This window comes from Silurus aristotelis (genome assembly GCF_946808225.1).
Source record: "Silurus aristotelis genome assembly, chromosome: 17".
In the NCBI taxonomy this organism is placed as follows: Eukaryota; Metazoa; Chordata; class Actinopteri; order Siluriformes; family Siluridae; genus Silurus; species Silurus aristotelis.
In genome coordinates, this window is record NC_139590.1 from 15186959 (window position 1) to 15259047 (window position 72089).

Genomic DNA, 72089 nt, shown 5'->3' on the forward strand with positions numbered 1-72089 from the left:
ACCCTAAGTACAATTAAGGAATGACAAAAAATGTCTAAACCCTCAGGAGCCCAATTCAGTAAAAAGAGGGAAAAACTAACAGGGGAAACGTGCAAAAGATAAAGGGGTGTATGCAGCTCTATCACTCATCTTGTTTTGAGGATAGTATTGGGTAATGCATTTAATAAAATAGGCTAATATCTGTATAGCACTTTGGTTATGCTGTGTTGCCTAATATGCTTTTACTCATAGAGCAACAATATTTCTTTTGGCTGCAAAACATTATAATTTATAATATGTAGTTTATCATAATGTATGTAGCAACACAAAGATTACAGCATTACTAGTCTAGTTGGATTGTAGTTAAAATAGCACTTATTGATTTGGTTCCCTGTAATTGAGGTGATGTCATACAGGTTTTCTGTGATTGCACTGAAAAGGTCCTGAACTGAGTTCAGTAAGGGGAATCTTCAGTGAAGCTTAAAAGGTTCATTTAAAAGACATATATGATAAGGATATAGATGTTGTATGTATCTTATGCCAAATAGAGTTTTATGGTTCTACTTTTAGAGTTTGATCAATTGTGCAAAATGCCTTGTGCATTTAATTGTGCAATGAATGCATTTAGGGTGATATTTCTACATGAAATGGAGCATTTAGAAATGTATCCAGATTTGTGGACTGCTCCGAGAATATCTCTTACTCATCCAGTGACAGTTAAAGCAGAGAGGAGCTTTTTAAAGCTGAAACTAATCAATGGGGGGGGGGACTTTGGGACATGGCATGGTTCACTGAGGGCCTCATTTAAGCCCATTGCCAGTTGGTGGTATTTACTTAGCACGAACATACAGTGTAGCGACAGTCCATTTTGAGAGGAATAAATAATAGAAGAAACTCCTGAATCTAACTTGTCACAACACCTGTGGCCTTATTTGTGCAATTATTTTGAAATTGTTGAAAAGAAGATTTTGGGCTCATGATAATTTATTAATCAGTGTTTAACTAGTAATATTATTCTATTAATAGACTGGTGTGCTAAGAGTAACAGAGTCTTTTTAAATAAACTGAGTTGATTAAGCAAAGAGTCTTGTCATAGAAATTATAATAGGAACATTAGAGCTGCAATAAATCATAGTACTTGGATGCTTAAGTACATTTGAACGCAAATACTTTTAAACTTTTACTCAAGTGAAAGTTAAAGGAAGAACTTTCACTTTTTCTGGAGTAGTATTTTATCTACTGTATCTTTATTTTTACTTAAGTACATGCTTTGTGTACTTCATCCATCACTGCCATTAAATCACCTCCTTAAAGCACGGGTGCCAAACTCATTTTAGGTAATGGACAACATTACACTTAGTCTAATGTCAAGTGATGCAGACCAAACAATTTGTTTTTAGGAGTAAACTCTCTCTCTCTCTCTCTCTCTCTCTCTCTCTCTCTCTCTCTCTCTCTCTCTCTCTCTCTCTCTCTCTCTCTCTCTCGCTCTCGCTCTCTCTCGCTCTCTCTCTCATATCAGTGTCAGCTCGCCAATAAAATTGTTTATTGGTCAATTTTGCCCCCTAGTGGAAGAACCGATATTCTTATTTCTTTGTTAAAATCTTTTAATTCAACTGGCTCTAATATGTCTTAATATTTGATTTAAAATTGTCCATCTGTTGTGCAGGGTGATCTTAGCTAACATTGGGCAGAAACACACCTCGTAGAACTTGCTAGTAGGGGTTTGCAAGATTTCTTGCTGATCTGATGAACAGCATTGAACATTATATCTTCAGGAGCTTTTGCAGAACCATTGTGTACCACCATTGCTAGTTTAGTAAAATGACAGGAAACACAGAAGTAGTAAGAATGTGAATGTGTTTGTGCAATGATCTCATTGTCTCTATGATTCTAAAATCATTTGGCAGACCAGTTTATAACCTCATGGATTTATGGCACCACTGTATTTAAGTTGTAAGTGTATTTTACTGTTTGGATGTGAGCATCATTACAGGTGTGTGAGGTTCTTTGTGACTTCAGTTCATGTTTAAAAAAAAGAACTTACACTTGCTATACTTAGCTATGTTAATGTGTGCAGATGAAAGAAAAATGTTAGCTGGTTTATTATAGTTTATTGCTGCCCAGAGGTGGGAAGTAACGGAGTACAAATACTTCGTTACTGTACTTAAGTAGATTTTTTTGGTATCAGTACTTTACTCCACTATTTATTTTTCAGACAACTTTTTACTTTTACTCATTACATTTTTACACAAATATCTGTACTTTTTACTTCTTACATTTTCAAAACAGACTCGTTACATTAGTTTTAATTAATTGATTTGGTGAAATATTATTTTTTTTTAATATATATATTCTTACCTCTAGTTTCATATTGAACATCATAAGAAGTTTTTAAAAACAGAACAATGAAAGATCATTAAAATTGGTTGCTGGTAAATCATGGTATATCAGTGGTGCAGGTGTTGGAGATGTGGTTCTTGTACCTGAGTCACTTCTCATAGACCGAGTTACTGAGAGAATGTTCAGGAGGGAGAAGTTTTGACCCTCTACCATCATGATCTAAGAGAAAACACTGGTCGCCGAACTATAGAAAAGCCAAGAGTCCAATAAGCAAAGGCTTGTTTGCCTCTCCTGTGTTGGTGTAATGGTCAGTGAAGTGGTCGCTGCTATCTGACTCACCCGGTTCGATTCCTACCCCTTAGCTTTCCCTTAAATTCTTTAAAAAGTTTTTAAAAAGAACAACAAAAAAGGTCCTAAAAATCAGGTTCTTGCAGGAGATCCTGTGGCTCAATTGGAAGAGCTTTACCTCTGGTTTGAGAGGTTGCCGGTTCAAACCCCGGCCAGGGCTCAAAGTTAAGAGTGTGGAAGGTTCCGTTGGCCGTAGTAAGGAAGGTGTCAGAAATGGCTGCGTGGAACGTTGGATGTGGTTTCGGAGGGCGTATCCTGAAGCGAAAGGGGGGAATATCCGGGCATCTGGCCCCCCCGGCGTCTGAGAAGCTGAAAACAGGGGGTTATGAAGCAAAAACGTTAAAAAAAGTATCGACTTAGGTTTTTGCCATAATTTTTCCCTATATATGCAAAACTATCACCCTCACTTTTTCTGAGGCTGTGAAGCAGCCAGTATTAACAGCCTTTGTTTAGGGTCAACTACCTCATTGCTCACCAGACACTACTTTCCACACAGCTTACCCAGTGTGGGGACAAGCCAGATTTGAACCAGCAACCTCTGAGCTCAGAGGCATGGCTTTTATCACAAAGCCATCAAGTCCCACAACACACCTTCTTTTTTTTGGGGGGGTTTATCGTTTGTTTCATGCTTCAAAGCAAGAAATTCAGACCATACAGAAACACAGAAAGCAGGATTCGAACCCTGAACCCCACCAACAGCGAAACACCAGTCTTAACCCACTGAACCATCGGAAAGAACCAGCTGCAACGATTGTTTAGAGCAGGTCTATCTTTTCTTTCAAACCAACAACACAAGAATATAATGCAAAAGACAGACATAGGAAGCAAACCCATGACTAGCAGGGACAAAGCAGGATTTGAACCCTGATTCACACCATTAGCAAGGCACCAGCATTAACCCACTGAACCATCAGGAAGGACAAGCTGGAAAGCTTGTTTAGAGCAGGTCTATCTTTCTTTTTCAAATCAGGAATATAACCCACCTCATGACTAGCCGACAGAAAGCCAGATTTGAACCCTGACCACCAACATTAGCAAAGTACCAGCCTTAACCCACTAAGCCATCAGAAAAAAACAGGATGGGAAGCTTGATTAGAGCAGGTCTATCATTCTTTTCAAACCATCAACACAAGAATTTAACAGTAAAGAAAGATGTAGGAAGTGAATACAGATGTAAGTAGCACAAGTTGAACCCACATTGTAAATAACAGGAAGAAAGCAGGACTAGAACCATGATCCCCACCACCAGCGAGATACCATGCATAACCTATTGAACCATGGGTGAGGACAGACTAGGAAGCTTATTTAGAGCAGGTTTATCTTTCTTTTCAACCCATTAAAAACAAAAATATATCGCTAAAGAAAGATGTAGGAAGTGAATCCTGATCGTAACTGGCAGACAGAAAGCAGGATTCGAACCCTGAACCCCACTAAAAGCAAGAAACCTGATTTAGCCCACTAAACCATCAGGGAAGACAGGCTGGAAGGCTGTTTAGAGCAGTTTAAATCTATCTTTAAACCATCAACACAAGAATATAAAGCTAAAGAAAGATTTAGGAAGCAGGAACATAACCTACCTCACAACTAGCAGGCAGAAAGCAGGATTCAAACCCTGATCCTCACCATCAGCGAGGCACCAGCCTTAACCCACTGAACCATGGACTCAAACTCTCAAACTCATCCTTGTGGGGATACTGACATTAACCCACTAGGCTATCACATCCGTCCGTCCGTCCGTCCGTCCGTCCGTCCGTCCGTCCGTCCGTCCGTCCGTCTGTCTATCTATCTATCTATCTATCTATCTATCTATCTATCTATCTATCTATCTATCTATCTATCTATCTATCTATCTATCTATCTATCTATCTATCTTTGATGTGAGGTCCAGTTAACAGCTAAAACAGGTAGCAGTAATAACTACTTTTTACTTAAGTACATGTCAGAGCCAAAACTTCTTTACTTTCACTTGAGTAAAAATGTTTAATCAGTACTTCAACTTTTACCCGAGTATTTTAAAACATGAGTATCTGTACTTCTACTTACAGTTTTTCTCAACTGCTTTCAGTCATTTCTTAGATCAGAATTGTAGTTTGCAGATCTCCAAGTGCATTTCTCAAAACAACACGTACAAACTGCACAACATAGTTTATAACGGGAAAATACGCGTCACCTGCTCAAAATGCTTTGTCTATCGTGCAAAAGCGTGTTTTTTCATCAATCATTGTGTCAGAGGCAGCAGAATCCCATGTCATTTTTTCAACAATGTGAACGTGACAGGCAAATATATTAGTCATGTTGTCAGTAGAACATCATACTCAGTTTTAGTTATTTAAATTATACTCAAGTCATGTTTTAATGACTAGAAACCACTAAATTACCATACTGGTGTGTGTCATAATTTACAGTGTCCCTCCGGTAAAAATAGAAGTTACTCTTGCAAACCATTGTGCATCAACCAGGTGTTACAGTAATTTACATGGTATGAATAGATAATTTTTGTGATTGACTTCATCTAACCTCATCTAACCAATCAACATTGACCCATGTAACAGTATATGGAAGAATCGAAACAAAAGATAAGACTGTATTCACATTTTTACTGTACTGTCAATAGTGGTACTTACATACAGAAAACAAAGGAAACTACACATAGGCTATTTACCGACAAACGGAAACCTGAAAAAGACAAAGTGGGAAAAACTATACATGTACAACAGAAGGTAAAGGTGAAATTATATGGCAGTTTTCCTATGCATCATGTCGGTCCTGTGTGTTGGGCCACAGATTCTCATTTACATCACAACATATATTTTCCCTTGTTATAAAAGAATCTTCTTGAGTGCCTAATCCAGCCTCTGCATGCATCTGCTGAGATGTCCTCACATGCTGCATCCATGGAAGCCAGCAGTGTCATCCGCGTATGTGGCTGATGATCATAAACCTTCCAACTCCAAGCCGAGAAAAACTCTTCAATTATGTTCAGGAACGGGGAGTAGGGTGAAAGGAATTTAATCAGCATCCTGCGGTGGTGGACAAACAACTGCCTGATGTTGTCAGAGTGATGGAACCTGAGATTGTCACAAATTACTACATACTTTGGTAGATCATCTCGATTGAGGTCCCTCTCATCTTCAGGAATTAAATTTCTATAGAGATTGTCTAAGAATGTAAGGAGATGCTGTAAAGACTCACCTGAGAGCAATTTCTCAATTCTGGACATATTTCTTAGCAAACATGTACTCACAATTTGTAGAAATCTGTACAGACATACAATTCTGAGAACATGTTCACTCATTTTGATAGTACAGACTTCCAACCTGAGAAAAAAACTAATTGGTTTGGTGGGTGTGACATTTCAGTCACAAAAAGTTATTTTGCAGAGCAGGACAAAAGCAACAAGAATTGTCAAAAGCAGCTGACAGATGTACAGAACCATTTGCATGTTGTCCAAAAGCAATTGCAAATTTATGAAAACAACAAGAAGTTGCTGATATGATGTGAAGAACTGACAACAGGATCTGACGGTGGAACGAGTAGTTTTGAGAAATGCAGTTCTGTTGTGAGAAATGACTGAAAGCAGTTGAGAAAAACTGTAAGTAAAGGATGTGTGTACTTTTGCCACCTCTGTTGCTGCCTACTAAATGTTCAGCTTGTTTGTGCATAAGTGTCTGAGTGTATGTGTCTAATTCACTGGGACTCGGACAGCAGATGCTCCACATAATCTATAAATAATAAACCACAGCCAATCAATTTGACTGTACTAAGAATATTTAAGGTGCTTTTTTTGTTCCATGACTTTGAATGCAGTCCTCATATGTACGAAGAACAAAATAATTTTTTTAAATCATCTAAGTAGAAGGAGATAGTAGAAGATAACACTAATTAAAAACTGGGAATTAATTCTGCTTATGACGATTAGTAGACTTTTCAAAGTGGTGGAACCTTGTAGCCAACTGCTAATCACTCAAACAATAATAAATATCAATCTTAAATATATATTTTAGACAGTTGGAATCACTTGGACCCTAATTTGAAAATCACAAAAAATAGTTCAAGTTGCCTGTAAAATGTTTTATATTATACTATGTTTTGTGGCTATATAAACATATTGTCAGCACATTTGCTGGACACCTTTGAATTGTTCTCATGTAGCTCTTTTCAAGCTTCAGATAATATTTTAGCAGAAATCACTATCATTTCCCTCATGCTTTTTTTGTTCCAGCTGGCTGAAAACTGGACACTGGTAAAGGTCCTCCTTAAGGAGACACTGCTGCTATGCGAGTAAAAAAAAAATTAACTGAAAACTTCTGAAGTGCTTTGTCCCTATTTTAACTTAATATCTCATTATCTTGCACCACATGATAGGGCAGTGGTTAACATTGCTTCTTAAAAGCTCAAGGGTCTTCAGTTTGATCCTCAGCTTTTTGTTACAAGCTGTGTGGAGTTTTGCATGCTTTCCCTGCATTCACCCCTGTGGGTTTCCTCAGGGTTCTCTGGATTTCTTCCATAGACGAACATGCAGAAAGCTGGATTGGATCTGTTCTTTCCTGTTGGTGAATTTCTGCTTACATGGTGCGCGGTGAACGTACTAGCTTTCCATTTGAGTACAATTTGTCTGCTTGTTCCTGATATTCCCAGGATTGGTTTATGAACCTCTTTGAACCTGACTAGCATAAAATCATTATTGAAGACCAATGAATGACTGAATCTTAATTTTTATATATCTCCTTGTTTAATATTACAAAACAAAAAAAAAACAAATCTTACTTTTTGTTGCCTATTTGATGACTTTCATTATGCCACATCAATAATTCCTAAGAACCTGCAGGCCTTTGGATCAGGTTATATTTTGCAGTGGTTGTTTACCACTAACCTACATTGCATTTGACATTGTCTGGAGGCAGTTTTTTTATTTCTACCAAGTACACGTGTTTGGGCCTGAAGCTCTGTAGAGATGGAGTACTGATGGCAGTTGCTCAATATACATGGAAAGTGGCCACTGAGAAAATATGTGTATCACCTGCCACTTTATTGGTCTGAAAATGAAGCAATGGATCAAATATCAAAGCATGGAGCATTTTATCTGTAATCACATTACATGTTAAGTCAAGTCAAGTTTATTTCTATTTCACAACGGACATTGTCTCAACACAGCTTTACAGAATTTCACAGTGAAGGTGAACGATGTGTATTTATCCCTGATGAGCAGCCATGGTGACTGTGGCAAGGAAAAACTCCCTTAGATGTTATGAGGAAGAAACCCTGACTGGAACCAGACTCAAAAGGGGAACCTATCCTTATTTGGGTGACATCAAGAGTGTGATTATAGTCTTTAAACAATACAGAACACTGAAGAGTGAGAACTAACATAAGCACTGGAATGTAAGATGAGTAATGTCCTTTCTACAGTCTTATACATGTAAATGTACACATTTTTGGCAAGTTTAAACTTGAACCACAGTTTTAGAAATGCCTTATGTGAATCTAATAATAGGTTGCTATTTGTGAAAATATATATTTTTTTTACTTTCACTTTGGATTCAGAAGTGCTAACCAAGTGAACCAAAATAGAAATATGGACAAACATTTCTAACAGTAAAAACCCATTGTCATTCAGCTTTTCTCCTTAAAGTTGTGAAGAAACAAGCACAGATTACTCTGATTTGAAGTGTTCAGTTTGAGCACTTATCCTAATTAACATGCATAATTAGCTGCACATACTATAAGGTCAAAGCAAATCTAAATAGTTTAACTTCCTCTTTTCAGGCCAATTACTGTTATTTTGTACCACATGGAACACATACAATGACAGTAATACATACAGGATCACATACAATGCAGCGCTGTAAATAATTGGTTTCAGTTAAAAAACTTTTATTTCAGAAAACTTTCACTTGTTTAATCACATCAGCTTATTACACATATATACATGCTTACAATAATTACCTGGAGTGAGATTAGAGGAAAGTCCTTGCCTGTTGTGAAATGTTGACCAAAAAAAAAGAAAAAAAAAAAAAAAAAAAAGAATTAAAAGTCTCTCTTAACACTCTTATCATACTTCCATTTATTTCTAAGCAGGAAGGAAGGTGTTGTTACATGCTTCTCTTTTTCATGGGACACTCTGTGTTGAAAAATCATAACATTTCAGATGCTACTACATTGTTCATTTTGCTGTAGTCATAAATCCAGAAGGTCTCATGATCTCATGCCCAGTGATAGGAAGTAGTAGCTTAGTGGTTAAGATGTTGGACTTATGATCAGGTTATGAGTTCAAATTAGACCACCAATAAGCAGCCATTGTGGGGCAGTAACCCTTAACTACTCAGGTGTATGAGTGAGATAATTGTAAATTGCTCTGGAAAAAGGTGTCTGCCAAATTCCGTAAATATAAATTATGTGAACCAAAGACATGCATTGTCAGAATATTTTGTACTGAAATAAGTTACCTGTGATGGAACTGATTTGTACTTTTTCCACTTGGGAAAAAATAAAAAAAATTTAAATCTGAGATCCTGCTAGTCTGGACCTGGGGTGCAACTGGACATTTGCTGAGGGGTGTGCAAGATCTTGGTTGCCACAGTGTGGATTCTCCATTCCAGCAGAGAGCAGCTTCACCCCTGAAAGTTTATATCCTCTCAGGTTAAGTTCTCTCAGACTGAAGGACTTTAAGGTGAGAAGGGAATACAGAACACTACAGCTTTTCTTTGTTAGATTACACCCACACATCCTGGAAGTAAAAAATGAAAAAATATCAAAACGCTGATCTCAGACACACAAACCCAGTCATTAATACATCTAAGGGTTAACATAAAACAGAGTGTTTCTTTCAGACAGAGAGTATTCAGTGGACAGGACAACACATCAGCACATTTATAGGATTTTATTTACTGCACACATTTTTATTATTAGATATGAGAGATTAGACAATACATTCTAATCTGGGTTCAAGGTTCTACAATAAACTGCAGAATGCATTTTATCACAGAATTTAAGGTTATATGAGTAGATTATACAACAACTACAACCAACTATAAAAACTAGATTATATCCTGCCAATATTAGTCTTGCTTTAAAATAAGATTGAGCTTTTACTGATGTATCTTATCTGCCCTTATCAAGCCAGTAACATGTCTAAAAACATGACCATGTGCCCAGTGAACTTTTTATAATCTTTTTGAAATGTAACTAGCACAAAAGTTAAAGTAACTGATAAAACATTACTAGTTGGCTATTGCTGTCAGCAGAAAATAGTTTCTAGAGCTAGTGTCTAGTAGATCCTGTGCTGATCAGCTTGGTGGTTTGTTCAACTTTATCAACAAATCACTTGCAACATCTGTGGTCCCCACTTGCTTTAAAAGATCTGTAATTATCGCCCTGCTAAAAAATAGCAAACCCACCTACAGTGCCTTGCAAAAGTATTGACCCCCCCTTGGCGTTTTTTCTATTTTGTTGCCTTACAACTTGGAATTAAAATAGATTTTTATTTGGATTTCATGTAATGGATATACACAAAATAGTCCAAATTGGTGAAGTGAAATGAAAAAAATAACGTTTCAAAAAATTCTAAAAAATAAATAACGGAAAAGTGGTGCGTGCATATGTATTCACCCCCTTTGCTATTAAGCCTCTAAATAAGATCTGGTGCAACCAATTACCTTCAAAAGTCACGTAATTACTTAAATAAAGTCCACCTGTGTGCAATCTAAGTGTCACATGACATACACCTGTTCTGAAAGGCCCCAGAGTCTGCAACACCACTAAGCAAGGGGCACCACCAAGCAAGCGGTACCATGAAGAACCAAGGAGCTCGCCAAACAGGTCAGGGACAAAGTTGTGGAGAAGTACAGATCAGGGTTGGGTTGTAAAAAAATATCCAAAACTTTGAACATCCCACGGAGCACTATTAAAGCCATTATTAAAAAATGGAAAGAATATGGCACCACAACAAACCTGGCAAAAGAGAGCCGCCCACCAAAACTCACAGATCAGGCAAGGAGGGCATAAATCAGAGAGGCCACAAAGAGACCAAAGATAACCCTGAAGGAGCCGCAAAGCTCCACAGCGGAGATTAGAGTATCTGTCCATAGGACCACTTTAAGCCGTACACTCCACAGAGCTGGGTTTTACGGAAGAGTGGCAAGAAAAAAGCCATTGCTTATAGAAAAAAATAAGCAAACACGTTTGGTGTTTGCCAAAAGGCATGTGGGAGACTTTGCAAACATATGGAAGAAGGTACTCTGGTCAGATGAGACTAAAATTTAGCTTTTTGCCCATTAAGGAAAACGCTATGTCTGGCGCAAACCCAACACCTCTCATCACCCCGAGAACAACATCCCAGTGAAGCATGGTGGTGGCAGCATCATGCTGTGGGGATGTTTTTCATCAGCAGGGACAGGGAAACTGGTCAGAATTAAAGGAATAATGGATGGCGCTAAATACAGGGAAATTCTTGAGGGAAACCTGTTTCAGTCTTCCAGAGATTTGAGACTGGGACAGAGGTTCACCTTCCAGCAGGACAATGACCCTAAGCATACTGCTAAAGCAACACTCGAGTGGTTTAAGGGGAAACATTTAAATGTCTTGGAATGGCCTAGTCAAAGCCCAGACCTCAATCCAATTGAGAATCTGTGGTATGACTTAAAGATTGCTGTACACCAGCGGAACCCATCCAACTTGAAGGAGCTGGAGCAGTTTTGCCTTGAAGAATGGGAAAAAATCCCAGTGGCTAGATGTGCCAAGCTCATACCTAGATACATACCCCAAGAGACTTGCAGCTGTGATTGCTGCAAAAGGTGGCTCTACAAAGTATTGACTTTGGGGGGGTGAATAGTTATGCACGCTCAAGTTTTCTGTTTTTTTGTCTTATTTCTTGTTCGTTTCACAATAAAAAATATTTTGCATCTTCAAAGTGGTAGGCATGTTGTGTAAATCAAATGATACAAACCCCCCAAAAAATCCATCTTAATTCCAGGTTGTAAGACAACAAAATAGGGAAAAAAAATGCCGAGGGGTGTCAATACATTTGCAATGCACTGTTCCTGAATCTCTATCACCCTATTGCACTCACCCGTCATGTCATGAACGTTTTTAAAAGGTTTATAAAAATCATCTGACCCTCCATTCCTGTTACCACAGACCCTCTTCCTTTAGTCCAAAAAGGCCTACTGAAGATGCCATTTTTCATGTCTGCACTTCTCTCCCATGCACATCAACAGCAATAAAGGGAATTATGTGAGGCTGATATTTATTGACTACAGCTCAGCCTTTAATACAATAGTTTCCCACAAATTGACCTCCAAACTCAGGGACTTGGGGATGAATGCCACCCTCTGCGACCTCACATGACTTCCTCACAGACGGACGGCGGGTAGTGAGTGTAGGCCAGTTCAGCTCCAACTCCACCACCCTGAGTGTAGGAGCCCCTCAAGGCTGTGTCCTATGCCCCCCATTTCACTGTCTTTACACTTATGTGTGTTCTCTTACAGCTCTACTTCCTGTGTCAAATTTGCTGCCAATAACAATGAGAACGCTTACCTTAAAGTGGCCCAATTATCATCATGGTGCCAGGATAACTGTCTTTTCAGTAATGTCAGCAAAACCAAGGAGCTAGTGATAAACTTCAGAAAAATATGACCTATGTGGAGACTGTGAGCAGCTTCAAATACTTTGGCCTACACATTTTTGAGAACGTGACATGGTCTGCTTACACACAATCTCAGGTATAGAATGCCAGACAAAGACTATAGCATCTTTGGCAGGTGAGGAAATTCAGAGGTTTCACCAGTAATCCTGAAAACCTTCTATACTGGTGAAAGGGAAAGCATTCTGACTCTGCATCTCAGTACAGCAATTGCTCTGAACAGGACTGTGAATCCCTTTAGAGGGTGGTGTGCTTAGCAGAGCACATTTCAGAGACTGCTCTACCCTCTCTGCATAAAATATACAACAGTTGGTGATTTTAACAGTCCTGTTTTTGCATCAATTACCCCAGTAACTGTCTGTTCAGACTGTTGCCATCAGGCAGGGGCTTTCGCTGTCTGATAACACAGAAGGATCTTCTCACAAGCCATCAGACTTCTCAATACGAGCATGCCCATATAAACCATCCCCTAAGTCTTTACTCTGCATCTGACAATTCACCTCACATTGTCAATCATTGGTCCGTTTTTACCTCGTTACCTGTTCTTTGTACATCTTAATATATTTGCACAACTAAATATACTTGCACAATTTATAAACCATCCAATTATATATAATATATTTTCTCATATGTTCTTTTACTTTTTTTTTTTCCTGAGCGGCTGATCGGGTTTGATTTCATTGCAAGATGTATTCTGCATACAACTCTGTGTCGTGACGAATACAAATCTTGAATTTTAAAGCTTGATTTGGGGAAAAACATTGTTAGATTTTTTACTCAGTCTGAAAAGCTTTCCAGAATGTTCTACAGGACATCTGGTTCAGAAGTTGAATAAAGTTTTCTAAGTAACAAATCATAATTATTAATACATTTGTTATAAATGTCTCCTCTTTCTAGTGACCCTGATATTATTTTCAATGCATTGTGATAAGGATCACATCAAAACATCACAGATTGCAGATAATTATAGAGATCTACTCTTACAGATAACAACGGTACGTTATACCTCCAGCAGACAAACAATTTCTAAACATTTATGACAATCAAATTTCTAAAAAATAAAAACAACATACAAGTGGTATTCATTCATAATATAAATAAATATAGGCAGTAAACATGACTTTGAGAAACATATTTCAGTTTTTTATATGTATCAAATGTTTTTGCATATAATATTTGGTAATTAAAGTCAATATTTTTGGATGTGTACGAGGGGGAGAGAGACAAAGTACTTATTGCGGGTTTCTCAAATAATCACTGTGGATTCTCCAGTCCAGTCGAGAGCAGGTTCACTCCTGAATACTGCAGTTTGTAGTTCCTCAGATCTAGTTCTCTTAGACAGAGTTTGAGCTTAGAATTGAGGAGAGAACTCTTTCCGCTTTTCTCTGTCAGTTCACAGCCAGAGAAGCTGGAAGAAAAAATAGAAAAATTTTTGCTTCATCTGTCTAATTGTCAAACAATGTGCTTCCATCAGTTAGGAAATAAAATTTCTACATGAACACAAGGTTCTAATGTCAAGATAAAATAAAATTATAAAAAGAACTGATGTATATTTCTTGTCTTGATGGAGTGTAGCTGTTTCTTGGAATGAATCCTCGCCGACACTGATATTTCTTTGTAAATAAAGTTTTTATTTAACACAGAGATTCAGCATCTTCACGAGCCTCCTGGATCAGCTCGGAGCCGCCGTATCGATGAGTCGACGACTCCCGATTCATGGCTCCACCCATGTTAAATATTGCCCAAACAAAGCTGTAGAGAAGAGGACAGAATATACCGAAAACTACAGTTTTTATCTATTTTACAGTATAGAATTTCAGTTTCTTACAAATATTTATTAAACACACACACACACACACACACACACACACACACACACACACACACACACACACACACCGAGGTTAGATCATCACATTATTTAATTAACTAATGACTTTGTTTGCTATAGCATTAGAATTTCCCTTTTCTTGAACTAAAGAGTCCAAATCATGTTTCAGCATGATGATGCTCCTGGGCATAAACTAAGTGAGCCAGAGTAGGAATAGAAAAACGTAAATATTCTGCACAGAGCCCTGACCTAAATCCCACTGAACACATTCTGGTATGAACTAGAGAAGAGAGTACAATCAAGGGTCATGAATGAATACGTAATGAGTTTTGATCCAAAAAATAAATAAATGCATTTAGAAATAATTTTGAGATAATTAACAAAGTTATATATTGAAATTCACTGGCATGAAAAACTTGTTGGTGTGCATTGTTCTGTGTTTTAGTAATATTTGCCACCTTGAAAACTTTATACTCGGACACTGGTTCAGTTGCACAGATAGAAGCACAGTTTGAGTGTTCACATATATTTAAACTGTTCCAAACTAAACAAGATGGGTCTGAAAGCATACCTAACCTCTAAATCTTCATTTTGTAAGCTGTGTAAAATGTATATAAGAGCAGTTTAATGATTTGCAAATTTGATAAAGCCATACTTTATTCAGAAGAGTACATAAAAATAACATGAACTGGAGTAAACAAACAGTTTTAAGGAAAAAACAAGGTAACTTTGAATTTGTTGGCTGCAACATGTGTGAAAAATGATCGAACAGGTTCCTGTTTACCACTGTGAAGCGTCCACTTTTCTTTTAACAACAGTCTATATTTCTCTGGGAACTGAGAAGAACAGTATTTTTTATATCATATTTTTCAGTTCATGATGTGACAAATGTTTTTAATTGGTGAAAGATCTGAACTGCAGGCAAGTCATTCAACTCTACCCCACTATGAAACCTTGCTGTTGTAATAGATGCAGTATGAGGTTTAGCATTGTTTAGCATCACCATCAGAGATGGTTCTTAAACTCAGTGCTGATAACAATCCATGGTCCCTCTCCCATTTAGTCCAAAGTATGTGGCATCCATTGTTTCCAAATAGAATTCCATATTGTGATTTATCTGACCACATAACAGTTTTCCAATTTGCCTCAGTTAATTTAAATGAACTTTAGCTGAGAAAATATGGCTGCATTTCTGTGTATCATGTTTACATTTGGCTGCTTCGTTGAATGACAGAACTTTAACTTGTATTTCTTGATGACACAATGAAATGTGTTTGAGACAATGAGTACTGGAGGAATTTCTGAGCCCATGCATTGATTGTCATTACAAAATAAAGTCTGATTTAAATGCAGTGCCACCCGATTACCTTCACAATTTAATGTTGATAAACATTATTCTGAAATTGTTCAATTTATAGACATTTTTTCACAGGTGAACCTCTGCCTCTTTAAGATACTCTTTTTATACCCAATCATGTACTATCCTGTTGCCAATTAACCGAACTAGCTGGAAAACATCCCTCCAGCTGTTTCTTTTTAGTAGCAATTACTTTTGCAGCAAGTTTAAACATTTGATATGAACAATATGTTCTAGTGCAAAATAATATATTTATAAGATTTGGGCTTAGGAGATTTGCAAATCATTGCATTCTATTTTATTAGCATTTTACAGTATCCCAGAGTTTGATGGAATTTGGGTTGTATTAATAAAAACATCTATAAATAAAAATACTCACAGCACTTTTCTAGAGGCTTCAATAACTGGCTGCAGCCTCAAAAGACATTCCTCTAAACGCTCACATTTCCTCAAATCAAATACATCCAGCTCCTGTTCTGCTCAGTTTTCAGCTCCAGTGTGTTTTACTCTGAAAATCTACTTTCACTGAGACAAAAGATTGGAACAGATTCATGGATTCTCCCGGATTTTCTCCTTGATGTACTTGAGAATGTTTTGTATGATGTGAGCACTACTGTCTACCTATGGCATTAAGCCCTTCAAAAAAAGTCTGATTGGACTCCAGTGAAAGGCCCAGCAGGAATCGATGAAACAGGGTCCAGGTGTCTGTTCTCACTCTGTAAGGCTTGTCCACTGCACTCCTGGGGAAATCAAACATGGTTGAATTTTTGAATAAATACAAAAATCCAGTGTTTTTTTGCTCCAATTGCATATTTGTAGGTCTAAGAACAAAATAATGTGTACGAAGCAGTCAGAAACTGATGTACAAAGTTAAACACCTTCCCCAGGTGAAGTCCACACTCTTTTCTAAAGATCTGAGTACACCCTTCTTTGACATAAATTCCACACTCTTTCAGGTGTTCACGTTTTTGTTTTCCAGCTGTTGGAAAGACAGCTTTCCAAATGCCAGGATACTGTATCTGGTCTGCTGAGTATCTGGGTCACATTTCTGATGGTACTTTTGTCTTATGTTGATCTAAAAGATCAGGAAGTGTGAACATTAGAGTCAGAGTCTTGGAGATCTCTCCATGCTTCATTCTACATTCTTTTTAGAACACTGGCTGAAATCCAGCAGAATATTGGGATGTGGCACATGATGCAGCAGTTTTTTTAAAGACGATGTGTGTGAAGTTTTTATTGGCCAGGCTCTTATCACTAATGCTCCTTACCACTAGTACTCCTACACACTCAGGAGGAATCTTCTTGGTTGCTCCTGGTCGAGAAGTTATCCTGAGGAGAGCAGGGGTAAGCAAATTACCCTTGATAATGTTTGTCAGCCGCACATCCACTGAGGGTGGCTCTGTCACATCACACAATCTCTTATTTGTTCTGGTAATTTAAAGGAAGTCAACGCTCATCCAGACATTCAAAAATCAACACTTACATTCAATCAATTATTTACTGGAAAAAAGTGATATGGATTAATTTAACTGAGCTGTTTCTGTTTAATTAAATTAATCTGTCTAAATGGGGAATTGGAAACATGAAGAAGATATGCTGATATTTTTCTCCTTCAGTCTCGAATGAATTTCTGTACAGACTGAATTTCCAATTCCAGCAATGTTTCACAGTGAAAGATGCTTTTATTTTAGTTAATGTCTAAAAGATAATTCACACCTTGAATATGTGAGTATATAATAATAATTCTTTTTTTGTGGTCTGTGAACAAATGAAATGCAGCGTGTGATTCAAATTTGCCTTTAGATTTTTTATTAAAGTGTGTGTCTTTTGAAGCTAGATTTTATATGCTTTAGTGGTGTTTGGCTCTTCACCAAACAGCTAAGATGTGGGGTGGTATAAAGGGATGTTCGAGAGTCTATAAGATGAATTACATGTGGCTCAACCAACTCAACAGTTCTGGTCTAGAAAGATTTCCAAATGTTTTTTGAGCTAGACCATACACTTCATACACATCAGTTTGAAGGTAACTGACACATTTTAGAGTCAAATGCCCTGAGTTATATTTAGATTTAACAAAAAAAAAAGTGGGGAGTGGTGGCTCCAGCGGTTAAGGCGCTGGGTTACCGATCGGAAGGTCAGGGGTTCAAGCCCCGGTATCGCTAAGCTGCCACTCTTGGGCCCTTGAGCAAGGCCCTTAACCCTCTATGCTCCAGGGGACCCTTACGAGAAAAATAAAATCAAGGACCGTGACATCGGAGCGACGTGGGGCCGCCTTCCCGTGGGCTCACCACCTGTAGGAGGGACCGTAAGGGACCGGTGCTGAGAGGATTGGGCAGCAGTCAAAGGCGTGGGCCTTGACAGCCCGATCCCTGGACACGGAGAAGTGTCTGGGGAATCTGCTTAGACTGCTGCCCCCGCGACCCGAATTACGGATAAGCGGGAGAAAATGAAATAAAAAAAAAAATAATCCCTCCTCAAACTTTACACAACTTTCAAATAACTTATCTTTAACACTTTTTACTGGACTGACATCAATCAAAGTCTCTAAAGTTTAATAAATATGGTCCATTGAAGCTGCAAAGGGCAAACAGCTAAGTCCTGGTGAGTCAGATCTCTTTCCTTTTTTATTATTCTAAAATACAGATATGATTAGATGAAAAGCATTTAAGAAAAATATGCATGTTAATATAACATTCTTCATTGTTTTATATTATATGACTTCATATAAATATTAAAGCTTTTGGTGAGTTTTCTGTTCTCCTCCATATCATCGAAGATACAGCCAATAATGTTGGAGTCATCTAAGAACCTCTGCAGATGGCATATTCCTTAATCGAGCCAACAGTCACCGTATAGATGGAGAACAAGAAAAGTGACAGTACTATTCCCTGGGTTACACCAATTTTGCTAGAATACATGTCTGTGAAAAGGCAGCCTTGCAGGCTTGGCATACTGTGGCCTATTTGTGTGGTGGTCTATAGTCCAGGTCATAAGATCTACGTATCACAGAGAGCTTTTTGGCAGAAAGAGTGTCTGGAAAGTTTTAAAAGAATCAACGACGTGTTCTCTTTCTATTTCATGTGACATTAAGGCTAAATGCCTGACATAATTGACAGCTGAGAAGTCCTTTCTTGGGCACAGGAATGTAGCATGAACTATGTAGCATGTCTCACATATTATAGGCAATATTTCAGCCTTGGGGAACTTTCCTGCTAGCCTTCGTAATCTGAGTTTAAGTAAACTGCCATTTTACCTGGCACACAATAAAAACAATAGGGACGGAAAACTCCTGGGGCAGATAGTATGGGCTTCAACCTGATGGCTAGCAGTACAACATCATGCTGGCAATCTGTCGCTTTGGTAGTAACCTGCCATGAGTGATGATATTTGCAACTAACAAAAACAAGTCCTGCACCCAAAGTATTTTGTGCTGCTCTGCTTCAACAGTCGATAAAGTAAATGCAAGTTTTCGTAATGAGATGATCAGATTTATCACTGCTATAAAATGTCCCTCTGCACTGTACTCAAAGCACTAGAACGTTCTCTGTCTCAGAGATTGAATAGCTCATCCACTGTCATGTCACTTCATGGACACACAACTTTGATCTCTTTTCATTTTTTATTATAGAATACAGAATTGATTATTAAATCCAAACATTTAAGAAAAATATGTATGATACTATAACAGTCTTTATGATTTTATAATAATTTTTACACAGTAGTGAAATACAAAAAAGCCAAATAATGAAACCATGCCAAGATAAAGCACTGTGGAAGTGACTATAAACTTCACAATTTATCTAAAAAAAAAATCTGATTAAACAAACATGTAATCCTGTAACAAGACAATACAAAGTTTCTATGGCTCCCAATACAAAGGTTATGGTGTATCTGCAGAAAATGTGTATGCGTACAAAATACTGGCAAAACAAATCTGCAGCTTATATTGCGTTTCATACTTATTTCTGTTTAATATCAATTATAGCTGCTACTTCTTAAATATTTTACTTTACTGCCTAATATTTTTACAGAACACAGCAGATCTGTGTGCGCTCTGAAGGTAGTAGCTATAAACTGCTGACTTGCAGACATTAATTTTAATCCATGTTGCACTGTCGTGTTGCACTTGGTGTAAGGCAAGCTCGCATCTTAATTATTTAGAAGCACATTTATTTTGGTAGGATGAGCAAATACAAATTAAATCAGGATTTTTTTTTTTTTTTTGTATCTGAATAGAATTTAATATTGCAGTGGTTTAATGTTGACCAAAAATGCATAACAATTTAAAATATCATGTATTGTTTTAAAATTGTCTCATCAATATTATTTCCTAAAATCTCTATATGTCGCATATGATTTGAAGTCACAATTAAAAGCTCAACTGGCTCTTAAAGCCCGAGTATACTGACTTAAAGCTATGCTGCTCTTATGTTTGTCAGCCCGCTTGAGCACTTTCGGCATGGTCGCCTCCACCACCAAGGAACTGCCCCCTTGCTATGCGGAAATGGCATCCATCTTGCAAACACCTAAGGATGCCAGAAACCCCCAATCGGTGCCAAATTGTCTTTAAGGCTTACCCTAAGTACACTCCAGCGTTTTTCCCTGAAATATTTATTCCTTAGTTACACACCTGTTTCTGCCTGACTATTCTCACCTCCGGCCTCCCAACCACACCCGTTTTCCCGACTCTCCCCTCCACGTTACAGAGCTCTGCTTTGCTCGCGTTTAACTCAATCCGGTTCTTGGCTTGGCTCCGTTTGCGCTCAACGCGATTCGGTTCTCTGCTCGACTTCACTCGCGCTCAACGCGATCCTGTTCTTGGCTCAGCTCTGCTCATGTTCAACACGCTCCGACTTTCGGCTCGGCATCCTCGGGCTCCGGCTCCCGACTTGGCTTAACGAATCCGCTCTCCTCACGCTCTGCACTCTCGCATTTGTAGCACGGCTCTCCCTGCTCCCGGCACTGTCACAGCATACGCCTTGGATCCTAGACCCGAATAGCTGACAGAACAATCTGGCCCACATGGATCCCGCAGATGCACCCGCCTCTTGCTCTGTTTTAATTGCTGTGTCTCGCTGACAAGCAGTGCAGGAGACCTCTCTGCAGACATGCAGAAAATCATAGGATTCTTGCACACACATCTTTGTGACAGAATCCCCACAGGTGCTCCGCTGCCATCACGGCCTGCTGCCCCGTTCTGCAGGCACCGGCCCCTGCTCCACCTACCGGCACCCCGGCTATGCATAAACCTCAGCTCACGCTGCCATCACGATTTTCGGGCGACGCAGACTTCTGCTGCTCTATTCACGTGCAGTGCGATCTAATTTTCTATCTGATTTTCAGTATGCAGCCCTCTCAATTTGGTGCGTAGCACTCTGAGGTGGCCTAGGTCAGTTCCCTCTTGTCGGGTTGAGCCCTAAGGTGGGCAACCACGGAGTGGGAAAGCCAATCGGGCTAACTGCGCATCGTTCGGCACATTTTCTGCCAAACTCTGGAAGGTTTTCGGGCTCATCTACGCCATGCCGAGATGCCGCCCACTCCCTGATCTCTGCCACACAGGGGCTTCGCACTGTGGCAGAGTTTGCAGCTGACTTGATCCGGATTATCTGATCTCCTTGGCTACACGCATCGATCAGCGCATAAGAGAGTGCCACCGGAAGCGTTATTACCCCGCTCAGGCTCTTGATCCTTTCCATCCTTCCCCTACACACAGTTCCCCACCACCTGACCCCCACCAAGAAGAAGAGACGCCGGTCGCTGGGTCTATGCCTCTACTGCGGAGGCAAAGGGCACATGGCCGCATCCTAGCCAGTAAAAGGCATGGCTCGTCGGTGAAGGAGGGAGCACCCATAAGCCCCTCTTCCACCACTCCCTTTAAACCCACCATATTGGTCCACCTTTAGGCAGGCCCTGGAGGCATCGAATTGGCTGCCATTGTAGACTATGAGAGTTCATCGATCTCGAGCTTGCCAAGCAGCTACAAGTCCCCATGGAACCCCTACCCAAAGCTCTGCTAATCAGAGCCCTGGACAGCAGCCTTTTAGACCGGGCCAATCACCGCATCAAGCCTCTACTCAGGTCAATGGGAGAACGACATCAGGAGTGGCTTTCCTTCCTGGTCATCTCCTCACCCCAAGCCCCCATCATGCTTGGGTTTTGTTGGCTGCGAAAACACAACAGAGTGTATACTGGATTGGGGTGTGCATTGCTTTGGCCACTGCCTCACCTTCCCCACACCCAAACCACTGCCGGTTGTCATTCCTAAGCTCTCAGATTTAGCATCGGTTCCTCAAACCTATTATTGCATTACCTGTTCAGTAAGACCTTGGCTACCTTTCTGCCTCCCCAATGACACTTGGCTACCTTTCTGCCTCCCACAACTATCAGTTATCAGCCCCAGAAAAAGCAGCCATAAACCAGTATATTCAGGAGTCCCTGGCAGCAGGTATCATCCGATCATCCTCCTCCCCAGCTGGGGCAGAGTTCCTCTTCATAGAGAAAAAGGAAAAAATTCCTACGCCCATGTATCGACTAACGGGGTCTCAGAACTGTCCAGAACTGTTACCCCTTGCCACTTATGGCCTCGCGTTCGAGCTCCTGCATAGTGCCATGGTCTTTACTAAGCTGGATCTACGCGATACATACCACCTGGGCACCGAGGCTGAGAAGACGTTTCTCGAGCCTAACAGAGATCCCCCCCCCCCATCTTTCCTGACCCAGCCCGACAATTCTTGTGCCTTTTTCTCCCGATGCCTTAGCTCCTCGGAACGTAACTACCCAGTGGGCAAGAGGGAGCTCCTTGCTATCAAGCTCGCCATGGAGGAATAACAATTGGTTGGAGGAGGCGGAGGGCCCCTTTCTAGATTTTAGATACTCATCTTGTTTGTAGTAGTGAAAAGTTTGATTTATTAGATAAAATACACTGGAGATGGCACTGTATACACATCTATATATCTATCTATATCTATGTTTTTTTTTTTTACAGAGAGCAAATGGCTGTGTAATACACATGCACACACACATATGAAAGATGTCCTATTTTATATAGTTGTTGTGATACTACTGTAAGCTAAAAAACAATATGCATTCAGAAGCTTAAACAGATCAGAGAAGGGAGTCATCCAAAACAAAGAGCAAAAAAAAATTTTTCAGTCAAGGTGCTTTGCTGTGAAATTTATACTGCCCTTTTTTGAACCTCATCTAAAAGTAGATATAAACAATTTATATAAAAAAAGAAACAAAAATCTATTTTAACTCATGCTATATTTATAAATTTATGTGACCCATGTTTTAAACAACACATAAATCTATATTTCAAATAAAAGATAAAACCAGCTGCCACTGGTGGGCCATTGAGCAACCCTTAACTGCTTAACCTTATAAATAAGATATTTGTAATTCACTCTGGATAAGGGCATCTGCCAAATGCCAAAAAGTAAATATAAAATATAAATATTTTATTACATGGTTCTTACATGCACATTTAAAAATTCACACTAATTTTATTTTTTATAATTTACAGTTTTCTAATTTATTATAGCTTACTTGTTTTACTTATGAATAGTGATATTGATTTCAACTAAACTAAAATTAATTATATCTATAATTAATTAATAAGGGAATTTAGTGAAATTTGTGTATGCTCATTTTATAATAAGATCTATCTACTATAAAACCCAACTTACATACCACAGAAGACTTTCTACAGTTAAATTGGCAAATATTCCAAATGTGGAAATGACCAAATAGAATTCACTTTAGTTGGTGTGATATTTAGCTTTTGTGTGGGTCGGATGTTAATTTTTAAATGAATGAACTTCTCCTGCTGTTATTGCTGTTACCCTTTTCTTAAAGCAAATACAGAAATATATCTTTTAGAGCCATTAGAGCAATAAAAGACATACAGATTGTGCAAATTGATTCAGAATGTTTATAATGGCTAAAATGTCAAAAGAAGCAAAGGAGAAGGTCATAGGTAGTGGGAATGATGTATAAATAATTTCATAGGCTAATATACTTATAATACTTAATAGTTCTTCTCTCTGCATTTACATTTGCGGCGTTTATCAGACGCACTTATCCAGAGCGACATACAATAGTGAGTACGTCGGAGTCATTATTTGCAAATTAATGGAAGGCTTACCCACTGATTCTGATCTTAGTTGGAGGCTACCAAATCAAATTTGAACATAGCAGTGGTAGTGTTACAGTAAGTATCACATCATTGCCCATCGAAATCACATTATATCATGAGGAAGCCATTGCCCAATTGCAGTGCCAGTGGTATTGGACCGTCTAATCCAGATGAAGGTGCGTGTGTGTGTTATTAAGGGAATTTAGTGGAATTTGTGTATGCTCATTTTATGATCAGATCTATCTACTATAAAACCCAACTTATGTACTACAGAAGACCATCTACAGTTACATAGGCAAATGTTCCAAATGTGGAAATGACCAAATAGAATTCACTTTAGTTAGTGTGATAACATATTTAGCTTTTGTGTGGGTCAGATCTTAATTTTAAATGAATGAACTTTTCCTGCTGTTATTGCAGTGTTGTACAGTTCATCTATACAAGCTATAAATAGAAATGAACTTTGTGGGTGGCATCATCAATTTCGATATGCCATGGGCAAAAGAACCATTTACAATGGCAGGCAATCACTGACCTTTCTGGAAATGTTCAACAAAGAGAAAAAAAAAAAAAAAAAAAAAAAATCAATACACACAATTACTGCTGCAATTTGAAGCATAGTAGGTACACTGTCATCCTAAGCATTAAGCGGTCATTTGGCAGGAATGGACACAAAAGAACAGTTTTGCTGAAGTGTCCATCAGCTAACAGGAGATAACCTCAGCAATAATAAAGCTATAATGAATGGACATTTTGTGTTACCCATAAGAGGACATTTTCCCTCTTAAGATTTCTAACTCTAAGAGTTTTGTAGTCGTAATCTATTATGTGATAGCTGCTTTGGGTTAAAAAAAATAATAAAATAAAAAAGTGTTGTACGAATAGAATTTGACACCCACACCTTGGCTTTTTTTTTTTTTTTTTGCAATTTCTCTAAAAAGGAAAGACTTATACGTTTAAGGGCTATTAAAATCTGTGTGTGTAGTAGCAGACCTGTTTGAACAATACTTTTATATAGTCAAAACAAATAAAAGTCATAAACAAAAGTTGGGATTCATAATTGTACACTAAATACATAGATTAGATTTCAGTTTTTGGTAAACAAACCAAACCATTTTAGGTTATTCACTGGACTTGAACTGCTAATGGGTGTTCTAAAGCTTTTAACCAGAAGTGTATGTCTAAAGTAATACAACAGGGATACAAATGCAGCCAAGCTTTCATTAACTTTCCACTGAATAAAATGTTTTAATCCAAGGTCATACAATATTAAATTTCCTTCTACAATTAAAATAACCAAGGCCCAATATGTGAATTTCTGTGGCCAAAGATGCAAACCCTAAAATTAATAGATAGAAAAGGATATGCAACACTGTAAAACTAGCATCATGTGCATAGCTTACTTTTAAATGTTTCTATGAAACTGTATAAAGCCTACATATCAAATAGGAATTGCAGATGGATAATTAGGATGAAGACGTCACTCTAAGTCACTTGACTTACTGAGGTCAAGAGAGGTCTATGTCAAATGAGGTCAGTTTTTTGCGGTTAGTTGTTAAGCTTTTTGTTGAAAGCTTACATTACATTTACGGCATTTAGTTGAAGCCCTTATCCAGAGCGACAATTCTCATTCAATCTCAACTGAGCAGTTGAGTGCTAAGAGTCTTGCTCAAGGGCCCAGCAGTGTAGGCTTAGTGGTGGTTTGTTTATTTGAACTTACTACTTTCAGCTCAAAAGTCAAACATCCTAATCTAAAGAATGTTCATAATGGCTAAAATGTCAAAAGAAGCAAAGGAGAAGGTCATAGGTAGTGGGAATGATGTATAAATAATTTCATAGGCTAATATAATACTTAATAGTCCTTCTCTCTGTGAGTCATCATTTGCAAATTAATGGGAGGCTTACCCACTGATTCTGAATCTAGCTGGAGGCTACCAAATAAAATTTTATCATATCATAGCAGTTTCAGTGGTAGTGTTACAGTAAGCATCATATCATTGCCCATCAAAATCACATTATATCATGTAGAAGCCATGTGTGTGTGTGTGTTTGTGTGTGTGTGTGTGTGTGTGTGTGTGTGTGTGTGTGTGTGTGTGTGTGTAAATGAAATAATGGGCTACTTAAAGTAATCTCAGTTTTACAATGCAAATTGCTTTGGGTGTGACCAACAACGGAAGCTCCTATGATGCCACACCTCACCTTTACTACTCAGGACGACCCCTCTGCCTTGACAACGGCTTTCCCTTGAGAGTAACCCAATACATAAACAGCTGCTTATTCTTCCTAAAGCCTGCTGTTCTCTTGACATATGTATAAAGACCCTGCACTGGACATAAGAAAAGTCCACCTCATCCTCCAGAGAAGAGAATGGAGTAGGGTGGAAAGCTGAAAGCTCTGTAATCTATAAGAAGAGTCCACTACTTTAGGTACAAATGCCAGGTTAGGGTGAAACGAAACTTTTGTGAGCCCTGGGGCAAACTGCACACAAGATGGACTGACGGACAGGGCTAGCAGCTCGGTCACATGCTTAGCTGTCACCAGAGCTAAAAGCACTGCTGTCTTAAGGGAGAAATTTGACTCAAAAAAGATATGAAGGAAGGGCCTCTAAGGCCTTGGACAGATACCACAGTGGTACATCTGTCTGTACACTGGCCCTTCATGGCACGTTCCCTTCATAAAACGACTTAAGGGTGCTGACATGCAGGCTGGTTTCCAAACTCGACATGACATGCAGAAATAGGTGCTAGATATACTTTCAAAGTAGAAAAAGCTTTCCTTTATCCAGCAAATACTGAAGAAAACATTTGTCTCCCACTGAAAACCGAAAGGGACAATGTGACTTCGGCCACACCACTCTTTAAAGACTAGCCATTTATTGCTATAAAGTGTGCGAGTAGACGAGGCTCTGGCGCTCTGAATAGTGTGTATAACTTATAGGGGCAGACCTGCTGCACACAAGTTTAACCGGCCAGGCCCAGAGAGCTTTCCTGTCTGGATGTGGATGATAAATCTTCCCTCATGCCTGGGACAGGAGGTCCCTCCGGGGAGGGAGGGGTCACAGCTGATATGACAGCAGTTGTACTGTCTTGGAGATCCAGTGCCTGGATGGCCAACATGGAGCTATCAGAACCAGTGACAAGCCCAGATCCCTCACTCTGACAAGAGTTGGGGAAATTAAGCTTAGTGAAGGGAATGCATATAGGACGATTGACCATAGATGTGCTAAAGCATTCACACCAAACGGTGCATTTTCGTTCTTTAGAGAGAAAAACACAGGACACAGAAGGTTTTCTTTTGAGGCAAAGAGATTTAAGAAATCCCAGCCTTATCTCTGCCATATCTGCTCCACCACTTGGGGGTGCAGTATCCATTCCCCATACAGGGGATTTCCCCTTGACTATAAAGCCGCTCCTCTGTTCAACTTACCTGAAACATGAGTTGCCCTGATTGATAAAGTCCTCGTGTCACACCACTTTTTTTGTCAAATGTTGCAACTGAAGGGATCGTTTGCCTCCCTGCCAGTTGATAAAAAAGCGACCAACGTGGAATTGTCAGTTTCCACTAGAACATTCCCTTAATGAAGGTCAGAAAATGTTCCAGTGCTAAAAACACTGCCAGCAACTCAAAGTAGTTTATATGCCGTCGGATCAGCTGCGGATGCCAAACGGCGTTCGTAGCTCTGCCCATTAGTGTCACTTCCCAGCCCTTTCAGGATGAGTCCTTAGTAATAGTAACTCTCGACAAAACCTCATCTAAAGAACTTCCTGTCCAAAGAGTTGCAGGGATTTTCCATTGACGGAGGATTTTGAAGCATGCATACGTTTATTCTGACTGAGATTTCGCCGGGGACACAGCCGCAAATGCACAACCCATCTCTGATAATCCCAGGGTGTTAGATTTTTATCATGCCCAAACGAAACTTGGAGAAATTTTCCATACGACCTGTGATGCTCCGTAGTGCCTTTCTGAATTCAGGGAAGGAGAAATACACAGCACACAGAATGTGGCAGAATGTTCCTCTTCAGTTTATTGAAGGTGGCAGACATGTATTTATACACACAGGATAATACAGTCCACGCACACACAAAAGGCTGACCTAAAGTCATTTTCCTGTTTAGACAAGAGGATATACCAGCCCTACATTTGTGAACCCAGATAAGACTCTGTTTACCTTACAGACTAACATCGTAAATATCCTATAGACACAGAGCGGACAAAGAAATGTGTGTGAGATAGTGTGAAAACAGTTTTAACACTAACAATGGCCACTTTAAATCATTTATGATTTAGCATTACACACCAAAACATAGGACGTTCATCCTGGGAACAGAACCTGTGACAAACTGCGAATTGAAAGATAAAGACACAAAAACAGATTCCATTTCATTCTTTCCCTACATGCAAATAAGCCTTCACATCACCACTCAAATCGAGGCCTTTATGGCCTGTCTTCATCAAACATGGCAACATACAAAGTGCAATTCCAACAATCAATACAAGAATCATTCCTAAAACAAAATAGTGTTCAACAAATTCTTAATCTTTTCCAAAAACTTTGTTCAGCAGTTGTTTCACGTTCTCCAAGACATCATGAGACCATTGTTTCTCAGTGCTTGTTCAGTATATCTATAGTCAGTAATATAAAAAGGTATACATAACAGTTTCTTCTCTGAATAATGTATCCAAAGAACATAAAAAAATTCAGGGTAAGCTAAACTAAACAGTCAAGGGAGTTTGATCTTCACCCCCGGAGGTGGACCCCTTTCTACTAAAAAGAAAAGATCTTTCCATGGGCTCTCAACTGTTTCAGCCCTGAAAACTCACTTAGGTAGGCTTCTTAGGCCAACAGACCAGGTGCTATTTTGATCCTGCTTGCGTGTATCCACTGTGGCTGATAATCAGTCAGAGCTCCAGTTCTGGTTACAGCTAGGACAGTCGCTGGACCAAGATACTTCGGCTCACCGACCTTGATGGGCTTCAGACTTCTTATCAGGACCTGCTGATTAGGCACAAAAGGGTGTGTGGGCTTATCTGTGGGCAGAGGGAGAGTTAGTGAAACATCAGCACTGATAGAATAAAATTTCTCAACCAGGGCAGAAACGTAGTCGTCCACCATCACTTCCAGGTTACCTAAGAAAGAAATGCCAGTGCATCTCCTGACCCATGGGGTCATGAAACGTTAAAACATAAAACTTTCAAAAGGATTAGTTTTGTTGGAGATAGGGTTATTTTCATTTCTGTGAGTACTACCGGGAGAACAACAGTCCAATTTTGGCCTGTTTCAATGCAGGCTTTAGTAACACGCTCCTTGATGGATATGTTTGTTCTCTCTTCCACTCCAGCTGACTGTTATTTTAATATTCCCGATCACCCACAATCAATTGCTAAACTTTTAGCCAAAAGTTGTGTTACCTTCGAAGCAAAAGGTGTGCCGTTATCACTTTCAATCACACTAGGAATACCAAACCTAGAGATGATCTCTTTTGTTAATATTTTGATAACAGTTTTAACATTTTCTGTCGCACATGCAAATGCTTCTGGCCACTTACTGAATCTGTCAACTATAACCAACAGGTATCTCAAATTTCCTACAGGTGGCATATGTGTAAAATCTATAGCCACTTTGGCAGGGAGTTGAACATCTTTTAATAAGTCGGCTATGAGATTAAAATGTGCTATGGGCTTTCCATCAGCTGTTTTAAAGTCTCTTTGCTTCCATGTTTCAGCAAAATCATGCACAACACCATAAGCATACTTAGAATCAGTGTATCTAGTCACTACCTTCAGACAACTGACATGATCTTGTAAGTGCGACCAACTCTGCAGCTTATGCTGATGTGTATGGTAATGATTTAGCTTCAACTATTACATCAGGTAATCTTACAACCGCATATCCACATAAATACACACAAGAAGGTTCTGAACATGAACATCTACATATAAGCAATCCCCCTCTACCAGGGCCGTATCTAAAAGATCGGGCCCACAAGAGGTCTCACGTTCAATTTGTCTAAGGCAATCATGTGCATCATCAAAACCATCTAAGTCAATATCGTCTAGCAGATCACGCAGAGCTACTACAGCTGAATGCGGCTGAGAAGAAGGCTTAATAGTTACGATTTCCGTTACCAAGAGTGTAGTTTCATAACCAGATCTACGTTGTGCTGTCACATGTTTGTTGGAGGTTGTGTAAAATAGCTGTTACCTGATTCAAGGTGAACAGTATCAAAGGGTTGTAACAGCACCGTTTTCCCAGCATCCCGGACCATCAGAGCCGCAGCAGCCACTGCACGCAAGCACGAAGGCAACCCTTGTGCTACATTGTCTAAAGATTTGGAAAGATACGCAACAGGGCGATATCTGTCACCGTGTTCCTGGGCTAGGTTTCCCGCAGCCGTACCACCACGTTCGTGCACATAGAGGTGAAAAGGCTTAGCATAATTCGGAAGACCTAGAGCTGGAGCAGACTGTATAGCCTTCTTGAGGGCAGCAAAACTGTCAGTCATTTCATGAGACCACAGAATGAGATGTGATGGAGGAGCTCTGTGATCAATAGCACTACGCAAAACTTTATCATGCTGTGCGCAGTCAGGGATCCATGCTCGGCAGTAGTTCACCAGTCCCAAGAAGCTCTGCATCTGTTTCACAGTCAGAGGTCTTGAAAACCTAGTCACAAGCTGTACTCGGTCCTGTGACAAGGATGTCATCTGCGTATTGAAAAAATGCAGGTTGTTTCTGGAAGGTGTACATCAGCCAAAGTTCAGTGCACTACAGCGGAGAATACGGCTGGCGAGTCAACAAAGCCCTGAGGAAGACGTGTCCAGGTGAATTGACGTCTCCTATAGGTAAAAGCGAAAAGCGTCTGCGTCTCTGAGGCCAAAGGGACACTGAAAAAAGCAGAACAAAGATCAATCACAGTAAAAAATCCGTGAGTCGCTGGTATAGAGTTAACAATGGTAGCTACATTGGGCACCAAATGAGCTAACGGAATAACTAATTTATTAATTTCGCGTAAATCTTGTGTTAGCCTCCAGCATTTTTTATCTGCCTTTAAGACAGGATTAATCGGTGCGTTATACGGTGAATGTGTCTCGATCAAAACACCTTGTGACAATAAATTGTCAATAACTGGAGCAATGCCAACATTCTTCTCTTCGACAATGGATATTGTTTAACAAAAATCGGATGGTGTGTTTTCATGAATGCATGATACGGTTCTACCTGGATGAAACCTGCCTCATCTTTGTGAGAGGCCCATAATTTGGGGTTACTTCACCTAAATTTGGTTAATCAGGCATGACTTCTGTACTACCCTGAAATAAATCTTCCAGATGTGGCTGTGGCTCAGTTGAGAGCATGAGGACAGAAGGAAAAGACAGTGCGACATTGGTTTCAAAAAACAGAATTTCTATTCCCATTTTGTGCATCATATCTCTTCCTAAAATGTTTAAAGGCGAGTTTGGAATTATTGTAAAGCTATGTTAAAAATTTGTACCTGTCGGTGTCATCACAGGCAAAAGGTGAGTTACAGGACATGAAATTGGAACTCCATCTATTCCCTAATAGATGAACTTCCCCTTTTTCCTCAAGTGGAGAATAGCTAGTGCAAGTTACTGTCTGCCTGCGAGGCCAAGTTGCCCGTGTTAGGGGGTCTCCACTGTTGGGCCAGTAAGAGACAATTTTCTTTCTCATCCTCCATGTCCAAATTGAGGGGGTCAGAGTTAGCATCGCCCTCTGAGTCCTCATCACATAAACAGCTTTGGCATGACCAGCAATTTAGCCTCCATTAAGTCCACCCAGCTCGTGGTAGCTCGCAGCTGATGGTCAACAGCCATAGATTTTGTGGGGGAAATGACAGTTGACATGGCTGAGTGCAAGGTAATCAAGACACTTAGTGAGCCCTTTAGAAGGTTGTCTTGATGTGTGAAGCCCCTAGTTGGCCTAATGCCACTAATTCTCTACCAAAGTAATTTAATTCTCGACAGGTCAAAGAGAATAGCTTTCCTTGACGCAGACACTATTTGGAATTTTGTGATGTCACTCAACCGATTTCACGTTTGGTGGCAGAATCCAATGACAGTCCGCTAGCAGAAAACTGGATGTGCTGAGAGAGCTTGATATAGTCCCTTACAGGAAGAAAGCACAACGTCATTTGCAAGGGGTCAACCTGAGGAGTAAAGGTGGGGCAGAGCCTGGTCACAGGTCGACCTGTCCGTCAAAGCAGACATGGTGTTTTAGAAGCTTCCATAGTTGGTCATGCCTAAAGCGATTCCCATTGTGAAACACCAAGCGAAGTTAGAAAAAGAACTATGCTTCATATTGGGAACATCAATTTGATGCTGAAATGTTTGTAATATCACAGTGTCCCCTAGTGGCTTTTATGCTCCTAAAAGTCACCCTCTGGTTTTATGTATGCATAAACATAAAAAGAAAAGAACTGACTGACATGAGCAGCCAGACACCCATCAGACAGGTCTTTATACTATGATTTATTCACTGCAAAGGAAACACTTTGAAGTGGTCAGATTCTCACATAGTGAAATTTCTTTTAAATAAATTACAGTATGAAACCTGTCTACACATGCCAAATGCTGAATATTTATTCTCAGTCAGGGTCATGGAAAAGCAGTTTAACCCTCTCCCTCGCCCCCTCTCCCTCCCTCTCCCTCCCCCCCTCTCCCTCCCTCTCCCCCTCTCCCTCCCTCCCTCTCCCTCCCTCCCTCCCTCTCCCTCCCTCTCCCCCTCTCCCTCTCCCTCCCTCTCCCCCTCTCCCTCTCCCTCCCTCTCCCCCTCTCCCTCCCCCTCCCTCTCCCCCTCTCCCTCCCTCTCCCCCTCTCCCCCTCCCCCCCTCTCCCTCCCTAAAAAGTTAAAGTTTGCTAAAATAAGTAGAACAATTAAGCAAAATATATCTTTAGAAAAGATTACTAAATATACACATCTGTATTACCCAAATGAGGTCGAACAAATGTCAACTATTTAATTTAATGTTTCTATTTGTTTAATTTTAGGTAATCAATACAATTTTTGCCACTTTAATTCATTACTCACTTTAATCAATATAATAAAAGTGTATTGCATTAAATGTATTCATTATTTTATTGTATAATTATTTTTATTTTTTTTACAAAATCTTATACATTTAACTAAAGCAGACATTTTATTTGAAATTGTTTTAAATGTAAAATGTTTTAAATGCACACACACACACACACACACACACACACACACACACCCCAAATGAGGTCTATGTGTGTATGTATAATATATATTACACCTTAAAATTTTCCTTTGAATTTGCAGTTCTGATTCTTAGTTTCCTCATTCCTAAATGTTTGCTTTCTTTGTTTTTGATACCATTAATCTTTTGATTATGGCTTTGCCTGTGACAAACTTGTAATTATGATCTCTATGTTTAATGACTGCTTTTTGTCTTAAGGAAAATAAGTTGGCTTAATTTTTGTGAAAGTTTCCCAAGCCTATAGTACACAAAGTTGTCGTTTATTTTAAATAATGATATAAATTGCAATGGTTATTACTGTAGATAACTCATATTTTGAAACATTTGGGTACATATTTGCAAATAAAAAAGTATTTCTATAGGTAAAATAAAAATAAAGTGTTATTCCTAATCATGTATATATGTTTATAATTAACTTTTCAAGCGGTCATCTAATTTGGGACAGTGAGTGAATAGAGAAAATATACCAGCATGCGATGTATGCATGAAGTGATGTATTAAACATTCAACAACTAGCTTTTGACATTAAATTATGCATTGTTGGATGAATTAAATTGTGTTTCTGTGAAGCATCTCAGGAAGCAGGGAAATAATATAGACTGGAAAATTTAGAATGTGCACTGTTTAATAGATTGTTTACTTTCTGGACTAGACATATAATTTGAGAGACTGCTGCAGATGTTGATGTTTTTACAGCCTGTGTTATGCGATTACTGCAAAAAATAAATAAATATTTGCTTAAGCTGTTTGTGGTGAATTCAATCAATTCAATTCAAAAGATTAATTATGCATATGGAAAATACTGAGGACTCTAAGCCATTTAATGTTTATTACAAAATGTATGTCAATTATACATGAACTGAATTACAAAATGTCACTTTTTACATTTTAATTTATAGGAAAATGACATTGTCTGCCATGATCACAAACTAGAATGTATATGATTATAAAATCCTGCTATTGAACTTAAGTATTGATGCAATGAAAAATGCGATAAATAAAGCGTTTTAGAACCGTCACCCAAGATGAAAGTAAAAACCTAAACCAAAAGATGTTTCCCAAATTGCCATATTTAAAAAAAAAAAGTTTTTAGAAGGGTAAAACATATGATATAAATATATATTTTATTTTTACTTGCATGTGTGCACTCCCCTGTGTAGTCTTCACAGTCTGAATCACCCCTGGGTGTGCACAAGGGGCATGAAAAATGCCTTGCTTGAAATGCATGCTTGATTAGTCTGAGGCAAATTCATCTGCAATGAGGAGGATTTTTTTAATCCAAAAAAATTCACTGAATTTGATAGCAATGCATCTATAAAGAGGATGGGCAATGATGTTAGGATTTTCCCAGAGGTATAATATTCTAAATAGTAGAGTGTAGTTATCTATAAATTATTAAAATAAAGTGTTACCATAGGCAAGTAAACTTTATGATTAAAGATATCTATCTATCTATCTATCTATCTATCTATCTATCTATCTATCTATCTATCTATCTATCTATCTATCTATCTATCTATCTATCTATCTATCTATCTATCTATCTATCTGTCTGTGTGTGTGTGTGTGTGTGTGTGTGTGTGTGTGTGTGTGTGTGTGTGTGTGTGTGTGTGTGTGTGTGTGTGTGTGTGTGAATAACCAGTGTGAGTAAATGACCATGATTTAAAAATAAATTAGGAATGAGACAGGATCAAACTAAGGAAGACAAATGTCATCCGTCCTCTACATCTGCCTCTTTCACACCAACTACCTGCATGTCTTCCCTCACCACATCCATGAACCTCCTCCTTGGTCTTCATCTTTTCCTCCTTCCTGGTGGCTCCATCCTCAGCATTCTTCTACCAATATAACTCATGTCCCTCCTCTGCACATGTCCAAACCATCGCAATTTCGCCTCCCTCACCTTGTCTCCATAACATCCAACATGCGCTGTCCCTCTAATAAACTAATTTCTAATCCTGTCCATCCTCGTCACTCCCAACGAAAACCTTAACATCTTCAGCTCTGCTACCTCCAGCTCAACCTCCTGTCTTTTACTCCGTGCCACTGTCTCTAAACCATACAACATCGCAGGTCTCACCACAGTCCTATAAACTTTGCCTTTCACTCTTGCTGATACTCTTCTATCACAAATCACTCCTGTCACTCTTCTCCACCCACGCCACCCTGCCTGCACTCTTTTCTTCACTTCTCTAACACACACTCCATTACTTTGCACTGTTGACCCCAGGTACCTGAACTCCTCCACCTCTTCTCCCTGCAACTGCACCACTCCACTCGTTTATGCACATGTACTCTGTCTTACTCCTACTGACTTTCATTCCCCTTTTCTCCAGCGTGTACCTCCACCTCTCCAGGCTCTTCTCAACCTGCTCACTACTCTCACCACAATAATCTTTATTATTACACTAGTTAAGAAAAAAAAAAAAATTAAAAAAAAATAATAGTTTTTGGTTGCTGTAACACACTGACTGGTTCCTCGCTGGAAAGACAAGAAAGGTTCACCAAACAGAGATTTCTTCATTTCCTTACGTTTTCAATCCGGGGTCTGACCGTCTCACACGGGGATCGGCACGCTTTTCCCATGGCGGGTGTCCGTCCGAGTGCACACGCTGGCGGCTGGCGGCCGGCACCTCTTTCTCCGTCTCAGTCGCGCTCAGTCACCGTTTACCAACCCATCCACCCGCCTCTGCTTAGTGTCTCTCTGTCCTCTTTATTGGCGTCGCTGGACTGAAACAGAGCGCACTGATTAGTCTCATCAGCTGCAGGTGTTACCGCTCATTCCGTCCGGCTCCGCCCTCCACTCGCTCACCGCTGGCACAGATGTGCGTCTGGAAAACACCTGAGCTTCCCCTGAGTTCCTGTAGAACACTACAGTGAAGAATGGAAAGTGTCCCAAATATAGACAGTTTTGAAAAATAAACAAAAAAGCTTTATTTATCCAACGAGTCCTTCAAGAAAAGTTTTAAGAACCTTTCCTACAGTTTGGGACAATATCAAGATAACTTTAAAAAATGTATTTGAAAATTGTAAAGATGATGTTGAAGATATTATTATTTCCAGACTTATACTGGGCATAACGGAAAGCTTCAAATTACACATTAAAATAAAAGCTGGTATAAGCAGGTATATGTTAAAAGATAAAACTGGTCGCTCCCATCGCATAAAGAAACCAATCAGAGACCAACAGGATGCTTTATGTTCATCGAAATTCACTTGGGAGCTGCGAGCTGGTTAAAAATAACAGTTGTGAATTTCATTAAACAAATCATACCTTTAAAAAGTACATTTAAATGCATCTGTATTCAAAAGTTTGAGCAATACAGTATATCCAAATTGAATATTTTCTTTGTTTTTGAAATGAAAATAATTTCAGCCTTAGTTGATAAACATAAAATATATAAAATATATAAAGCATAATTGTGATATGTGCAAAGGGCTGAAAACCCTTCAATGTAAATTTAACATGAACTAAAACCTATTAGGCCTTAACTGACATATTAAGACTTAGGTTTAGGATTAGAAATTCCAGAGCGTAATAAATCCTTCAAAACAAATGTTTTAACAACGATGGGAACCCTTAAGCTGCTGACTAAAGTTCTAAAGATGAAGATAATTGGTGCCTATGGAGCTATAAAAAGATAAAGTGCTTCCAGCTTGCAATTTTCACTTTCTGAAAAGTCATTAAGAAACAAGGGCTAAGGAGAATTGTGGAAGTCAAGGCAATATCTGGAAGACCAAGAGCACTCAGATAAAAAAAAAAAAATGCTTGCATGTAATAAAGGAATTCTGTGGCGAATTTGGATGGGCATGTGGGTGGGTCTATAATGCTTTGGAGCTGTGCATCAGCCACTACCACACAGTCTCTTCACTTAAACTGGATTCGCCACAGAGGCACTGACCTACTACGGCATCCAAAATAAAGCATAGGGTGCTGATAAGTCAGATCAAATAAATCTCCAAAATAAAGATGCGATCAATTACACTGGCTCAAACTCAGGACAAATCAAATATTGCTGACTAGCTCAGGAACCAGATGCTTAATGTATCTGAAAAAGGTTTTTGGCACTGTGCCTTTCTTTTCCAATTTAAAAGCAAAAGCAGTTCTTTCGGCCTGCAGATATAATGAGATCACAGGATTTGGGCTCAGACACAGTTAATAGGCTGGATATCAGTAGGGCAGAAATACATTTCCCATAGGAAAATCTGGCCAGGAAAAATCTGGTCAACAAAATGTTTGAGGAATGACCCAAATGAACATGCATACATGAACTCACCGGACAAAAATAAGGGAAGTAACATGCTCAAACAAAGGCTTTGTGCTCATTCCTAACCCTAACCCTAACCCTTCTCACTACAATGAAAGTATAACTTATGGTATAACTGTATCGATTTTTTCTTCTTCTCAAATGCAAACAATAATAATATACCAATGCAGTAAATGTTTTTTATTCACAATAAAAACTGAATAAACATAACAAAAGTATATCACAACAAACTAAAAAAACTGTTAATGGAGAATTTGACCTAAATAAATGAGTGTACTATATTTTAAATAAGATTACATGACCTTCTTTGTGATCTTCATATTAGATGATAATTTTCTGGAAAATGTCAACTATTATTAAATAACTCTAGCTAACTACTTCTACACTAATCTTAGAAAAATAAATCAGTGTCTTCAGTGCCGACAGTTCTACTATATCATTATCATTAATATAATTTTGCTGTTATATTTAACAACAGTGTGTTAGCAACAGTAATTACAGAAGCTTTGCCTGTTAGCAAATATTCAGCTGGCTAGCTAGTTCAAACATTTAGTAACACCCCTACTTATTTCAGCCAACATGCTAGGTAAAAAAACAACTTTTACCCCACATCGCATCCTCTATTCATCCTCTTCCATGAATCAGTCACATGTTTGTCACAAAAACACTTTTGCATGTAATACGTTTTTGGTGCCAGCAAAAAAAGGTTTCAATTTCATGCATCAGAAATGACAGACACGTCCAGAAGTTCCAAACTTTAACAAAAAACAAAGCTCTAACAGATGTTCTAATAGGGGAAAAAAGGCAAAAGGCCAAAATTGCAGTGCTCAGTCACAGTCCAGGAAAAGCAAACAGGAGAAAGGGGAATTCTGTAGTGGCCCTGAAGCTCTCACACATTATGGACTAGGAGAAGGCTGAAATATTGCTCACCATTAAAGTTTAATGAGTTTTGGGTCTAGCCTTATCCAAAGCCACTCATATGTCTCAGCCTGGTGCCTTCATCACAAGCTCATTCATTTCACTGAGCCAAGACCCACTTCTGCATATACAGGTTGATGGTTAAGCTTCCAAATTTTTACTGAGCAAAATTGACCAATTATAAGCTGCTTATTAGAGAAAACATTGGATAAGATTGGAGTGAAAGGAGAAATAACCACTAGTCGGAAATTCAACTATCCAATAGATATTCCACAGTCCATTAGATGGACTTGATAGCAACCTGACTGTGTAGCTTAAATGTATAAAATGTCTATGTAATTAACCATTACAAAAGATCTCCATCATAAGAGCGACTGGGCCAGCAAAATGCATCTGACATTAAAAGCAGTAGCTTCTAAATTGGATTAGAGAGATCTGGAACATCCAGTCAGGTTCCGGGCTTGTGGCTTGAGCATATGTACATGTTATGCTACTGTGATTTTGTAAGTAAGTGAGTTTGTGCCAGTAGGCAACAACAGTTTCCAGGAAAGAGGTCTGATCTTATAATATATTTATCACAAATTACTACAATCATAAATGTCATACCTCATATGTCACTTGTTGGAAGGTCCCGGAATGCATGTGCATGCCAACAAAAAGGTACTCAGATGATTCACGCTGCTCATATCCATTGTTCTGGGTTCATTCAAGTACAAATATAAATAGAATTTTAGCAAAATTAGTTTACCTTTCATCAGGCTGAAAGTTAGGTGACAGCAGCACTTTTTTTCCCCACAGTGTCGACATTAAATTATAATTTACATGCAAAATTATCCAACACACATCTAAACTGGTACTCTCAAAAGTTAAACAAATATCTATTGTTGATTAGCTACAGTACAGACCAAAAGTTTGGACACACCTTGTGTGTCCAAACTTTTGGTCTGTACTGTATATATACAGTACAGACCAAAAGTTTATATATATTATATATACAGTACAGACCAAAAGTTTATATATATTATATATACAGTACAGACCAAAAGTTTATATATATATTATATATACAGTACAGACCAAAAGTTTATATATATTATATATACAGTACAGACCAAAAGTTTATATATATATTATATATACAGTACAGACCAAAAGTTTATATATATTATATATACAGTACAGACCAAAAGTTTATATATATATTTTATACAATACAGACCAAAAGTTTATATATATTATATATACAGTACAGACCAAAAGTTTGGACACACCTGCTCATTCAAAGAGTTTTCTCTATTTTTATGACTATGAAAATTGTAGAGTCACACTGAAGGCATCAAAACTATGAATTAACACATATGGAATTATATATGGAATTATATACATAACAAAAAAAAGTGAACTGAAAATATGTCATATTGTAGGTTCTTCGCCAAGAGTGTGCAAAGCAGTAATCTAAGCAAAAGGTGGCTACTTTGAAGAACCTACAATATGACATATTTTCAGTTGTTTCACACTTTTTTTGTATATAATTCCACATGTGTTAATTCATAGTTTTGATGCCTTTAGTGTGACTCTACAATTTTCATAGTCATGAAAATAAAAAAAATGTGTCCAAACTTTTGGTCTGTACTGTATGTTCGGGTCTCTTCTACTGCTTTAATGTCTCGCACACACACACACACACACACACACACACACACACACACACACGCGCGCGCGCGCGCGCACACACACACACACACACACACACACACACACACACACAAACTCCAGCCTAGTATGTTATTACTAAGTAAGCCATTTGCATATTTGCTTTCATTAGCAAGTTCAAGTTCATTTGTTTTGACTGTGTCATGAAAGGAAAACAGGCGTATGTTTTCAATATATAAAGATTTGTATGGTAGCAGAGTGGTATAGCGGGTAGCTCCAGTGTCCCAGGTTTGAGCCGAGCTTGGGTTATTGCCAATTTGTAGTTTAATATGTTCTCTTTTTGGTTTCATATGTTTTCTAAACTGCCTCTATTCGTGAAAAAGTCTGAAAGTGTGTGCAATGGACATATGTAGACCCAGCGAAATATAGTTTAGTTTTAAATCTATTATACTAGCTAATATTTCATATGATCTAATCGGAAGTGAAGCAATGTAATGTTCCAGCATACACACAGAATTTTCTTCAAGGTAGATTCACTTTAAATTGTTCACATTTAATATAAGAACTTTATCTTTATAGGTGTTGTACTAATACAGAAAAGCAGTGATCTGTTTTAAGCTCTATAAAGAGCAGTATATGTCCAATAAGACATTGGAAATTGACAGTAATGTTAAAGGTTATTGGGTGACTTTTACTTAACAGAGGTCCATGAAGACCAGTTGGATCAGGTCACCTTTAAAGCATTTCACCAAAGCTGATATAGATACTAATACAATTAATGATGAGTCAGTAGTATCCCAAGTGTCCTAATAAGAGTTTGAATGTCTGATGAGTGAAGAAGTGAAGGGGAGGGCATTTTGTTAGCACTTACAGATACTGTGGAATTTAAATGTTCCCCTGCAGCTAATATTATTTAGGCAGACTAGCAGTCTAGAGGACAATTCAGTGCTGTATCTAAAACGATGCTCCTTATTAACAGTGTTCTATTTTCACTGATGATTATTCTGTAGTGGTGTCTAAACATAAAATGAGAATTTAATTGTGTTCCTTCAACCCACTGTGGATACCATCATTAAAAAAAGTTAACTCAACTTTTCATTTGTCAACTAAATTATTCTATTTGACTTTGTTTTATGAAATATTAAGCTTTAACCCCATAGAAAATCTGTGATTTTATACATTAAAACTTAAAGCTGTTGAGGTCTGTATGTTTCAAAAGATTAAAGCACACAATCATTTTTATCTAAAAGTGGCTGTATATTTTGTTGTATATTTAAAGGAAGATAATATATTTGGACCAGCACCATGAGCAGATTGTCCTGCAATGGACCAGGGTCCCATCTCTGTGTCATTCTATCTAAATAACACACCAATATTATTTCTTAGCAGTGATACAACACCTCTCTTTTTTATTATCAGCTCATTTCAGACAAATTAATGATTCATTGTTGTCAGTGCAGGCACAAGACATCCTAGCTAAACAAACACATGTCTTGTAGAGCCTGCTGTTTTTGTTTGATTAAAAATGCAAAGCAAAATGCTAATTTGGTTTGATAAAATCAATACCACAAACATTGAAGCAAACAAATATAAGAAATAAATTGCATGTAATACAAGGATACCATAACCCTGGAATCATTTTGGTAATCAAGACACCCTATGATAGACAGTTTATAGTCATAAAATGGTCAGCTTAATGGTTTAATAAGACATTCATAGAGCAATACACCACTGCAAGATCTGTTTAAACTAAATATTTTCACAGATCTGACAACAATCCCCTGCAATCGTTAGGTGATTACAATGTATCACAATTATATTTTTTTCTGTTCCTGAAAAATTGTAATGCAGTTACAATTAAAATAGTAAAAAACTTTTTAAAAAGTCTTCTGACAGTTAAGTTTAGGAACTTATTAGCTTAATTAACTCAGTCATCTTTTTTCAATTGCCAATCATCACTGAATTTTCAAACTTTGGTCTAATACTTAACAACCATGTAAAGCTAGATATGGATCTAACTAAGGATACTAATTGATTCCTGCAAACCAGAAGCAGCTATAAAAAGCTATCAAACCACTTCTCACTCCCAACTGCCACTGTGCGAAATGTCATTAAGAAATGTCATTTAAGGTGAAGAAAGTTAGAAAGTTAAGGTAAAATCTGTAAGAACAAATAGACTCTTTGACATCTGTTGTATATATAATATTTATAATAAATAAATAAATAAATAAATAAATAAATAAATAAATAAATAAATAAATAAATAAATAAATAATGGACTTGCAATGCAATGATGTCTCCACAAATCTGAATCATTCTAAGTTCAAGTTCTGTGGACGGATAAAATAATGTTTGAAGGATTTGGCTACAAATAAGGTATATGTTTGGAGGGATGAATAAGCGGCCTCTTATATTGAAATATAAAAGATTGCAGAGTTTTGAGCATGGAAGTTGATCTTTAGGATTGTGTTACATCCAAAGGGAGTAAAATGACTTGCACAGGTAGAGGAAAGAATGAATTCCAGTAAAATAGCGAATTCTTAAAGGAAGATGATGCAGAGAGTAAAGACTTTGAAGCTGAAAAAAGCAAAATGCCTGGATAATTTAAAATGGCGTTCAGAGTTCCCTGACCCTGAAAACCTGTAGATCTGAAAGAAAAAAAAATGCTGTGTATGCAAGATACCCCAAGAATATAAAAGTATTCTAAAAGGCAACAAGAACAGAAAGACTCTTAACTGGTTACAGTAAGTGATTGCAGGCTGTGATTATTATATCATTTTTTTTTTTTTACCAAAGGTGTTCTACTAAGAGGTGCATTGATATTGTGGCAAAAGATTTATTACTGTAAATACTTTTCCCTTTTCTGTCTGCATTTACACTATACCAGGAATTGTGGAGAAAACAGCAGTGTCTTAGAAACAAATGTAACATACACATTTACAAAAAAATATTTAACAAAATGTTATGTTCTATTCTACACTGTTTGAAACAGGGCTGACTGTACATTAATTGGATCCTAATTTTACACAGAATTAAATATCTACTACAAAATATATCTGTAAATGTCTCTGTCCCAAAAGTCTCCAAAGTAAATTAACACTTTTTATCAAAGATGATTGCATGTACAATAATTGCATGGCAATCTCCTTTCTGATCCAGCTATAAGAATGATTTTCAAGAACCCCATTCTTAAAAGCTATCTGAAAAAATATTAAATATATAGTGATCGAGGTTTTGGAAGAAAATTTCCCTCATTTATGGAGACTTTTGAGAGACCCTGTGGTTCCCAAAGATGTGCGCAAGAAAATATACCATTTTAGACTAATTATAAATAGACACTAAAGCATGATAGCATAGTATTCAAGAAGTCTTGACCCCAAAATATTTTTTCCAATATTTTAAATGATTTATTAATGCAATGCTGGATGATTAACAAGTAATTGTTATTTAACACGCAGTAAAAAAATTCATTAGGTAGAGCTATTTCTATATTCCATCAAAAATGGGAAATTAATGTTCAAGCTGGATTTAGGTGACTTGCACACCATGTTTTAGGTAAAATAAAAATAAACATTAAGTCGATGAAGAAAATAAATATATAGCTTAAAACATGGAGTTCCTGAGCTGCTGTGAGTTGCCCTGGCATTCCTGTAATTCACAGTAATTAAACACAAATCAGGGCTGTATTATTTGACAGGACATTTTGGACACATATATATCATCATTTACACCATTTCTAACAGGTCCAGGTTTACACAGAGCCAATACTTAGCAGTTAACTAAAAGCAAGACTGGAGAACACAGACACGTAGAACATCAAAATACACCCAACAGATTACATATATAGCAATCACAGAATGAACAAAATAAACATAACAAAAACACAACCACTAGAAGTGTTTGAGCATTTGTCCTTCACACTGTATAGGTTGCTAACATCAGCTGCAGGAAAAGCAAATAAACACACTGTGACCCTGAGAGAACAGCATACCAAGTTATTAGAGAAGAGCAACGATTTCTCTTTGACTAATAACGTATGGCTTAGCTAACTAGCTTGGTTTAATTGGCATTGTGTTGTGCTCTGAATCCACAGTTGCAACACAACAAAGAAGCCAAACTTATAAGCTGACAAAAGTACAATATACGGACAAATGTTAGGGGTCGCCACAGCGGACCATCCACATGTTTGATTTGGCCCTTCCTAACGCAACCCTCCCCATTTATCCGGGCTTGGGACCGGCACTAAGGCTTGTTGCACAAGAGTTCGATCCCGGTCAGGGATCGCCGCATCCTAACCACTAGACCACCAGGGAACCGCCGTATGTGTTTTTTGAATATCACCTTAAAATCTTCGACTCCAACCCATGTAAACAATATATGGTGCTCATTGTGCACAAGGGCATTGTCATGCTGGAACAGTTTTACTGTAGGTCTTTGGGTAGTTTCAGTGAAGTGATGTTGCCATATCCAAACAGATCTATACAATTGTGTGCCTACAACTTTGTGTTAAGAGTATGTGGCAGAATCACACATGGCTGCAAAAGTAAAATGTTTCAATACTTTTGTCTATATAGTGTATCTGAATAGCTATATATCCTGTGGTGTATTTAAACGTATGGTCTGTTATGCCGAAGGTGAAGCCCCTGCAATTCCAAGAGATATGTATTCATTATTTAAAAGTTCAAATCAAATAGCTAGTTTCTTAGCTAGGTTTAGTCAACCACTCATTGCTTACTACATCTCAGCATAAGTATTTAATGATTCTAGCAAGTTGCATTATCTTTTAGCTTGCTAGCAAAAGATATACTGGACTTTACGGACAAGTGGCAGATGATTAAAAATTCTGAGCTTGACCATTTAAAAGTGACTTATTTCACTTATGTTTCACCTGGCCTAATATACTCTGTGTTTATCTAAGATATTTTAGTGTATCTAGTGTTCTGATCAAATATTCATTGTTGAAAGCAATTTACAAACTAAATATAAATTTTTATAAATTATTATTATTTGTATATAATCAAATATTATTTTCACATTTAGATACATGTGTCAGCTAACATGTTCCATGCTAAGTAAGCTAGCTGAAAAACACTTACTGAAAGACAATCTCTAGAATGTAACCAAAGTAAAAAAAACAATAAATAAACAATAAAATAAATTAAATTGTAATAAATCACTGTATTATCATAACACTTTATTAACACTGAGAAGATAACAGTAACTGGCAATACCCTCAAAACATAAAAACCATGACCCAAACATCATAAAATACACAGAATGGCAGTACACCAATGGTTTCATCAGTATAAGCATGTTGTTTTAGTGTGTAACATACAGAATCTATTTAAATGCATATTGTATGTGTATGAATGTGGTTCTCATAGCAGTGAGATTAAAACATGCATTGCAGGTCATAGCATAATCCTCATAAAAATTATTATTTTTGTATACCTTGAAATCTTTCTACAAGGAGGGATTATTAATCACCACATTTTCCACATGCAGCAGATTCAATATGAATAAAATTAGCATTTTAAAAACGAATAAATTAACTACTGAATATTCTAAGAATATGAACACTGGTAAACACTCATTAAATTCAAATTAATTCTATTAATGAAACATATGATCCTTTCAGCTCTTTGTTTACCTCCAAATCCTTCTTTAAAGTCAGGTTATTGTAAAAAAATAAATGAAAAAAGCCAGATGCAAACACAATGATAAAATGTGCTTCCCCTGTGTTGTCTTTAGGACATGGAGAAAGCAGCGGTAGACTCATGATGTAGCTCACGATGAGCAAGTCGAGCTGAGAGTAAGAGTAGGATGCCACAAGCCACCTCAAGCGTATAAGAGAAACAAGCTGAGGCCAGGGACCAGCCGAAGGACATGTGTATGTGGGCGAGCAATTCGGCACTCACCAGCCGCCGCAGTTCATCCAAGGCTTGCTGAGAGTAACTGACGTAGATGCACACACCAGAGAGTGTAAAGAGGCCTGTGGAGAGAAAAGAGAAGCCATCAGGCTGTCTTTGATTTTAGCATTTGGGAAAATGGGTTAAAAAATCTCATTCACTAATAATGTGGCACCATGGGCAAACTTTTGTTTTTTTCCTTTTCTTTTTTTTTGTGTAACACTAACTAGACAATATTACAATTAAAAAGTAATTCATTATTTTGCATGTTTTATGCTTACACAAAGTTTCACTCTGATGATAATAAGCCAACTGCTAATAATATAATAATAGTAATAAAATATAATAATGTATATATTTTTTATTCTGAATGTATTAATATTATTAGAATACAATTCTATACAGTATAAACTGTCTTAAGTGTCTAAAGGCAATTGTGTGTGAGATCATTTTAAATTATTCATTACAAATGGTATAATGTTTGTTTGTTTTTTTATAGTAAAAAAGCTCTATGCTGCATGCACTTTGCATAATGTGTACTCTAAACAGACAAAGCAAATTGAATTATATGGTTCTGAATTTTATTTATCTGTTTCAGTGTGTACAGCGGTCAAAGACCTTGGTGTGATTATTAACACTAGTCTTTCTTTTGAGGCTCACACTATTGAGTAAACAACATTAAAAGGATTCGCTTTCTTTCACCTTAGAGATATTGCTAAAATTAAAAACATAATGTTACAGGATGCAGAAAAACTAGTTAATGCTTTTGTTACATCTAGATTAGATACTGTAACACTTTACTGTCAGGATGATCTTGCAAATGCAGAAATAAGATCCAGTTATTTCAGAATGCAGCAGCTAGAGAAAATATGACTACTGTTTTAAATCAGTTTAAACTGGCTCCCTATTAAATCTCTCAATGATTATAAAATGCTACTACTGACATATAAAGCAATTAACGGGCTCGAGCCGCAGTATCTCAGTTAACTTCTGTACCATAATGAAAAGGGGCAGGCTATTTGTTGGTACCTCAAAAAATAAAGATTACAGCAGGGGCAGATCTTTATCTTACAAAGCCGCACAGTTATGAAACAGCCGTCCAATTAGTGTTCACAGTTATGCTGCTATAGCTGTATAAGTCTTGCCAGAGTCCCCAAATGCACACTGCCTTTAACTTTTATACAACAATAAGGATGCTTAACAATCCATATCTCTCTCTCCCTGTCTCCCCTCGCGTGCAGCTGTGGATGGTTTCGGCCTCAGTCGAGGGATTTGAACTGTACTTAATGTTAACAGTCTGCTACAATGGTTTAGGACTACAGGTTTCATTTGATCACTATCACTGCACACCTCAACTTCATTTAGCTGTAATAAATGGACATTTGGTGCCACCCAAATGTGGATGGGTTCCCTCTTGAGGCTTTTAACCATGAATCCTGACCAAATTTCCAACTGCATTTGCAGAAATGCAGACCCAAACTTGTAGGAAACCTCCACCATGCTTTACTGTTGCCTGCACACAACGATTATTGTACCGCACTCCAGCATACCTGGGTCCCACTGTTTTCTGCCACTTCTTTGCTAATGGCATTGCTAGACATCTACCTTGTCTTATTGCTGTGCTCAGTCTTGTCATTGTGTATGATCTGTGACATCTGTGACCTGTCTTCCACAGCCTTAGTAGCAGAGTTCAGCTGTTCCTCAACTAGTCACAGCTGTGTATTTTAAGGTCTTTTAACCTATATATGAAATTGGTGATTAGCACCTGCTTGGTATAATAGGTTAATCATACACCTGACGCTGATCCTACAAAATCCCTGACTTTGTAAAATTGTTCAAATTGTGCCAAGAATTAAAGCCAATGGGTGGTTACATCAAAAATATTGATTCGATTTGGATTTCTCATCACTTCCCCTTTTGTTAATTGATAAACACACTAAGAAACACTTATTTTCGAAAGCATTCTTAATTTACAGGGTTTTTTTTTTCATATCTGCCTACAACTTTTACACAGTACTGAAAGTTTATTTCCTTTTCCCTCAATTATTATTATTTTTTTATCACGTTTTGAATTTTTATAATTCTCAGAAACAAACTCAAAGATCTTTGTACAAACTACAAATCTTTGTAATGGCACATTTGTTTAATCTTCTGTTTAAATAAAGAACATCATCAGTCCTTACTAAATGTAGCAACAGAACGTTGTACATTTTGGCTGTTTAAATAACCTTGAATATTACACAGATGTTTCATCTCATTTATTCCTAAATTAAAGGAAGAAATTATGTGCCTAATAATACTACGAGTGTATGAGCACATCTGCAGAAAATTATCAATGATGACTGAGAGTGCTAGAGAGAGCGAGAGAGAAATGTGTGATTTCATTACAAGAAGTTATTAATACAAATATTTTAATAACATGTCCATCTGACTCTCGCATTGGAAAACTGGAGGCTCATGTAAAAACATGTCAGCATCAAAATATACAGAGTAATATCTGGAAAGCTTTCCCAAAGGAACAAGGTGGGCATATAAGGATTGAATATAACTGAACAGAAAAACAAATTATAATCACAGTGAAATCACAGCATTGATTTGGGTCTCCTCGTGGTTCACGTGCTACTGATTACATGAGAGTGTGGAGTTCTGCACAGGCCAAATAATTAAGCACTTCTTAGTGCTCTGATCTCCTCCTTTGACCATAAGTGAGTGCACAGCAGAAAGGTAAAAACAGATTCAGATAAAACAATGTTACATTGCAATGCAGCATGTTCTAAGGTGAAGCTGAGCTGGAGTGATGCGTGTTTTTTCCATGCTCATGTTGACCAGAACATCCTTTAAAAAGTAGTTCCAGTTTGAAAACAAAACAAAACAAAAAACAGATGGTTGTGGAAATTCTCCTATACCTTCGGTCAATCAGTGACTAATTAAACATCCAAATGTTCTGGATCTCAAGAGAGATGGTCTGATGGAAGAAGTATGAAAGGCAGCCTATTGTAGTCACAACAATAGTCACAAAGATTTCGCAAAATGAAATCAAAGCATGGCAACATTCACTACAAAGAGAGGTCTATAAAACCAATGTGGGCTTCACTGGATGGTTGTGGAAATTCTCCTATACCTTTGGTCATCTTATTACATGCGATCAATTAGTGACTAATTAAACACCTAAATGTTTTGGATCTCAAGAGAGATGGTATGGTGGAAGAAGTATGAAAGGCAGCCTATTGTAGTCACAACAATAGTCACAACAATTTCGTAAAATGAAATCAAATCATGGCAACATTCACTACAAAGGGAGGTCTATAAAACCAATGTGGGCTTCACTGGAAGAAAAAAAAATGAAGCTGGCTCCCCAAAAGAATAAAATAAAAGATACTGCCAGTCTAATATTACCACATCCTTGTGGACTCTTTTCTAATCAGCCTATTCTTCAATTCTCTCAGAGAATAAGATTTGGTCACTGGGATGTTAATGTGAGTACCAGGCAGATTCAAACCACTGAGCAGCTCAATGAAAAATCTCATGTTAAATAAGTCATGATAGATGGCTAGTTAACGATAAAACATATGTACTAAATTAACAGTGACAAGTGAATATAATTACAGTTAGTCTCAGCTTTTACTCGTCTATCAGCTGACAAACTACATATTTTTTCTTGTTTTTTATAGAAATGCCATTAATTGTGGGGTAGTCTGAGAAACCTTATTTTACATTAGTTTGTGTGGTTTCTGAAACAGACAAAAGATAAAAAAACTAGATTAAAAGAGTTTCTTTTCCTGAATATAGCATATCTTCACACCTCAAAAACAGGAAAGCATATAATTATATTAATTTAAAATCTTGCCTAGGCTTGTCTGTTTACCTGCAAAGCTCACATTCAGTTAGAAGCCAGTTTAACAATAATCACAACCATTTAGTAAGTGAAAATACATATTTTAAATAGTTATATTTATCTAGTCAGTCAAAAAAAAAGATTTTTTTGAAATTTTCTAAAAGATTTAGATTGTTCGCTAATGTAAAACTAAAAATGTCCTTTCTGTGTGGTGGATGGTTATTGCCTGATTGCAGGTGACTATTTTAAACATTTATTTTACCAAAAAAAATTTATCAGTTTGCAATAGAATTTAATAACATATAGCTTCAAATGAGTAAAATCAGGGGATGGCCTTTGTAAAGACACAACTAAAAAATGCTATTTAAAAAAAAAGTAAACAAACAAGGGATAGTTACTCAGGGGAGTTTGATTCTGCCACCACCAATCGCATCCAAAAATGTCAGTTTGGCATCTACAGAAATCATTATTTTGGTTGATGCTTATATTGAAAGCAATGTTTTTGTTATTACCAGCTGTGTCTATTCTAATCTCTGTAGCTTTTTGAAGATGCTCTGAAGAGGCTGGTTTTTGTCCTTCGATACACACTTTTTTAAAATAACTTATTTGCATGAACGTTGCATATTATCCAAGACAGAAAAAACTGTAAAAACCTGTGACAGCAAGAAAGCCAAACTATTATAATCAAAGGACCAAGGTCTGGAAAGTTCCAGAAAGCTACAGGTGTTTAAGAAATGAAGTTTGAAAGGTGTAAAAAGAAATCTGAATGCTCTTTGCAGTAATCTTGGTAGAAGTGCAACACAAAGGCATTAATTGTTTATTTATGTGCATCTGCATCTGTATTAAAATAACCCTGACAAAAAAAATGGTAGCGATTTGAGTACTTTGGCTGACATTTACCCAACTTCAGCTTTATCAGTACAATTTAGAATTAGTTTAAACTGTATATGTGAGGATGACAGGTGTTAAACTCGCTCACTTATTTATGTAATAATGTCAATCAAGTGCATTATAAGTACATTATAAAATGTGAAAAAAATATACACATATACAATGCAATAAAAAAATGTCTGTCAATGTTTCTGTAAAATATGCTTAGAATGTAAATTGACCTTCTGGACTACTTATGATTTTTGCATTAGTCAGATATTGTATATGTTGGAATTAAGCTAAATCTTCCCTCTTTTAGTTAAAGGAACAAAGGAATATATAAAACTAAAAGAACTGTAGGATTGATACAATAATTTAGATAAGGTTTATATGGAGGTAAATTTGGTAGGTAGAGCACAACACAGAAGAAGAAATGTAAGCAGAAAACTACAAATTCTATTGTACCTGCTGTCTGATATTAAATTCAAGGTTTACATTTTTAAATACAGTATGCTCCATAAATCTATGCATTTTATACACCCTTACCTGCAGAACCTTACAAGTAAGCCTGGTTTACTTACTGCACGTGAGGAAGTACACAGCCACACATGTGAGGAGTGTATAACTGCGGGCAAGAGAGCCGACCAGGCCAAAGATGCCTCCGAAAATCAGCAAAACCAGGCTGAGAGGAAGCAAAATGACAATGACCCTGTGCAGGTCTGTGGAGAAACAAAAGAAAAATACAATCTCTAATTAAATTAAATTAAAAATGGTTATTTTTGTACAGGAATAAAAAATAAATGAAATAAAAAAGATTATAAAATTGTGAGATTCTAAGAAGCTAAAATACGTTATTTAATATGCAAAGGATAGAAAATTAAATGATTAACATAATGACATTACTTATTCTAGATTTTTGTAGTGAGATATACAGTGAGGAAAATAAGTATTTGAACACCCTGCTATTTTGCAAGTTCTCCCACTTAGAAATCATGGAGGGGTCTGAAATTGTCATCGTAGGTGCATGTCCACTGTGAGGGACAATCTAAAAAAAAAAAATCCAGAAATCACAATATATGATTTTTTAACTATTTATTTGTATGATACAGCTGCAAATAAGTATTTGAACACCTGAGAAAGTCAATGTTAATATTTGGTACAGTAGCCTTTGTTTGCAATTACAGAGGTCAAACGTTTCCTGTAGTTTTTCACCAGGTTTGCACTGCAGGAGGGATTTTGGCCCACTCCTCCACACAGATCTTCTCTAGATCAGTCAGGTTTCTGGCCTGTCGCTAAGAAACATGGAGTTTGAGCTCCCTCCAAAGATTCTCTATTGGGTTTAGGTCTGGAGACTGGCTAGGCCACGCCAGAACCTTGATATGCTTCTTACAGAGCCACTCCCTGGTTATCCTGGCTGTGTGCTTCGGGTCATTGTCATGTTGGAAGACCCAGCCTCAACCCATCTTCAATGCTCTAACTTAGGGAAGGAGGTTGTTCCCCAAAATCTCGCAATACATGGCCCCATTCATCCTCTCCTTAATGCACTGCAGTCGCCCTGTCCCATGTGGAGAAAAACACCCCCAAAGCATGATGCTACCACCCCCATGCTTCACAGTAGGGATGGTGTTCTTGGGATGGTACTCATCATTCTTCTTCCTCCAAACACGTTTAGTGGAATTATGACCCAAAAGTTCTATTTTGGTCTCATCTGACCACATGACTTTCTCCCATGACTCACGAGGCGAGATCTTGCATGGAGCCCCAGCTAGAGGGAGATTGACAGTCATGTTTAGCTTCTTCCATTTTCTAATGATTGCTCCAACAGTGGCCTTTTTTTTACCAAGCTGCTTGGCAATTTCCCCGTAGCCCTTTCCAGCCTTGTGGAGGTGTACAATTTTGTCTCTAGTGTCTTTGGACAGCTCTTTGGTCTTGGCCATGTTAGTAGTTGGATTCTTACTGATTGTATGGGGTGGACAGGTGTCTTTATGCAGCTAATGACCTCAAACAGGTGCATCTAATTTGGGATAATAAATGTAGTGGAGGTGGACATTTTAAAGGCAGACTAACAGGTCTTTGAGGGTCAGAATTCTAGCTGATAGACAGGTGTTCAAATACTTATTTGCAGCTGTATCATACAAATAAATAGTTTAAAAATCATATATTGTGATTTCTGGATTTTTTTTTTTTAGATTATGTCTCTCACAGTGGACATGCACCTACGATGACAATTTCAGACCCCTCCATGATTTCTAAGTGGGAGAACTTGCAAAATAGCAGGGTGATAATCAGACATTAAACTTACTGACACGTGAAGTGGATAACAATGATTACCTCATTAAAGCGGCACCTGTCAAGGGGGCGAGATATATTAGGCAGCCAGTGAAAAGTCAGTTCACAAAGTAGATTTTTTTTTTTAAAGCAAAAAAATTCTAAGGCAAAGATCTGAGTGACACTGACAAACTTCTAATGGTCTTCTAATGTCTTGTGAATTGTTCCCAGTATACAGTGCTTAGTACCTATCAAAATTAGTCAGAGAAAGGACAGTTGCTGATGTGCTTAAGTCTCAGCATGATAATGCACCCTTCCACATTGCAAAAAATATTTAGGAATTGTTTGAGGAGCATGATTAGGAGTTCAAGGTGTGGCCTCCTAATTTCTCAGTTGTCAGTTCAATTGAGATTCTGTAGGATGTGCTAAATAATGAGCTTAATCAAGCTCACATTCTAACCAATATATAAATGCATACTTCTTCTACTTCTACTATAAAGCCATTATGTTGTATAATGGATGCAGTATGCTGTTTGTCATTGTTTTGCTGAAATATTATGGCATTCACTAAAAATGATGTTGTCTGGATGGAAGCACATGTTGCTCTTAAACCTGCATATATCTTTCAGCATTGATGGTACCTTTCCAGATTCATGGGAATATATGCACCCCATAACATCAGAAATGCAGGCTTTTGAGTGTTGATAACAAGCTGGATGGTCCTTTTTCAGGTAACCGAATTAGTTGAAAAATGTTTCTCCAACTGTTGTTGTTTTTTTTTTTCATTAACACTTTTTCAGCCTTCTGTTGCCCCCTTCCAGACTTTTAGAGACGTGTTGCAGCCATTGAATTCACAATTACCACATTTCCTTAAAATGGAACATTTCCTCAGTTTACCATTTCATATGTTTTCTATGTTTAGTTGTGAATAAAATATGGGATTAGGTGAATTGCAAAGAAAAAATCTTAGTTTTATTTACATAGGGTTCCAATTTGTTTTTGGAATTGGGGTTGTAATAAATGATGGTTGCTGTTTTCTCTCTTCCATGTAAAGATAAACTTGCATAAAATTCTTCAATATCTTTAACGTTATCTTAACCTTTTTCACAAATGCCTTTATTAAATTAGCTTCATAAAATATTCATGCCATTTTGATGGTGTAGATTGAAGAAAGGGCAGGAAACTATCTTATCGATCAGGACAGTTTTAATCCATCACCATTATAATAATTTCTGAGGACAATAGTTTTCTTTATTTAATATGCACCATCTATAGAGTGATGCTCACTGAAAATCTTATTATTTATTTATTTGACTATTTGATTTATTCATCTGACTTCTGGTAAGAAAACTAATATAACTGTTCTATTTGGGACACTCGAGGAAGTATGTAATTTGGACCAATAGTGTAAGTCAAGAAAAGCGGATCAACACTTTTGTCTTTTTGAGCCACATTGTTTAATGAAGCTACGAGAATGGTTAGAGCAGCTTGGTAGGCGATGCTTAGACTCTGTATTCATTTCACCTCATTTCACACATTAAAGGTAATGGTTCTTTTTCAAACTCACTTAAGAGGTGTTTTTCCTGCTCACTGAACTCAGAAGTGTCCATGTAGAAGGAGATGTCATGAAAAGTGCCATTCTTTCCTGTGGGTAACAGTACAGCAAAAAATTATACAGGCAAAAACATATTTCTTTAATGTCTACATGCACAACTCATACTGACAGCCTGCCTACAGAAACACATATATTTGATTGATGGCACCCTCCATGGCAGGTGCCTCTGTGTACAAGTGTGTGCCTAGATTAAACGCAACATTCAATGTTGTGCAGGATTCAGTATTAAATTATCTCAAATGTCATCTCCCAGTGATTGTGCACTGTTTCATTACACTCAATACACTTAATACATAAATGAAGATCAGGTCCAAGTTACCCATAAATTATATATATATATATATATATATATATATATATATATATATATATATATATATATATATATATATATATATATATATATATATATATATATTCCTGTGTGTGTGTGCACACCAATGTGGGATTAGTAATTTTAAAAATGTTCTCGAACAGTTGTGCTAAAAAGCGAATTTGCAAATTGTTGGATATGTATGTGGGATGCACATTGTCCAATTTCATACATGACTTAAAAACTTCTCTCTTGAACTTCACTCTCCCTTAAGCATTGGACAATAGAATGCTTACAATCAAGCTAATGCGTGTTTATTTATTTTTTCCTGTTATTTGGTTATGGTTATGCAGGACCATTTCACAGCCCAAACCTGTATGCAGTACTACATTCTATATTGTGGAAATAAACAAGTGGGTCAGTTATTTGTAGGGTTTTATATACATTTTGATAAATGTACCAAATTATACATTTCCATTTTTGCCAGAGTGGACAATTTTTTTTTTAATTGCATGGCTTAATTATTTCTAGAAGTATACTCTCTTCTCATTCCAGATCAAATATAACATGCAAAAGTGACAAATATGTACCACTAAAAGTGTCAAAACAAGATGATCGGTCTTAAATATAATTTTTTTTAATTGTACATGCTTGAACATACAGTTTCATATGTTTAGCGTTGTATAACATGATGGATTTGGAATTCAGCAATATGTTGTTTGAACCATTTGGAGGGTATTTTTTTTTTACATAATCCATTCATTAATCAAAAAGGTAAAGGAACACTTGGCTGATAAGTATTTAAATGGCTAGGTGCGGCCTGTTTTCTGCTCATTGTGTGACAAATTGAGGAGCTGAAAGGCCTGAACTTGAATTTGCATTAGGTACTTGTTCATGGAAACTCTATACTCATTATGCAGTCCAAACAGGTATTGATGCTTTAAATGAATCCATCATAAGGCTAAAAAAAAAGCAAACCAAAAGATGGCATAACTTTAGTAGTCACCAAATCAGCAATTTGGTACATTCTTAAATAGAAATGAGCTCAGCAACACCAAATGGTTTTAAAAACCATACAAGAGAAAACAGAATGCTAAAAAATATTTTTTATTATTATTTTCAATTTCGGGAACAATATTGGACAGATAAAATCAAAATTAACTTGTACCAGTTTTATAGAGAAGTGCCCTGAGAAGGAATAGAAGGGCTCATAATCCAAAGCATCCCACACCTGTCAAACATGGAGGCATTGTTATGGAATGGGCATGTATGGCTGCCAGTAGACATGGGGCTCTGGTGTTTATAGTTGATAGAAAATAATTTTAAAGTGTATATAGAGCTATACAATTCAGTCAATGTCTTGATGTATCATATTCTACTTTTTGGCTGCTCCCATTAGGGGTCTCCATCGGCTCTGTCCTCTACGTCTGCTTTCAAACCAACTACCTGCACATCTATAAATCTTTCCTGGTGGCTCCATCCTCAGCATTCTTATACCAATATACCCCATGTCCCTCCTCTACACATATCCAAACCATATTAATGTGTTAACGCAAATTCCTTTTCTTCTTCTTCAAGCTGCTCCCATTAGGGGTCGCCACAGTGGATCATCCGCCTCCATACCCCCCTCTACATCTGCCTCTTTCAACCCAACTACCTGCATTTCTTCCCTTACCCCATCCATAAACCTCCTCCTTGGCCTTCCTCTTTTCCTCCTTCCTGATGGCTCCATCCTCAGCATTCTCCTACCGATATACCCCATGTCCATGTCCTCTGCACATGTCCAAACCATCTCAATCTTGCCTCCATAATGTCCTACATGTGCTGTCCCTCTAATAAACTCGTTTCTAATCTTGTCCATCCTCGTCACTCCCAACGAAAATCTCAACATCTTCAGCTCTGCTACCTTCAGCTCCACCTCCTGTCTTTTACTTACAAATCACTCCTGCCACTCTTCTCCACCCACTCCACCCTGCCTGCACTCTTTTCTTCACTTCTCTAACATATATTACACAAACAACTAAAGGCTTCTTAAGGCAAATAAATAAATGTATCTTAAAAGGCAAAGTCTCCTGACCTAAAACCCACTGACCATGCAGACAAAAAAACCTGCAAACAACCAGCAACTGAAGGTGGATGCAATAAAGGCCTGGCAAAGGGTCTCCAAAAAAGAAAAACAAATTTTTGATTTATAATTGTTTCTTAAAAAAATGGAGCGATTACATAACAAATGCTTGTCATTCATATACTATATTTATAACTAAATAAATGCAGTATTTTTTGGTAAACTTCTTTAATGAAAGCTGAAAATCTACACTCCAATCATATGCTGATTGCTTCATTCCACTTCCAATCTATTGTGGTCATTTTACAGAGGCACAATCACGAAAATGGTGCCACTGTCCAAATACACTGACACGCTTGTATATAAAGTGGGTTACATTATTGCATAAATTGTATCTCTAAACGAATATCTGTTATGTGAGGCTACGTCTGGTTGCCTTTTACATCAGAGAATAAATTACTGGTGTATCCTACTAAATATAAGTGACACAAACAGACCTTTAAACCGAATCGTTGCAAACACTTCACACACACAAAAAGCCAATCGCTCGTGCATAAACCGATGCACTGAAAAGAAAAGTTGTAAGCAGGTGGTTACAAATCAGCTCACACACCTTCATAGATCCTCCACAAGCCCGAGTGCGAACTGGCAAAGTGCCAGCTGGAGTTGATCACTTGATCCACCTCTATGATGTACCAATACTCGGTGCCCACAGCCACGGCGAGCAGAGTAAAACTGAGCAGTCCCAGTAAACCAGCCGAGATCACCACCACGCCGAAGCTCATCGTAGCTGCACGAGAGATCACTTCTTGGTGTTCTGTGCGCTCCAGTACTGCGTGTGTGTGTGTGTTCCCGCGCTCCGCCACTATAGCGCTCTCCTAAAAAGCCCCCCTATATTAATTAAATCACAGGATCTTGACAGGCTTTCATCTGATCTCAGCAGATGATCAGATGGATGTGAGATCCGCTCAGCTCTGCAGCTCAACTCTGATATAAGCGAACCACAGCGCGTTTACGTCTCCTTATATATCACCATCTTTCAGAGCAAATCCTTCACCACTTTCATCTCCTCTACACCTGTGGCATCATGAAAACTCCAGAGATCTCTGTGTGTGTTTGTATATATAAATGTATATAATATAATATAATGTATAATGTATATATTATGCCTTGATCCTCCTGAATTCACAGGTTGTTTGTTGCTGGAATCCTCTTCCAAGCCCCCATAATTACATCACAGAGCTGCTCGAGGTTAGACACATGATGCTTCTCTATCTTCTCCCTGAGGATGCCCTCCCTTAGGTCTGGAAACATACTTGGTCACTCCGTCACCTTCACCATCAGCTTCCTCAGCAAGGCAGTTGTCAACTTGGCGGTGTGTTTGGAGTCGTTATCATGTCGGAAAACTGCCGTTCAGCCCAGTTTCTGAAGGGCAGACATCATGTTCTGCTTCAGGATGTCACAGTACACGTTGGAATCTTTGTTTCCCTCAACGAACCTCAGCTCCCAAGTACCAGCAACACTCATGCAGCCCCAGACCATGATGCTACCACCACCATGCTTGACCACTATGCTTGACTGTAGGCAAGACACAATTTTCTTGGTACTTCTTACCAGGGCGTCACCACACATGCCGGTTACCATCTGAGCCAAAATAGTTAATCTTATTCTCATCAGACCACAGGACATGTTTCCAGTAATTCATGCTCTTGGACAGGTTGTTTTCAGGATTTCGTGTGAGTCAGCTTCAGAAGAGGCTTCCTTCTGGGACGATGGCCATACAAATCGCTTTGTTGCAGTGTGCTGCGTATGGTCTGAGCATTGACAAACGGACCTTCCGCTTCTGGAACCTCTAAAGCAATACTGGCAGCACTCATGCATCTGTTTTTTAAATCCAGCTTCTGCATTTAACGCACAGCACGAGGACTCAACTTCTTTGATCGACCCTTTCGAGGCCTGTTCTGAGTGTAACCCGTCTTGCAAAACCTCTGTATGACCCTGGCCACTGTACTGTAACTCAGTTTCAGGGTGTTACCAATTTTCTTATAGCCACAGCATCTTTGTGGAGAGCAACAATTCTAGTTCTCAAATACTCAGAGAGTTCTTTGCTATGAGGTGTCATGTTGAACATTCAGTGGTCAGTATGAGAGAATTGTTCTCAGAGCACCAAATCTTAACTGCTCTAATACACGATACACAAATTTGTATTGTCCTGTCAAGCAGACAGAAATATGACTTATGGTGTACTTACTTTTGTTGGCAGCTATTTTGACAATAATGGCTGTATGGTTTTTTTTTATGCATTTTAATGTACGAGTTATTTTCAAAAGACAATAAATATATACTGCTATACAAGCTACAGTATTGCCCCTTGAGAGAATAGTTATATATACAGTGTGTATATATGTATTATATATACATATATACAGTGTGTATATATGTATATATAATACGTATTTCTTTTGGGGCTTTTTCAGTGGAACTAATTATATAGTCTACTATATAATTAGTATAGATTTCTGGGGGTTTCTATGGCTCACACACATTATCATTTTAGATATTAGATATTTATTGTGGGTATCCACTATAAATACCATTACAAATAATTGCAAAAGGTTTTCATTATGTTTTATTAAATTATCATTAAATTATCATTGAACCAAAGAAATTGATGGTCCCACTTTCTATTAAAAATATTATACTTATTTTTGTTGGGTTTTTTCATCAGGACTAATTACAATCCATTATTTTTAGCAAAGCAATATTTTATTAATGTAATCTTATACTTGTTTGACAAGTCATTTGAATGTAATAGTTTTATTCCAAAAATCATAAAAAATTCAAAAAGCCTATAAATAGAATTACCAGGACCTGATGTGCTCAGCTCTCATGATTATATATTTCTGGGTAGCACTGACTCAGTACTAAATTCTCTGGGTTGCGGATCAGGTGAAGGATGCAACACAGTTGCCATTGTTAGGCAAGGGCTTTAACGTTATCTGTTCCAGACTGACCCTGCTCTCTTGACCCCAACTTCCTCTGAAGCCAGGATGTGCAAAAAAAATAATTCATTCTATTGAACTATTATGAATGTGACAATATGCTTTCATCTCTTTAACACATTCGACTGTTTGTGTTTGCATGGACTCAAATTCGCAGTCCATTTGTATAAAAATGAAGCCGCAAGAATTCTATATTCTGTTCTATTTATTTGAATGCATTTAAATCAAATTTACATGTCATTCTTAAAACACTATGCATCCTCTATAGCCCATCATAAATGTGCTCTATCATTCACCTCATAATAATTGGATGATATTTTCTCTTCCATGTACGGCAAGACCTGTATAAATCCTCCTTTATCATCTTAGTCATTTTGGCATAAATCTGTGATGCATTCTCCCACAATGCTTTATACAGAAATTATGTTACCTATTACTAAGGACATTTGAGTAAAAAGTCTATTATTGGAATATTTCTAAAGTTCGTCTAGAAAATCTATACTGATCAGGTCCCTAAAGTTTACTTTATACAGTTAAGATGGCAAAAAAAAGGTTTAAGAATCCCTGATCTGCACCCTCTGAATATTCTTAAAGCTTCATATCTCACTGTTTTAGACTGCTTTAAATCATTAGCTTGTAGTTAATATACACCGGTAACGCCGCAGTCTTTATTCCACCTTCACCATCTTGATGTTAATCGAGAATCTTAATTAACAACTTCCATGTTTCATGCACTTTAGTTGATAATTTCTGAGTACGTGTCTACATCAAACCCCATCATAATAACCAAGAAGGAACATTGATCATGTTTGTGTAAAATAGAATTCTAATCAGTCCAAATCAAGAACAAAAAGATTAAAAAAAAAAACATTTATTGACACAAAGCAAAACAAACAAACTTCAACCAGCCCAACAATTTTGCAAACACACAGAAATAATACAAATAAGTAGTGCAAGTGAACAAGTGATTGAATATGAATTAAAAAAAAAAAAAAAAAAGAATGAAGAATTGGTACAATATGACGAGTCATGAAAGCTTCAGCTGTATTCATTACAGAGCTGGAAAACATTGAAAATTGAGTGAAGACTATTAACGAAAACACATTCAATTTAAGGGATGAAATGTTCAGTTCCAATTACAGCACCTAGCCGTATTATCAATGAAAATTCAGCAGTAAAGATATAGACAAGGAAATAAGGTGGGTTAATCTGTCTCTCTAATAATAGGGAGTTAAAACGAACTGCATTTAAGAAGCTGTGAAGAATAATGCTATTCTCCTGAAGATGAATATTTAGTATACACAAGAATTAGCAGAGTTTCATGTCCATGGCTGATAAACAAAGAGCTAAAATATGACTGAGGCATAAGCCGCAAAGCTTTAGCCTTCCATGGCTAGTTTGATGATGTCACCTCTTCTCGATTGTGCTGCTTCCTCAAACTTCTCAATGACATGTTTGCAGGCCTTTTTCTGAAAATGAACACAGAATCAAAAAAAGAATGAATACAAGATGCAGTGACTATACAAGTGTGAATATGTTATAAAATTTACAGTTTTTTTTTTTATTCAATGCCACAGAATAAAAGGCAGGTAGTTTGTGAAGGAAAAAAAAAGGCACAACATATTTATTGACCAAGATATAAAACATTTTTTTCAAAAAGGTACCCTAAAACACTGAAACTGGATTGAATTGCTGGATGGAATAAGAAAAATGTGAGCTCAGGGAAATTATACTCTGACAACAGAGCACTCATTGCTTTGGCCATCATGTAGGTTTTGTCCTGGGTAACACTTGACATTCTTTTATTCCTCACTGATGTTGATTTCATGGATCTAAATGGTCAGAAGGTGTTGATTTATTTTCTAGTATGGCATGGCTCAGAAAATCAATGCCAACTGCACAAAGAATCCCAAAGTTTATATTAATGATCTAGATCTAATACTTGACCGTTGCTGTAGAAACAACTGATTCCCAGGGGCATACACATGGTGGATAGTCCACAGTAATCTAAGGCTAATAATAAATGAATGGATTAAACTGGTTTATTTAACAAAAATGTAGGGCCATTGATATAGTGACGCTTCAAGACATTTATAGTTTAGTAGCATGTACAAAATGAAATAGGGCTTGCTATATATGGATTCTTGTTGCAGTTACATGAGAGGTTCATTCATCAGAGGTGAGAAATGGAAAAGCCAGAGTCTGTTAATGCCTGATGTTGAAAATCTTTATGGCATGGGGTAATAACCTTTTCTTGATTCAAGAGGTATGAGCAGCGATATTGTGGCAATGTTTCCTGTAAGCCTGCTGGAGTTGTAAGAAATCTATAGCAATGTATTTCAATGCAGTTCTCACTATCCAATAATATTAGTTGTGTGAGGTCAGATTGTGATGCACCCATCATTCAAAAAACTATCGTGCATGTAAAAGCTGACCATGCTTGCTGCGCGGCGCAAAGTTTTTTGAGTCTCTTCAGAAAGAACAGCTGCTGCTGTGCTTCTTTGCAGATGTTACTGATGTTCAGGGATTAAAATAGAGAGCTTGACAGCTGAAAGCCTGGGAATCTTACACTGCTGGCTAATAACTGACTGGTCTGAGCCTCTCTGTTTAAATCCGTATTAAAATGGTCTTTAGAATTGCTAACATTTGGTGGCCAATTGTTGTTGTGGTGCCAGGTGTGGACAGGTAGAGAATCTACCTCCTGAATGCGGACTCATCATTATTAGTTGCACGTCCGATTGCAGTGGTGGTGTCCGTGAACTCTATACGGTTACAGGTAAACAGACCCTACAACAGCGGGCTGAGGCAGCAACCCTGAGGCGCTCCTGCACTAAGAAGATAAAGCGGCACGGACCCAGGCTACTAATCTTTACCTTCAGTTTATAATAACAGTGTTGAATGGCATTGTGACATTCTTTTTCTTCAAATGTGTCAGGATCAAGTGCAGAGAAAGTGAGCTTGTAGCATCTACAGATGCAAGAGCCATGGTTTAATTCATTCAGCATGGAGAATGCCATTTCCTTTTTATAAAAAAAAAGACAGTGGTTTGAATGGCTTGAAGCCGAAATGAAAAATGAGAGATTAAAAATGTCTTCAAAAGACCTGATTTAACTGATCGATTTATGCCTTCTGGCCAGAGAGCATATCATGTATAGACTCGTTTCAAATGTTTTACATTTTTCGTGTATATAAGCTTAACTGTTGCTACTATAGATTTAAACTACAAAAAAAGAATGAGAAAAAAAAGCATAACAGAAGCCTATTTTGTTTAGTTGTGAAAGAAAACAGGAAAATACAACATGCTGTTAGAGAAGATTCCTCAAATGAGTAGTTTATATTGAACCAGGTTCTCTTTTTCTACTTCCTGAAGATGACGGGTAATGAATATTTAAAAAGCTTTAAAACACAGCTTGACACCTTTCATAAACATTAAATATATCCATTAGGGCCGTCAATAGATTGGAATATTTAAATCACGATTAATCGCATGATTGTAATGAGTTAACTTGTGATTAAACACACATTTTTATCTGTTATAAATGTACCTTAAAGCTTTTAATACTCTACATAACTTACATACTATCAACATGGGCATAGATGCTATATGCAATTGTATGTTTATTATTAGTAAAACCACACTAAACAGACTAAAAGACAAAATATTCTCGTGAATAATTGAAAGTAATTATGGTGTTTTAAATTAAGTAAATTATCAGGACAACAATGGGAACCACACGGACGGTTTTAATTGGTGGATGTGTGCATCAGCGTGGAATTTGGTGCTTGATTTAAGGCTTGGGGCATCAGTAAACCAAATGTTCAGTGATTAAATATAGAAGACTGCTAAATCATTTGTATATATTTGTTTTAATAAAAACGGTCAAATGCACGCTGCATTAATCAAGCGTTAATAAAATCAAGCATTAATCAAGCGTTAATAAAATCAGTGCAGTTAAAATGTATTTGCGTTCTAGACTTTAGGCCTCCATCAACCACAAAGGTTTTGCATTAAAGTAATAAAAATAATCCTTTCATTTATAATTGTTAGTTTGTACATGTGCTTTTAAGCCTGTACAATTAAAAGACAATGCAAAGGTTTAATGCAATTATTTTTGTAAAATCTCTTGAATTAAAGTCTATATTTCAATCACATTTTAATGGCTTCATTTTAAATCCACTGTAAAGAGGCACAATTACACAAACTGTTTCACTGTTTAAATACTTAGGGACCCAACTACATACCTTATATAACCCCCTGTGTGAACTGTACTGTGTTCTTTCCAACGCAATAGTGCAATTTCCCTCAGGATCACGATAATGCACATCTATCTCAAGGCTTTTGTTCCTCTTTTTAATGAACTAAAGTGCAAAGCTACAGAATCTGTTCCCTGCCAGATGCATCAGGGAAGTAATGGGGTAATGTTTAAAGACGTTAGCCTTGCATACTAATTAGATAGATAGATAGATAGATAGATAGATAGATAGATAGATAGATAGATAGATAGATAGATAGATAGATAGATAGATAGATAGATAGATAGATAGATAGAGAGACAGAGAGAGAGACAGAGAGAGAGACAGAGAGAGAGAGAGAGAGATAGATAGATAGATAGATAGATAGATAGATAGATAGATAGATAGATAGATAGATAGATAGATAGATAGATAGATAGATAGATAGATAGATAGATAGATAGATAGATAGATAGATAGATGCAAGGCAGCACAACCAAGACCACAACCATCATACCAGTACCTAAGCACTCATCTGCCAAATGCCTGAATGAATTTCACCCAGTTGCACTCACCCCTATTGTTATGAAGTGCTTTGAGAAAGTGGTCCTGAATCACCTCACTGTGGGCCTACCACCTACACTGGAGCCACACCAGTTTGCCTATCGCCCGAACAGGTCGACAGAGTATGCAGTTTTCACGGCTCTTCATTCAGCCCTCAACCACCTGGATAAAAGCAACACCCACATCAGAATGCTGTTCTTTGTCTTTCGCTCTGCATTCAATAGAGTCCTCCCCACTGTACTGATCACTAAACTCAGTGACCTAGGTATCTGCACCCCCACTTGCAGATGGATTCCGGACTTTCTAACGAACAGACCTCAATGTGTTAGGGTGGGCAAATAGGTATCCTCAACCCTCATTCTGAACACTGGCATCCCACAGGGCTGTGTTCTGAGCCCACTGCTCTACTCCCTGTTCACCCACGACTGCGCTCCTCTGTATAACTTTGACATCTTCATTAAGTATGTAGATGACACCACTGTAAACGGCCAGATCAGCAACGATGACAAATCTGCCTACAGGGAAGAGATACGAAGCCTGACAGCATCGTGTGCCACCAACAACCTGACCCTAAAAGCCATGAAGACTAAAGAGCTCATCGTGGACTATCCGGAAATCCAACAGCTGGAGACATTTCCCAGTCAACATCAATGGAACTGAGGTAGAGCGAGTCTCTAGCTGCAAGTTCCTCGGAGTTCACATCTCTGAGGATCTGTCTCGGCACCAGAACACTTCAGCTCTGGTTAGGAAGGCTCAACAATGCCTGTACTTCTAGAGAAGTCTTAAGAAAGCTCATCTGTCCCCAGGGATTTTAACGAGTTTCTACCGCTGCATCATCGAAAGCATCCTGACTAACCATCACTGTATGGTACAGAGGCTACACTGTGTGTTAACGCAAAACCCTGCAAAGGGGGTCAAAACCGCCCGACGCATCAATGGCACCCAACTACCTGCCATTAAACACCTTCACCACAGCAGATGCCTGCACAGAGCTCAACATTTTCAAGGACTCTTCGCATCCCAGTCACAACCAGTTTAAGCAGTTTAACCTCCTTCCATCAAGGAGGAGATACAGGAACATACACACCAGAACCAGCAGGTTCAGGGACAGCTTTTTTCCCCCTATCCACCATCATACTACTGAACTCTACAATACACCGTTAGACCACAGTATAAACACTGTATATAACTTCTGTACAATTATACATACAATGTACTATTACATACTGTATTTTTATATACTCCTCATTCTTCACACATATTGTGCTTTACATACATCTATCTATCTATTATATTTACAATATTGTTTTGTTTGTTTTTGTATTGCTGTATACAATTGACTGTGTTTGTCCTCAAATAAAAGTTTGAAAATATTGTATCCTGAGCTAAATTTTATTTTATTTTATTTTATTTTTATTGATCTAGAAACACATTTGACTCATCAACTGTGACCCAGATTTAATTCCCAGCCACCTAGCTGAAATTTGCTGGTGGATAAATTAAAAGTGCAAAAACATTTTTAGGAACTTGGTAGGGGCATTGGGGTTAGTCAGGGATTTGCACATTCATAGACAATAAATGATGTACAAAGTGAGGCTTCTGCTACGTTGATTAAAAGATAAGCAGGGCTGTGCAGATACTAGCTTCTTTATAACTAAAAGCGCCCTCCTTGCTTTAATGTAGTTCTCTAATACAGACCATTGAAGAACTGCAGATCAAAGTACTAATAATGAAACCTGGCTTATATTAATGGGGAACCCATTCAAAACATTAACTTCACATTTTCTACTAGATATAATTTATTAGAGCAGAATTTTCCCCTTTGCATGCATCTCAACCAGAAATATCAACTAAAGTTGTCACACACAAAAATGTAATAAAAATACAATTATTCCATGATGATGCAGTACAGGTGTTTTGCACACAGCTGGCATCTAATTACAGAATAAATAGATGAAGCTTTTGTTCATTTGTTGAGCAAAGGTGACCTATCAAGATCAGTGGAGAATGTTCATTAATATAATTAAAAACAGGTCTGTTTCATTATAACAAGTATGTGGACACCATCACATCCGATATGCTGTTGGAAGCAAATAATTGTCCAGAATTACTTTAAAATGTGCAAGATTAACTTTACTGGAACAAAGAAGGCCAAACTTGCTTCAGCATGCCTGTGCCCTTGTGCAGAAAGTGAGCTCCATAGAGACATGCTTTGCCAAGGTCAGCACATAAAACCTCAAGTGGCCTTCACAGCACTTTGACCCACAGAAATATTTAGAATTAAATTAAAGATGCTGACTGGACAACAGGCCTCTTTACCAGTCCTCCCTGTCTGGTCTCACTAATTCTCTTGTGAATGAATGTACACAAATCCCCCCACCCACATTACAAAATCTATTGGAAAGCCTTCCCTAGAGCATTACTATTATAAGCCACACAATAGAGACCAGGTCCTTTGTTTTTAGGATAGACAAGTGTGTAATGATCAGATTTCTAAAAGGTTTTGCCCATATAATGTATTTATATAAGAAACAAAAAAACAATGCATGTTGAGGAATCCACTCAAAGTCTTAAAGTGTAAAATGGTTAGAAATTAAACTTTTCATCCATGACTGGGGTGGGGTGGGGGGTAGGATTTAAATCTAAATAGATCAGTGTTTGATACTAACGGTTATTTTGATAGTCGGTTAATCGGGCGATTATTTTTCTCGATTAATCGGATTATATAAAACAGTAATTCGGGTCATTTATATATAAATAAATAGTATAGTTTAAATAAATAATCCCTCATGCTGGGTTATTTCTGGAGAAAAAAAAGAAACGCATTTGAGTATGAAAGGTGAAGCAATTTGTGTTCAAAATTATTTGTATTGTATTTAGCAGATCGCAAGTTGACAACCAAAAAAAAAATTTTTTATATAAAATGTAACTGACATTTTGTTTATTTGTGAAGATAAGCATATAGATTATATAATTAATGACATTTTGAATAATAATGTTTCGCCTGCATCCGTGACTCCAGTGCGTTTTCTTTTTCGGTGCTCTTGCATCACTGTGGTACTTGCTCTGCTTTGCATATTTTGCAGTCTTACAGCATTTTTATATTAAATGCTCCTAAGCCTTGGGTGACTTGGGATGCACACTGTTCCTGCAGCTGGCTGGGTTATCTTGCCGCCACGCTAACCCGTAACTTAAACAGCCCAACTAACCGATAACCGCATTCACTGACAACAAATTTCCTTATCGATTAGTTGTCGTAGCTCAAAAATAGATTCAATTCAACCAAACATATCCTGCCTACTGTCTAACTCACACATACATAAATATTATACTGCGCTGCTGTTCATATGATTATGCAGTCCCTTACTCTCAAACCTAAAATGGTGAAAATGCTCCTAGACCAATAGTCTAAAAAGAGGGGAGCTTATATGATTCTAATGGCTAAAACACAAAATCATATGCAGGGGGAATATGAATCAATAATACATGAGCCTGATGTTTGTTAAACTGGCTGCTTATCCAACCGGATCTATGTAGCCAGGGCAAGAATAAAAGAGAAATGTTCATTTTGAGGAAATATATTTATGATGTATTAAAGTTAAGGTGTCCAAAGAAAGTATGTACAGTATCTTTTTTGCCTCTTAGTCAGAGTTCGGCCTCATCGACATCCAACAGGTTTTAGCTCATTTGCAATCGCCCAAAACATCCTAAAGGCTGGATTATATTTTCTTTTAAAAACACACAGGTGTATGCCAGATGGCTGCAACACATCAAGTATAAACTGGCCTTAAAAGCATGCTGTGTGCATGTATGGTTCTGTGCATCAGTAGCCTACAGGCCAATACTGATTGATTAAAGCAGGGAGCAATGTCTTGCTGTATACCAAGTTATATAGGGACATCTAGTCTGTGGTCCTTCTTCCAAAGTGTTTGCTCAAGCATTTCAGAGTAATCTTGGCAGGATAATTCTTTATAATTACAGCAAACTTGGCATCACTCTGATGCAGCATCATAATGAGCCTAAATTATTTGGAAAGCACTAATGTGCAGCACAATAAGGAAGAAAGAGAAAAAAAAAAGGGACTTAAGTGCTGGTCACTGTCAGAATGAAATGCTCACACATAACTAGACAGAGTTTAATTAGGATTGTAAAAATCAAAAATATTAAGGTAATTGACGATCAAAAATATTATTTCATCATCGATTTGCTGGATGTCTATTATGACGCAAGTGTAGCAACCTCTGGGTCTGGCAACCAACCAAATTGTGTCTGGCCTTGTGAGATATCACCACAATGACACTGAAGGAAAGGCATACCCTATTCAGCAATGAAAACAGCTGGAGTTTTGGAAATTATTCCTAGCAAAATCTGCCAATTTTTTTTATCTATTATCATTTACAATGTTTAGGAGAAACAAAACTTGCACTTGAATAATGGATAATGCATTGAAGCACCCCTTATTAAAATGCAAGCAGAGCAATAAACCGCAACAAACAGGCACATCTGAGCAGAAGCATGCTTAAGATGGACCAGCACATTCTATATAATTAGCAGGATAAATGAAATGATCGGTAAATGCAACACTATCCGACTTGAACACTATCAGGCACCCAGAGGGGCAAAAAGGATTTTGACTTCAAAGATGACCATTGGAGACTACTACGAGAACTTTCCACAGCCCTTGAACCATTTGAAGTTGCCACTGTATTAATGAGTAGAGAGAAGTGCATCGGTCTCTCCATTTATTAAGTGTTCTCAGAGTAAAGTTGCTGAATTAATTCTACTGCACTCTTTTCCAAGTGACTGTTACCACATTCTTGCACTGATACCAATTGTGTTGACACAGGCCCAAAGTGATCCTCTCATTTTCCAATAAGTGAAGTTTCTAACACCTAAGCAAATCTTTCAAGCCAAAGTTCAAACACGGGCAACTGCAAAGAGTGGATCAGCAGCAGTATGATCTGTTCCCCTCCCAAACCAATGTTACCAAAACTATTATTACAGTGCTGGACATAAATCTCCTGTCAATCCTCCACTCTGGATCTCAGTGGCCAAGATATGTATATAAAGGTTTCTACCAAGGAAGAAAACCAACTTCATTGGTAAACGTCTAATCAGAATAGATATCCTACCAACTTAGCCCTGTGTGCAAAAGGCCTACATTTGTCTCCATGGCACATCAACACAGCACCTGAATACCTTGTCTTTGCAGCAGACCATATAGATTCCAACAAAAGAGCCAGCCTTTGCCCGGGGCATGTGTACGTGTTGCCAGTGTTGTATTGCTGTGCAATATTTCTTGTGGAAAAAGGAGACAATTATGTGCATGTGTGTGTGTGTGTGTGTGTGTGTGTGTGTGTGTGTGTGTGTGTGTGAAAACCATTCTGCCTCCATGAAGTCTGCTAACATTTACTTGTATATTTTCCTTACTCATTTAACATTTTAGCTAATTTCAGCTTGAACACAAGCTAATTTTGTGTTTTATAAGAAAAATGCAAAGATCAACTATTTTGGTTAAATGTGTTTTTATATTGTTCCCTGTTTATACATGGTTTAGTTCATTTAACACTAAAACACAGAATTATGTTGTAGCGTCTGGCACGTGTCATTTAAATTCGCTACAATGTCATGCATTTGGTATTTAATAATCCATCAATGATTTAAAAAATAATAATAATGTTGATATTAATTTTTGAATATTATTGTTGAGAATATTGAATATTATTGTTGAGAAAAGAACTTTTTTTTTTAAGACTGTATTCAATATATTTTTATTTTCTATTTTATTAATATCACGGCTTGATAGCAGAAATGTATTGGTCTGTTTCCTCATCTGCATCGATTTTGCAAGACTCATTTAGTTGTTTATTTTCTGGCCCCTAATGAATATATTCACATTACACACAATCATGAAAGTATACACCAATGAGACCGCCTGTGCACAGCTCCCTCACAAACATGCAGATGCATTATTATCAACCAGCAAAAAGATGAACCAAAAATGAAACATTGGACTTGGTTTGTCCCCACACACCCATCTTGTAAATGTGCCACATTACACGGAGCAGATTGAAAATTTGAAAAATAATTTAGCCTGAAATGCTCATCAGTATTCCGTATGGAATTTGGGGATTTTTAGCAACGCACATGAAAACAGCCCTAATTGGTACCCAAAATTCCAGTTGACTTTTGAAGAGTTTCGAAAAAGGCCACATGCCTCACATACAGTATGAGGAAAAATGATATTTGGTGCATATTTGCCTGCAGTGTGAATGCAGCTGAAGACACCACTACCTTCTAACATGTTTTATAAAGTGTTTACACAGTGTGGAAAATGAAAAAACGCATTGCTTTGCTGAGTCTAATGTCCAGTTACATATAAATCCATAGCCTAATTCCTTCTTGATTAAAGCTCATGCAATTCAGTCCAGATGTTTATCTTTCATATGATGATAATGCACAATATCAATTCCCTGGGATTCACTGGGATCTTTAAAAAGGAAAAAAAATAAATGAATGTTCTACCCTAATCTTCTGCACAATCCGTCTTCATGAATATGCAGTACCGGTTTTGTATTATACGTTGAGAAATGAAAAATCACACAGTACAGCTAACAAGAGAAACGTCAATGAAAATGTACAGTTTAGCACAGCCGAACATGCTGTACATAATCAGTAATTACTCACAATGTGGAATTTTTGCCTTTCTTTCTGCAGCTTCAGGATCTCCTCCACTGTGAGCTCCTCCACAGTCTTTTTTAGCAGGATGAAATTGCAAGCTGGGGAGTGAGACTTGTGCTCCTTGCTGAAGGAAAACAATAAATCAGTGGCCTCTCCATCCATCATTTGATTCCGCTTCTCTTTAATTAAAAAAAAAAACCCACTACAATATTTCTGTCTACGATCAACCAGAGTGTATACTATTGAATGAGATAAAATTCATTAGAATTTCAAAAGCCACTGTCTGTTTCAGGAGTCATTCATTGAGAACACATGCAGAACACCCAGCACTAGGGATGCATTATATGGGTTCATCAAATTGTGTCATGACAATGTTATAACCTCTCCAGGACTACATAGACATAGTGAGATCAAAAGTGAAACGTGTGGTGACATGAGTGTTACTTACAGAGGATCATCATCAGGTTCCCAGCCCTCCAGCTCTTTATAGCAGAAGAAGCACTGGGCCACATCTGGACAGTTGTCAGTGGGGGTGTGAATAAAACCAGCTTTGGCCATCTGGAAGGTGCGATTGCACACAATTATTTTTTTTAATATATTTTGGAGATTATTGATTTATATATTAAGATGGTATAGATCATAGATCGCAAATCTATGGATCTACAGAATATCACAATCATGTCTTCTTGACATGTTTTGCTACATCCCACTTACAACTCGTAGTTTTTATTTAAATGTTTGCTTAGACACTGAACATTACATTTATAATTAACATTGCAATTTAAAATGAACAAATATTTTACTGTCATTTGTTCAAACATCCGTGCCCGATTAACCATCACCCGCTTCTTTGTTACGGCGATTTCTACGGAAAGTAACACAACTCACATTTTCCGACGTGCACGCGCAGTCCTCGTCAAACGGCCACCCTGAATATGTAGCTATCCTGTTCTCGTAAAAGTACATTTTTAAGTCTTCGTTCATAAGCTCCATGTTTTGTAAAAACCCTTTTGTTTAGAAGTTCCGCC

At 37.6% G+C, this 72089-nt stretch overlaps 2 protein-coding genes and 1 long non-coding RNA gene across 6 annotated transcripts in view; 1 reads left to right on the plus strand and 2 right to left on the minus strand.

The window, feature by feature from the left end:
• Positions 1 to 9364: 9364 nt before the first annotated feature.
• LOC310739753 (transmembrane protein 235) lies at positions 9365 to 57366 on the minus strand (the record flags this gene model as incomplete). Of its 4 annotated transcripts, none has more annotated exons than XM_083565986.1 (5): positions 9365 to 9394; positions 45625 to 45698; positions 50902 to 51039; positions 54156 to 54233; positions 57195 to 57366. In XM_083565986.1, 5 exons carry the CDS (start codon positions 57364 to 57366, stop codon positions 9380 to 9382), a joined length of 477 nt encoding a protein of 158 aa, XP_083422112.1. In that variant the 3' UTR covers positions 9365 to 9379. The 4 variants fall into 4 exon arrangements, with proteins under 4 accessions (XP_083422112.1, XP_083422111.1, XP_083422110.1 ...); XM_083565985.1 differs by lacking the exon at positions 9365 to 9394 and adding an exon at positions 13686 to 13715; XM_083565984.1 differs by lacking the exon at positions 9365 to 9394 and adding an exon at positions 43186 to 43354.
• Positions 55255 to 57879, plus strand: LOC310739800. Its single transcript, XR_014537498.1, has 3 exons — positions 55255 to 55917; positions 56108 to 57689; positions 57773 to 57879. It is a non-coding gene; the product is annotated as an uncharacterized lncRNA (long non-coding RNA).
• A 2549-nt stretch (positions 57880 to 60428) lies between these two features.
• The window catches only part of LOC310739764 (baculoviral IAP repeat-containing protein 5-like), an 11741-nt gene continuing 80 nt past the window's right edge, over positions 60429 to 72089 (minus strand). The window contains exons 1-4 of the mRNA XM_083566006.1: positions 71950 to 72089; positions 71510 to 71619; positions 71068 to 71185; positions 60429 to 61052 (exon numbers count right to left, since the gene is read on the minus strand). The exon at positions 71950 to 72089 is cut by the window's right edge and continues 80 nt beyond it. Coding sequence (XP_083422132.1) covers positions 60963 to 61052; positions 71068 to 71185; positions 71510 to 71619; positions 71950 to 72054 — 423 coding nt within the window. The 5' untranslated portion in view covers positions 72055 to 72089 and the 3' untranslated portion in view covers positions 60429 to 60962. The remainder of the gene's footprint in view (positions 61053 to 71067; positions 71186 to 71509; positions 71620 to 71949) is intronic.